Source organism: Athene noctua, chromosome Z (assembly GCF_965140245.1).
Source record: "Athene noctua chromosome Z, bAthNoc1.hap1.1, whole genome shotgun sequence".
NCBI lineage: Eukaryota > Metazoa > Chordata > Aves > Strigiformes > Strigidae > Athene > Athene noctua.
Window position 1 is genome coordinate 55,122,089 of NC_134077.1, and position 60,948 is coordinate 55,183,036.

At 40.3% G+C, this 60,948-nt stretch overlaps 1 protein-coding gene across 1 annotated transcript; it reads left to right on the top strand.

Annotated features, from left to right (window-relative positions):
* The first annotated feature begins 10,422 nt into the window (after positions 1 to 10,422).
* SLC28A3 (solute carrier family 28 member 3) lies at positions 10,423 to 57,287 on the top strand. The gene is made up of 18 exons (XM_074932706.1): positions 10,423 to 10,479; positions 17,998 to 18,099; positions 23,572 to 23,654; positions 30,872 to 30,963; positions 32,389 to 32,578; positions 34,611 to 34,755; positions 36,421 to 36,534; positions 37,929 to 38,006; positions 43,282 to 43,362; positions 44,435 to 44,515; positions 45,568 to 45,693; positions 46,872 to 47,002; positions 47,823 to 47,991; positions 49,552 to 49,749; positions 52,401 to 52,482; positions 53,338 to 53,436; positions 55,200 to 55,323; positions 57,173 to 57,287. Exons 1-18 carry the CDS (start codon positions 10,423 to 10,425, stop codon positions 57,285 to 57,287), a joined length of 2,067 nt encoding a protein of 688 aa, XP_074788807.1.
* Positions 57,288 to 60,948: the final 3,661 nt, after the last annotated feature.

A 60,948-nucleotide genomic window follows, 5' to 3' on the forward strand; every position in this document is an offset into this window, starting at 1 on the left:
ACCAAGGACTTTTCAGCTTCCCATGTCCTGCTAGTGTGCAGGTGCACAAGAAGCTGGAGGGAGAGCACGGCCAAAACAACAGACCCAAACTGGCCAATCGAATATTCCATTCCATTCCAGTGTCATGCTCAGTATACAGATGAAGACTGATCAAGAATCTAGCTTCCACTTCTGGGATTGCAGTTTCAGGACTCTCTCTTCTCTAGGATTGCTAGCCAGGAACGGGCTGGACATTGGTTGGCGGGTGGTGAGCAATTGCACTGTGCATTACTTGTTTGTATTTTCTATTATTTCTATTATTATTATCATCATTATTATTTTAAGTTTATTTTAATTATTAACTGTTTTTATCTCAACTTGGAAGTCTCCTTACCTTTACTCCTCCAATTCCCTTCCCCATTCCCTGGGGTGGGGGAGGTTGAGCAAGCGGCTGTGTGGTGTTTGGCTGCCAGCTGGGTTTAAACTAAGACACTAGGTCAGCAAATATTTAGCTGAAAGGGTACTAATGAACCATCAGTACCTGCACCCTGCAGTACAGAAACATTATAATAAATATGCAAGACAGGAGCTTTGGATTATTTTGGAGTAAAACAAGACCTGCAAATACAAACTTCCCACTTACAGATTAGTTATGTGAATGTGGGATCTGCTGGTCAAAGGAGGAAACCTGTGGGAGATTATGGTACTGGTTCTCCAAATCCACTTACATCCTGTTAAATCCTTTGCGTTGACAGGCAAGCTATAGCTTTGTGTCTCTTGGACCTTGAAGAGGTATATCCTGAATTCCTTAGTGGGGAGGCAGGGTTGCAACTCCTTACACTAAACTGTGCTTGGAACACATATTTTTTAATCTTAGGTGTAATTCCAGGCTTGGTGTCTTGCAAGATGGGTTTAACTGTTTCCCAAAGAAAAGTTAGTTTAGGGGATGTATGAAGGGGTCCTGTTGTGATGACAGCACAAACATCTCCAAGCTCCAACATAGGGTTCATTTCAGCTTGAAGAACTGGTCTGGGCAGCACTGCTGGGATGGTGAGGCAACCCAGAGCTGCCCCAAACTGTGGTCTAGGCCAAGTCCTCCCTGAAACACTATCAGGATGGTAACACAGCTTTAGCTGTATTAACAGGAGTATGTTAACAGTGGTGTCTAGCAACTGTTGACCTATTCATCTCTTTATTTGTGGCAAAGGTCTGAACTTCTAAATACCATTAAAAATTCAAAAGAGCATTTTAAATGGTGCCTCTTCCTCCCCAGACAGCAGCAGTTTAAAAAAATGCCCTCGAGTTCAAACTGGGTGCACATGTTGCCCTTGGCTGGTATAGTATTTCACAACCCAAGGAGTTATTTTGTCTTCTGAAGCATATTTTACTTCACCTTCTGCATCTGGTCAATAAATGCAAAACACACAAATACAGAAAATACCAAAGGGTGCTTAATCACATTTAAGTATTTGAAAAAAACGACTTACCAATATTCAAAGGGGGGGGGGTGTATCTTTCTTTTAAAAGGTTTTGATCTTATTTCTTTTAAGCTGCATTCAGCACGCAAGAGATGACCTTTAACAGAATCACACTGGGTGATCCCATTGCATCAAGCAGAGAGATGCTATATCATCTCTAGTATACCTAGGGAACCAGCATGGGGGAGAGATTTAGCCCAGTCACTTCAAGTTAATAGGTTATATTCAGCCTCATTTGTCTTCAAGACTTTATCTTCCATACTGTGCTCATTTCTGAAGTTTTATTCTTGATGTGGACCTATGGAATATTTATTCAAAACCACAGTATGTGTTTGCCCTGCTTCAAAGTCATTCATTCCACCAAAGATGAGATATGTAATTAAAGTAGGATTGTTTAAGGAAGGTGTATGAGTAGCATATTTTCCATCTCCTCAGAGGAAGTACCAGTCTCTAAAAAAATCAGCCAAGGAAAAAAACCAAAAACAAAAACCCAAGACAAAACTGATGGGTAAGGCATTTGCCCAAAAAGAGCTTATATTAGTATAGTCCTTTAACTTGATTAAATCCAAATTCTTTCTCTACTTCCTCTTAAAGCACACAGTTCAAAAAGGTTGCATCCTTGGATAGATTTTGTGATCTCTCCTAGCTGAAAAGCACTTCTAGTACTAGTCTACTAGATGAAAGGTACTTAGGGTAGCATGCACATCAGTCCTCTCTCCTGCCACAGTTCTTGTGTTAGTAAGGAGGCTCTGAGGCTGGAGGAATGGAAGCTGGGTGTCCTGGTCAGAGTCATAAACTAGGGCACAATCCTTAGCTCTGTTATTTGAAAATAGAAGCCTGATGAATTGACAGTAAGTAAAAATAGGTGGACCAGTAGATGGATAAAAATGGAAAGATAGGACCTTTTGTTTGCAGTTAAGACAGTCTTACAGACACATTAAGGTTAGCTCTCTCAAGAGTGCTGCTGTTTTTCAAATCTGGGTAACTTGGACTGCAGGTAAATTTACAGTTCTGTGTAAAAATGTTTAACCTCTCACTGTGATGGTGCCAGCCCAGGGACTACAGTAAGCAGAGCTCTGTAAGTAGCATAAGCTACACTGGTTGTGATTTTTACAGAAGAAAAGTTTTGTTGCCGGTGTAATAAGTGTCTCCACAGGGAACCACACTAACCCCTGTATAGTCACACTGTTGCTAAATTACCTTGGATCTCAATAATATCAATGAGTGATTTACTATTAAATGTAAGGAATGTAAGCACAGAGCTTTTTGTGATGTCGTCTTCCTTCCCCAGTAAGTGAGGATTCCCACTTACCTGCCTGATTTAAGCTCCTGCTTATCCACATCCTGCAGCTCCAAGCTGCAGAAACACTGTTGAGTGCATCAGGGAAGAAATAATCACAGAAGAGTAAGTGTTGTGTTATGTGTATAGGTTTTTCTTGAGGACAGACATCCAAATACTTTCAGGACTTTTGGTAAGGTTCTTCAGATTTCTGATCCATGATTGCCCTTTTCTTCATCCTTTTGAAATACTTTCTCATAAGAAAAGCATTTATTTGTGCTGCTAGAGTTTAAAGATCAGCACCGTACCTTAAGCTTATATTGCATTGGCAGTTGAAAGCAACACACCTCTATTTACTTATGTAAAAAGCACTTCAGGAAGTAGGCAAGTATCATTGTTTTGGTAGTAACAGGAACAAAGAATCATATAATAAACACCAAAATATGCAAAACTTGTCAGATTCTGACCTCACTTTTAAACAAGTAGAAATAATTGACACTGTTTTATAACAGAAGATTTTGTTGCAGGAGAAAGACTCCCTGAGCTGTACAGACATTCACAGATGGAGTGCTAGTTACAAAACCAATTTATTGTGATCTTTTACATAGATAGGTAATGTTTATACGCGAAACTGAATCCACTAGGCAGATGATGCAGGACTCCTCATTGCAATTGTTGGAATGGCATCTTCACTGGATCAGATAAGACTCCTCAAAGTGCTACTTGCCTACTAGGATTACATGGGTCTTGCTCAGTCCTATCAGCAGGACAACTACTCTAGTTAAGTGCATAGTCAATTGCTATAGGGTATTTTTAAATACCTACAAAACATATTCTAACTATCTTGGCTGTGCTCCAAGGGCTATACTACTTTACCATTCCTACATATTCAGGAACAGTTTCTACTATTCAAATTCTCTTATCTATGCACGTTTTGATCAACTCCTTTCTTTGCAGTAGGAACTGCCTGGGGGAGCCCCCAGAATTAGTTTCTCCACCCAGAGTGTTAACTGACACATATCAACACGCTCATAGTGCCTATCCACTGGTTTCAGCCCAGCGAGGGCTGCCAGGGGAAGCCCTGGTGCTGCTGGTAATCCAGCATATGGAGAGACCCAGTACCAATTAGGCAACTGCTTTGTGACAAAGCAAACTAGAAATTCTGTCAAGTAATTTGTCACAAATTACTCCGCTCTCTCATCTGTACAGGGACAAGCTGGGGAGTTCCCGTAACTAAACATTCCGTACACATACACATGCCTTTGTATACACAGCCCTTGCACATGGCAGCCACACAACTATAACTATAGGAAGAACTTGAATTTCTTCCTTATATCACAATTATAATTTCCATGGGGTTTCCCACACCTGCCTTCACAGAAAGTATAACATGCATGCCTTACTTACATTTAATTCACTTTTTACCTCGGAGGTCTAATTTTCACAACAGCAGTGCCTGGCTAGCTGGTTGACGAGATCTCTGTAGCATTTCATCCCACTGAACAGAAAGGCAAAATCATTACAAAGCAAAAATCAACCAACAAGTCTGCACTCATGCTCAAAGCTAAACTGCATCCAGCACGAAGTATATTGACACAACCGTTCCACCAAAATCAGTTGTCTTTACACTGCTTACAGGTTTATGTGTCTAAGCAATGAGTAGAAGTGGTGGTGTAAAGATTTCCAGCATACATATGTATAATTTAGCAAGCAGAATTAACAAAAACAAAACGAACAAAAAACAACCAACCAACCAAAAAAAAAAAAACCCACTGCCCAAAGGAAACATGGTATGCTAACATTTCAGCTCATCTTTGCATGTGACATTTACAGATTGATGCCAGCTACATTTCTATGGATAAATGTTTAGAAGAAACAGTCCAAGTGACAGCCAATTTTTTTCTCAGATTAGAGAATTATATCCAAATACCATCTATTGATGAAAATATTTTAGATTATAAGACACTTTTAGATTAATAAAACACTAAAAGACAGCTTTGTAAGCCTAATTGCATTTCTGTCTTTGAGCTATGTTCACACAGAGGTTCTCGCCTGCAGATGGCCAAACCCTTTCTGAAACATAGACACTGAACCTAGATAAGCCTTCTACCCTAATTAAGTAATTTCCCTGTTAGTATTCTTTGAAATAATCCTTCCTATTACCTTTAAGTGTATACCCTTCTTCTTTTAGTTGGGTTTTGTCTGATTGCTTGTTTTCTTTCTGTATTCACATGAATGTGCTACGGAAGCATCTATGTAACGTTACTTTCTTTTGCTTAGCCTGCGTCACATGATTAAGAAATCTTTTTTTCTCTGTTTCTCTGAAAGCTTGCTCCCTTTGGGGTGGTTTCTTTGAACTCTCCTGAAGTTGCTGCTAATGTCTGAGAATCAACAGCTGTAGGATTGTTGCTGTTTAGTTTTACACGGGTATTTATCACAATGTAAAACACAACAGCCCTCAAAGGCCCTTGACTTTCCTCTAAGAAGTCTTTCCTCCCTAATTCATTACATTTGTTAATCATGAAGTTCTTTTACATAATTGTTTCCCGCCTGTCAAGGGGCAACTTCGGGACAATTGGGAAGCATGAAGTTTCATTTCTACTGCCACAGAAAACCGAGGAAGTGAATAATTTTCTCTGCAGTTGGTCTGCCCAAATATTCACACAGATTTCAGAAGTATCTCAGAAGAAGAGCTGAGAGCCAGAGCAGGAGCTGGAGAGTTACTGGGCAAGAGGCTGTGACTAGTGTGGACCAAATACTGAACTCACAGCAGAACCTGGGAGAGGAGAAGGCAGCACCTGGCCACTCAGCCACTTCGTAACTGTGGGAGTAGTATATTTTCATGAAGCCCACCTGGCAAAAAGTTTAAATTATTCTGAAAATGTTGATGGTTTTCCCCCACCATTTATCTATGTAGCAAACAAGATCTCCAGCACACATTATGAAACAATTCAAAGTATTCCAGACAGGCTAGATGTCATGTCTCAAATGTTAGATGCTCTGGACTGTCCAGCCTTTATCCTCCATCACCACCACTCCCATAAGCTTACTTAATTTTCAAAAAAGTTTAATAATTTATTTTCTTTCTTAACAAAAGACTTAAGGTAAAGGAACAGAACAGTTCAATCAATATTAATGCTTTATGAGGTATGCAAAATATGTATGTGTACAAAAATGGCTGCAAAAACATATAACATTTCTTTAATAGCATTTACTGTAACTTTGTACAGATAGAAAAGATTTTTTTTAAATTGAGATTATGGGGTTTGTGTCCAGATTTCATAAAACTTGACACTGTTCTGTGTTTTTCAAAACTGTTTTTATCCTGGTAAGAACTTTTCACTTCCTGCTTTTCCCCTAAGAATGCAGGACCAGTAGATGAATATTTTAAAAAGAAATGTTCCCCTTTGGTAAAAATGAGTCCCAAAGTTAGATTTTTCAAGAAAAGTGTGTGATGAGAGACAATTTTACACATTTAAAATTGCGTTTCTTTCCCTGAAGACAGTAATTTCTTCCTTTCATCCTTTATTCTCATGATACTATGGAGTTGTAGAGTTTATCTTTTATACTGGTAACCTAATGAAAATGTTTCTAAAAATTGACTAGCCCATAGTGCAATCACCTGCCGTCTGGAAATTATAGATATTAACAAAGAATGTCAGTAGGGGGATAAGCATGGCTGGTTAAATAAATGTTAGGATATATTGCAAAAAGCAAAGCAACTAATCTGCTACTTGCCAACCATTTGCGAATTATAACCATTTTTCTTTCACTTTCCTTTCAGGAACAATATCTAAGCAATAACATGGACTAATCATAAAAATATTAGTGCATTTACAGTTTCATTCTGACTCTTCCCACAACTCTTCTTTTGTTTTTTTGGGACTTTTTTTTTTTTTTTTTTTTTTTTCTGTCTTTCACCATGGAGATCTCAGCAGCTCTGGCAAAAATTTGCATAGAAAAACATGGTCAGTGATTGCCAGGATAACACCATCTCTAGGAAATCTACCTGCATTTTGTCACTTAGTCAGGATTGAAGTTATTCTGCCCACTTTTTGTTTCAAGACTCAGTTTACCCAGGACACATAAGAGATTGTTCAAGATTTTATCATCTCAAAGGTTTTGAAATTTTTTACCCAATTATTCTATCAACCACAGCTGAGTAAAATTAGCAGAACTATAAATACAGAATATGGTCAATTAAGTATATAAAAAAAAAATCTTTGAGCAACTGTACAAGTTCTAACTATGAAGTTGCTTTGCACAGTTCAGTAATTAATAAAATAGAATGACCTTTCTCTTTTCAAATACTTCTCTTGTTTCTTTATACTCCTGCTCATCTTCTCTATGTACCTAAGAATCATACTGCTATGTATCTGCCTTCTGTGTATACAGTAAGAAATGCTGTTGATTAATATTTTTATAGTACCCAAAAATCCCCTCTGGCCTAGCCAGCCTGCATGGCAATTTCAGAACAGATTCAGCACTGCTGTGTTGTTACTTGAAGCACAAAAATGCTCTGAATGCTATTCCCTGTGACTTTGATTTCATGGCAAAGTTACTTAGCACTGGTGTGGGAAGGCTTTTTTTTGCTAACCAAAAGTTTTATTTGCCATAGTACTCTTTTTTTTTACTACTCAGACCTCTCTATATTCTATGGGAAATACTGATCTCCACTGTCAGCACAAAATTACCATTGATTGTAAGATACCCATTTATAACAACCCATATTACTTTATGCTACAGATAGGAACATTTTTCTGTATCACAAAGCATAAAGCTCAGCTGAAAGCCTCTCCTGCTACCAAGACCTCTAATTACCCTTATCTTAGAATTCAAGGAAAATGCTCTGAGGGTGTGATGTTCAAGCTTTCTGCTTCCTTAATAAATTCCTGTGGAATGAATTAGAACACCTCATGCTCTGAGGAATGGATCCAAAAAAATAATTATTATATACAAAACTTCTTTAAAAATGTTAATTTCTCAAGTTTATTCATTTTCTAGGTTTCAGTTGTATGTGTGATAAAATAACATTATGCCATTCTATTCATTATGCCAGCTACTTGCACAGTTCTAACGATGCAAAATATACTGAAATGAAATTTTCCTTAGTCCATATCAAAAAAGTAGTTTTGCACACCTAGTGTGCTATTGAGGTCCTTTTCTGAATTGCTGTTTTAATACAATAAAATACTTTCCTAGTTTCTCAGGCTTGCTAACAAAAACAGCAACATTCTTTCAATAAATTCATAAACTTCTATCAATAAAATAGGAAGTGAGAAGCACACAGGAAAAGATATGTCTTCAAATGAAAATTAACTTCCTCCATGTATTATTCACACTGGGAAAAACATAAATCTTATTTATGTTTGAAACTCAGTGAAAAAATGTCTTTTTGATTGTTCTTCCTATAACTAAGAAAGGATCCAGAGTTCATGTAGAAATACTAGGATGGAACATACAGTCTCTTAGTGTTATCCTTAGGAAGCAGCTCTTCAGTTATGATTTTTTTCTCTCTGTTATTAGTCAGTAGAATTTTGGCAACATGTATTTTCTTGAGCCTAGCACTGTTAGTCTAATGTTGTAAAACATTAAACAGACATTAAAAAGAGTCTTTAATGCCTTCTTGTAGCTGGAGGAACCACTTACGTGGAAGACAAATGTCCACACTTGTTATCAATTGAAATGGTAGGACATGATATCCTTCAGACACATAACATTTCTTAAACATCCATAACTTCATGTAAGTATATAAACTAATCAGAAACTGAAAGGAGTTTGCTGTAAATCAAACCTTAAGGAGACTGCTGGCTGAACTTGACAAAAAATATCAGTGAGTTCCCACCTTTTGCTTAAATACATGGTCCTTTGTCCACAGGGAAATGGCATATTTAATGTTTTCTATAGTGGGTTCAGGATTTGTCTTGGATGTGTGGTATTCTTGCTTTCAGTATCTTGCTAGTTTACTAACATGAAATGTAATTCATTAGAGGAAACTTTGCACTGAAATAATCAGTCAATGTTATTCTGACATTTCTGAGTGAGAAAACCAGTTTTTAAAATGATGTAATGAGTTGCCAGGAGAAGAGGAACAATAGCAGAAAATACTGGTGTCTTGGCATAGTTACCAGGGTAGAACTTTCTTCCAACCACACAAGTGCAGCCTACAGATTTTAGGACTGCAGGAGATAGATTTGAAAATTATTTCCCGCTTTGTTTCCTTTATCCTCTTCTCTCTGATAGTAGAAGCATATCCAAAACTGGCAGAAGGAGAGAAGGAAGAAAGGAAGAGAGAAACAGCTGAGGTATGCAGTAATTAGCAGGCAATTATATCAAAATTGTTAAAGATATTTGCAGCTATTTTTGCTGGTGTGCAGAGAGAATCAATTAGTCACAGAAATTGCTCTATTCCAGGGGCAAATACAAATAGCAGTAAACATGCTGATTTCAAAACCTGGGGCATCAAAAAAGATTCTGAACGCTGAAAAACAGAATATATCATTTAAAGTCATATGCTCCTTACTGAAAAGAAAAACAAGTAGTCCTCCTTTTCAAGCAATAGTTACAGGATTCAGAGAACATATATTGCAACTGCATAATTTATAATTAAAACGTAGTTGGAAGATTCCTCAGAAAGATACATCATCCTATTTTTCGAGTAACTGTTCTTTATTTCCAAGAATATATTCAGTCATGCTAGTCCATTCTATCTTTATTCCTAAAACAGGACATAATTTTTTTCTCTTTCACAGGATGAGGCAAAACTCATGACATTTTCAATCCCCGTGTAGAAAATGACAAATTTAGTCACTTAATGAGTACATAAATAAATGTTGCTGTATTTCAAAGAAACAGAACCACCCTCCTTTTTGTTGTGCTTAAAGATGAAAATTATATTTGCTCAAATCCTGCCTGACAGTTAGTGTCTGTAATAATGCTACTATTTTCAGTGAACTTACACAGAACAAGCTGTACATACAAAGTCCATAAGCAACTAAAAACATGGGTAGGAAACCCAACTGACGGTTCTAAGAATATAATTTTACCATACACAAATAGCAAGTCTAAAAACTCTTAGTTAGAAAACTCTTCAGTTAAAGGTCAGTAATCTGAGGACAGGTAAGTAATGACCCCATGCCTTAAGATTTGGCATGCCAGCTGAAAATGCATATCTGGTATTTGTTGGAGGTTTGGGGTTTGTTCCTTTCCCTTCTTTTCTCTTGCTAGATGAAGTCCTTAACCACTGTGAAAACAGAGCCAAGATAACATCGCAGGAGTGACTTGAGAACAGCTGTGAAAAAAAACCAAAAAAAATTGTGTTGGCCTCTCAAAGATCTGGGTGGGGAAGATTTTTCCCCCAAGCAAGTGAAGTCATGTAAATACACACATTTGCCTTTGGGATCACCCAGAGTCTGTCTGCCGCTTGGGGCCAGCAGGAATCCTCCCTTCTTGTCTCAAGAAACATTGAATGCAGTTTCCCATGCTGGCCAAAAGGGGCTGTGCCAGGGGAGTGAGAGGGTGGAGCTATAAGTGAGCAAGAACAACCTCAGAGCGCCCCCAGCTAAGCAGACTTCAAGTAATACTCACAGATTCCATGGATGGATTAACTGGGTGCTGACTGCTGTTGCCCTGTGATGCAAGTAGCTTTCAACATTCACCCAAAACTCTCCTGCCCATGCTAGGCGCATGGAGCTGACAGAGACCACCCGTGATCACTCAGGAGTGCACAATCTGGCCTTCCAGGTAAGTGTGGTTTTCTGTGCTTTGTGGGGAAAAGGAAGGAGTTAAAAACAATGAACAATGCCTACTCAGAATCCTTTAGGTTGCAAAAGACCTTTAAAAGCATTGTGTCCAACCATAAATATTTCAGTCCCCGAACAAAGAAAAGGCAATTTCTGCTCCCTACTTGCAGATATTTTACAACACACCACATGCTTTGTACTGATGTCCTGCCAAAGTACAAGGCTCTCTTTGTGCTGGAGCACAACTGACACCTTCAGGAGTAGGCCCCACTTGCTGCCTTTGTCTGCTGCCTGGTGTACCAGCATCTTTGAAAAGTGTCCTAACTCAGCAATATTTCATAGGCTGATGGATCTTACACCTTTCCCATCTGCTGTGTCAGTTGATGCCTTTTCCTGAGGACAGGTAATTAACAGTTAGGTTGTTGAGGAGGTCATAATTACGCATCAGACATGTATCTCATCAAAGCAATGTATATTAATAATATGAAAAAAATAATCATGTAATCACATTGGGACAAATCTTTTTTCTTCCACACATGAACTAAGTGCAATTGTCTTGTTTTGCTCCCAAGAAGAACACAGAGAGGAGGTAAGGAGCCAACCCAGAATGTTCCACATATTATGTGCACGAAGTAAGCTAACAGCAATTTAAAAAAATATGCAGATTTCAAAAGCAGAAGCACCAACAACCTCAGATAGTTATTGTTTTTTAGTGCCCAGCATCCCTGCACTTTCATATGAATTAGAGCAGGGACAAACATAAATTTGTGAACTCAAAGCCAGGCTGGTTCACTCTACTTGTTACTGAAGGTAGAACCAGCCAGGGAGAGACAGTGGTTCTGAAGAGTGCCTTTCTCTCCGCTGCAGACTTTCTTACTCACTGCAGATCTTTACGCTGCCCCTGAGCTCAGCTAGCGGGAAGGGTAGCATATAGTGGGTGTGAATACCAGTCGACACGATACAGATAACACAGAAAGGTCTTTCTAGATGCTTAGCATGTGGAATATTATGTAACTCCAGTGACATCAAACCACTCTGTATAATTTATTCATTGGGCTATGGAGACAGAGAAGCAGTAAACTGATTTTATAATCTGCCAGTCGGGGAATATTTGTGGAATGTAAGGGAGCTCGGGTCAAGTCCCTACTCCAGTCAATAGTTAATAATTCACACTAAGTGGGACAGCTTCAAGAGGAGACAGAGAACTTTCTTAAAACGTGATAGCCCAGTGGTTAGGACATCTTCCTGGGTAATCAGAGCGCCTTCAACACATCTGTGCTTCAGAGCAGATAGACAAGCAATTTGAAATTGAGTCTCCCTCAGTTGGAGTGAATGACATGAGAGCTTCATCCTAGCTGAATTTTCACACAAAATGTGTGCCTAAAATAGTGAAGTCAGCTTCCAAAGTCTATACCTACAAACCCATGAAGAAGTCCCTCCCTAGCTGCAGAAGCTTGGTGCCAAACACTCCTGAATGATCCAAATAGAAAATCACCTTTCCTCAGCAGTCTCTGTGGAGCACAGGATAGTGACTCACGTTAATCCTCTGCCTCAATGCAGCTAGCTCACCTGGGCAACATTCAGGGAACCCGGGTGCTTCCTTTTCTGTCCATTGCAGATATTTGCAAGAACCTGCAAAACCTCTCTGGCTTAAATAATGTAAGTGCCAAATCATGGAGACTGATCAACAATGGAACCTGGGGCCTGAGTCAGATTTGGTTACGGTTTTTTCCTGGCATACCAGAAGGTGTTTACATTATTTCTGACTCAACATGTAAGTCACTCCCTAGAGAAAATAAGACACAGGAAGAAATAGGTAAACTTCTGCATATAGAAAAATAAATCACAGTAGAAGCTACTAAGAAGAAAACAATCTCATAATTTTTTCCATTTTCTTGCATTGGAGCTTTTCTTGCACATAGAGTGAATATTTTTCTTCCTCCAAGATACAGAGTCTTCTAGTATTGTACAATGAGTATCTTCCCTAAACCACAAAATATAAAAGTGTTCTGGAAAGGAATGAATTTAAGCCATTTTAAGTATCGGTGTGGAATTGCACTCCATAGGTACCTTCAGATGCACCCGAGCCATTTAATGATGAACACACAAAGGGATAAAAAAAATAAGACGGGGACAAAGTAAACCTGGGCTAGGTAGCTTGTTCTATAAAGTAAGTTAAGAAAACAGCTCTCAACACAGTACAAGCAGTTCAGGGCTAACACGGGATGGATGAAGGATCATATCAGAGCGTTATTATGTCAAGAATGAGAGGCATTGTGCCTTCTGTTGTGAAGGGACTCTTAACAGGATGTTTACAGACTAATCTGCATTTTTACTAGTCGTACAAATAGTCAAAGGGGGAAAACTATTGGAGCTCTTCTTAATTTCACATTGGCTATTGACATTTAAACACGCACATCCTTCTGTACTATGATAGGATTTTCTCTGCATCACAGAAGCATAAAACTTTTTCAACTGTACTGTAGTAGACCCTGAAGAAATTAGTTAATGTTAACTTTCATAGAGGGCATGCATCCACGTAGCGTAAAGTTCTATTAACACCATGAATTACATTTTTAAAAAATGCATGATCCTGAAAAATATCAGGTACTTCTTTTGTACGCTACACAGATTCCATTCGAACTGTTTATAGGCGTAGTGTAAAAAACCGAAGGTCCTGCATTATTGCCTTGTGATAATGCCAGTACCTGAGACCCAGAAGCAACTTTTCACCTCATTAACAGCTAAGAACCATCTCAAAAGAAAACAGACAACAAAACCCAAATGTACAGCTCCAAGCTGTATCTCTCCTCTCACTTTTTTAATACTAGGGACATCTCCATTACTAACAGACATCTGGGTGTATTACAATGAATAAGCTTCTTGTATTGTTTTTAAGAATATACATAGCTCTACCCACACTGCCAGTCTTCCCAAGCACACTCTTACCCTTCTGTTCAATATAACCTTAATAAAATCCCAATGCAATTGTTAAGACCTACATGCTAAAGTTACCTGCTTTGGATACTACATCATAACTAGAATCAATAGATTGCAGCACTGTTTATAACAACACATTTAGATTTAGAGTATTTTTTTCCCCCTTAAATAAGTAATGCAATTTAAGAAACTGAAATAATTATCCTCATAGTGTCATCATTATTCAGAAGATTGACAGTGTTAAGTGTCTACATGCCAAAGTAATATATTCTGTAGCTATATCTACAATAATGTCATACATGATGTGTAGAAACACTACTGTATCTCTTGCATTTAATGTGGTTCAGTTAACTTATTTCTGATGGCACTGGCTGGAGGATCACTACAGTTGACCACAGAATTTCCTGCTCAGAAACCCCACAACATTAACAGTAACCCTAAAATTGACATTGAATTTACCTAGCTTGTGTTTAGCTCTCATTTGAGAGGCGAAGTTTTACCTAATCAGTTTTGACAATTCAACTTGCTCTCGATGATATTAAAAAAGTCACCACTTATTCCTCAAGGAACCATAAGAGCTGGTTCACAAAAAGGAAGGTAGGTGGAATGAAGAAAGTCCCTAGCTTTTAAAGGGAACTCAAAGATAAACATAAAATAGATATAACACAAAGGGAGTATAAGAGCTAATAAATATTTATTTTTCATTGGCACCCTATTGTCAGTGTTATGATGTGTTAATCACTCAGTAACTGTTTCTCTAGTAGAGCACACTCTGCTCTTAAACTGACTTGAGGAAGGATCCCCTTTAAAATTCTCCCTTTTACTCGTGCTTCATAGGGATACTACATATGCATCTTTTGTACACCATATCATTCAAATAAGCTTATAACATATGCTAAATAATGTAATTTATTCCTGTGTTTATTGGCATTCACCACAGCTTCCTAGATACTCTTGTCCAGTTGGTTAATTAAGTTTATAGGCACTATTAAGAATTTACATTTCATGGGCAATGTTGTTGTAATTTCCCTTGGAAATTATGAAGGCATTTCACTGCATAACACCATCAGATCCAGGCAGGAAATTATGAAGTCCTTTTCCATATTTTCAAAACTTGCTTTCCAAAGCCATGCTTTTTTAAAAAAAAACCAAACCTGTGACATACTACCCCATCTCTTACAGGAAATAGTGAAAGTTAGTTGTACCTTTAGGCTCTTTTCTTCTCAGGCTAAATAAATACTCCTTGCAAAAAACATTTTTAAGATTCTTGTCCTTGTCATACTCATTGTGTTCCTGCTTGACATCAACAGATGTTTTAAATGCCATAATTGCAGGGGTCATATGCACCTTGTTACCTTCTCAGGAATGTGCAGATCTTTTTTTCTTGTCTTCATTTTTATGGATTTTGCTTTCTGCCTCTCATACATTTTTTGCTCTGAGAGCAAACGAATTTCCTGTTTCTTTTTTTATGGCCAGCTTCAGTTAGTCTATCACTTTAACTTGTTTTTCCTGCATTTCAGGATACTATCCAACTATCTTGCTCAAGACTGACAACTTAAGCCTTTAGAGTAAACACTAATGTACTCAGAGATGGGTCAGCCTGATTTACAACCCATTTCAAACACCTCATGAAGATTTAGCCATCTGAATTTAAATCTGACAGTCTCTACCACTCATTTACTATAGTTTAACACATGGATAACAAATATTAATCCCTCCTACCCTGGACACTGAATTTTATCATTTGACAGAAATTTATGAATGCTATGATTATTGATCAGAAAAATTCTTCCTCAGTAATTAAGATGCATTTTAACTCCTTCAGAATCATGACACTCTGGCTAGCAAAAGGTGGTATATAGGGGAAAACTTAGATGAATGGTCTTCAGTTACACTGAATATTAAAAGAATAGCAAAGTTTTGAACTATAAATCAGATGGCTTCAGCTGACTGAATGCAATCCAAAATCCAATGAAATCCAGCATGGTAACTTAAAACATTTGCTTTTGAAGCATCTGTTTTCCACTGAGATCCTTAAGTACCTTGACTCTAATCTCCAAAGCTAATGTAATGACCCACTCTTAAACCATAAACAGTTTAAGCGGTTGCTTGGATGCTCTGGTAGTCAATCTGTCCTCATCATTAACAGCTTCCTTATGTCAATACAATTTGAGTAGGTTCAGAAGTGACTGGGCATATTGCTGGATCTGGCCTGTGCTCATAGAAGGGTTATGCTAGCTGTAGTCCTTAAGGCTTGAACTCCCATTTTCTGTTGCAATGTTTTGTTCTGGAGACATTTCCAGGGAGGTGGAAAAAGATGCTGAGCAAATGAGGTAGAAGCTTTTCTGCCCACGCTGGGTGCTTAGGTAGCAATCTGCAACAGCAGGTGATAAGCAAAGACAAAGGAGTTCCTTCAGCAAACTCAGAAAGTCTCTAAGCAAATAGAAGAAAGGAATAGACAGTTTATCACCTGAATATTGCTATTCTTAAGAGAAATTTTAAAGAATTTTTATTAGGGTTAAATAAAATGTATTTTCACCAAACAAATTTTAAAAATTGTATGAAGGGGAGAATGAAGAGATTGTACTTGAGGAATCAGCTGTGAAATACAAGGAAATTACTCAGCTTCATGGCACTCAGAAAATTGTAGTCGACAGAAGTAGTCTCTTACTGAAGTAAACTTATCAATAGTAATTAACCATTTTCTACTGAATTTGATAGAATATGCCAGAAATACAGTATGATCATTTGAAATGAGTGCTTTTTATGCTTGCAGAAAATAAATCTATCATTCTGCAGTGCAGGCTATTTAGAGTTCCAGTCAACATGTGATGCTCTTACTAGTTTTCTGTTACATTACTGATACATTAATATATTTTAATTACTCTATAAATGAAACTCTTACATAATTATTGTAGTTGAGCAGTGGGTTGGACAAAGTGACTTTTAGAGGTTTGTTCCAATGCAGATTACTTCTCTTGCTTGTAGACAGCAAGTCGCACGCTTACTGTTTTTCACATGCTCACTGACAAAAGTCCTAAGGAATCTGCTGCTTCTTGCTCAGCAACAAGTATAGAAATCTTCAAAGGGACTATCTCCAGGGGTGTGTGTGTGTCAATTACAGAACCATACCACTTCAACTTCACTATGCTGATATGTATAGTATTTTTTATATATTCTATCTCAATGCTACAGTTAAGGACTGCTTCTTGTGATTTTTTTTTTTTTTTTTTTTACTGTATGAAGTGTTCAGTAGAGGCTTTCACTGCCGACTGAAGGTCAGCTATGGCAATCTCCTAAAACAGCATGATTAGAAGGCAAACAAGTAACAGAGGTGCCTTCTGAAAAATAAGTATCTCCCTCTTAAGGGAATGCAAAGATACTTTTCTCTTAGAAGGAAGGGAACTGATGTATCAGCATTTGGTTTATCAGGGCCACAGGAGATGAATCAACAGCTTCTTGCAACTGCCTCCTCTTCCCCCAGACACACAAAGTTCCAGAAACACTTTTACTGAAATATATTCTTTGTGAATTGTAGAGGCCGACTATCTTTAAAGAAAATATATTACTGGGAAGTGTTCTGGTTGTTTCTAAGGTCAAGTTTCTGCTAAAAGCAAAATTTAATTTATGTCTAATAGTACTGCTTATTCCTGCCTTTATCAGAATTTACTTTGATTAAGCTTATTTTGTATGTTAATTTGAAATTATCTTTTTCTTAGAAGGCTAAATGTAGATACTAATTTACTCATTTTATTACTATGTAAATAATGAGATACTTCATGCATAAAATGCAGTGCAATCACCATACCATAACTGCTGTTGTAAGAAACCACTGAAATATAAAATATTTGTATCAATTGCAGATATAAGTTATCTGGTATTTTGTTTAAACAGCTTTCATAGGAAACTGATATAAGAACCAGCCCTTTGAGGATCATTAAAAAGTAATAGTGTATCCTTCAAAATATTAAACAAGAAAACTCAGATTCAGAATAAGAAAAAAAAAAAAAAAGAAATAGTGGAGCTAGTTATGGCTGTCCAACTCTCAGTACACTCTGACAAAAGGTATACCACAGAGAATTAATATAGTAAGGCTAACTGCTCTCTTTGGAGATACTCTCAGTATTTTATCTCAAGAGCAATTTAAGTATCTATTTAAAAAACAAAAAATCATTTACTGCATATGCATAAGGAGCATGTATACTGGAGCAAAGGTATTAACAATCTGGGGAAGGCCCAAACAGGCCCTTTTGCTCTTGGTGGGGAAAAGGGCTGAATCTCTGTAAACTGTTGAACCACTCCTAAGGTAAAGGGCAGCACTAGGAGGACATGTGAATTTTCATCAAGAGAACAGCAGATTCACATTAGACAAGCACCATCCGTGACCGATGCAGCTTTGTGTAATAGTGCAGGGACTTGAACACCTGAGCTCTGTAGACTGAGTTTTGAACTCCCTGTACTAGTAAAGTAAAACACAGAAGCACAGGCATTAGAGAGTCAATCAGTTCTTACTGCACATGAGAGAGGATTTCAGCTTTAGATTTGAAGCAATATTATTTCTGGTCTTGTCATGCCCCAGAACAACAGAAAAGGTGTGGATGCTACAAATCCAAAAGGTCTCGGAGACAATTCACAGAGAATCAAGAATACACAAAACAATAAAATTGTACATACTAATCAGGTATTTTTTTTCTTTTTTTTTCTTTTTAATAACCTTATGTAAATTCATAAACCTCAAATTCAATGTCAGTAATTAGTTGTAATAATTCTTCCAAGACAGGTATTTTAAAAAAACCTGAAATTAATTTAAAATTCATAAACTGACAGGGAAGCAAGTTCTGTTATCCAAAATACATTAAGGAAAAACAGAAAATTGACAGGACATGTAGGATTCAGAAAATGCTTTTTAATGTATAATGGCTTCTGGCTTCATTCAAGAGACAAAAGAGTCATCACAAATGTTGATCAGAGGGGAAACTATGGATGAGGATTTGATATAGAAACATTTTCTCATGTGAAGTTGGAAAAAGAGAAACTGGAGACATTTGGTTTAGTGATACAATCTTTCAGTCAGACAGGACATACATATTAAATATCCACTCATCCAAAATAGAGGAAATTTCAGAGAAACTGGAGGCAACAGCTCTGATGTACAACTGGACAGAGAAAGGAGAATACAATACAAATCATAATAAATACATCCATTTTTACTTCTTTTCACTGTACATTTGTTTAAGCCCACATAGTCAGTAGCTCACTGTGATGACATGAAAGTCAGAATTAAAAAAAACCAAACCTTTACTAGTGTCATGTATTAATATTTTCACATCCACATTCCAGAAATAATATGCTACTCTGAAAGTGCCATTAAAAACTTACAGTACTTTCCTGTGTTGTAATCATATCTACTTGCTAAGTTTGGTGATGGTACTTGATGTGCAGCACATAAAAAATAGAGGCTTCCTGATGCTGTGCATGTTCTTTTCTGTCTTCCAATGGTTTTTGGAGGTGATCAGAGGCAGCAAAGGCATGCTGCCAAAGAAATGCTTCTGCTCTCAAAGTTGAAGTGACTCCAGATATACAGTGATGGAAAGAATCACTTGGACTGTTCTGATATGCACTCCTGGGAACTAGACCAGGATCGGAGAACCTAGGAGAGGAAGGTGGTAGACAGTAACTATACCTTCCTCTTCAAAAAAGCCAGCAAAAAAGGAAGATGTCAAAACAAAAAGGGTAAAAGGACTGTCAGAACTGATTGAAACTGTTGAAAGATGGAGAAAAATGGTGGCAGACAATGAAAACTTGGTTTTGATCAAAGAAACCAATTTCCTAATGAAAAGGTTCAGCTGAAAGCATGCAGCTACTATTTCGTTCAAGTGTAATACAGACATGTATACACCCACACCAACACTTTCTCACTACTCTGTGACTGAGGCAGAAGAGTTTATTTTGAGGCTCTGAAGAGTATGGACCTTGCTGTATCCCTGCTGGCAGAAGTCCATGGAGACCACATAGCTCTTGGGTTAGCCTCAGCACCGGCCAGCACTCCCCAGGAGCCAGATCTGATACCGTGTTTGGTCATGAAAAAAGAAGAAAAGGGGTTTGGATCCATTCTTCCTTTTCCTTGTGTATCTTCAGAGTGAGACACAAGGTGATCTTTGATTTCAGATTTTCTAACAACCTTTAGTGTAGATGTAAGAAAGCATTTGTTATGATAAAATAGTGACATAATAATATTCTGAGCATATTTAAATACATTGCAGACAACATGAAAAGGTGTGGATTGATGCCTTTTATATTTGAATACTTAAAAGAAAAAATCAGTTACCTTCTCAAGACAAACAAACATTCACAAATTTGAAGAGCCAGAGCCCAGGCTTATGGGTGGTCCAGGCAAGATTTTGGCCTGGGGAGGATAGTGTGGAATGGAGAAAAATGACAGGGGAGCATGGTCTGCCCTGGGCAGCGTGTGAAGTGGGGAGCACTGGGGATGGTGATGGGGATAGAGGCAAGAGGTGTGAGACATGGGCTTTGATCTATGACCAGGAGAGGGGACATGGTAGCACAGGGAGCACAGCCACCTACAAACATGAAAGAAAAGTTCTTTGACCCAGGGAGCTGGGCTCTTCAAGGTTTATAATGTAGGTTCAAAAATCTGTAAGAAGAACTGGCATGAAATATACCTGAAATTTAAGCCCAGGAATAAATGATACTTCAATATTACCAGCACTCAGTGTCCCTCAGGTGAGAAGCCCACTTTCTACAGCCACTGAGAAGAGTGCTCCCAGTTACCACAAATAATAGCAGCTTAGTAGGTGGCAGCATTTTCATTTTTCAACTTTGCTTTATTTCATAGGCAAGACCAAAGAGAAAGAAATTGAGTTTAGTGAAAATGTGGCTGTAAGTTACAGTGTTCCTCCACAGAGCCACATGACTGCGACTCAGGGAGAAAAGAAGAGTTTACAGCTTTTGGAAGAAGGGGCTAGCCACACACAGTGATTACAGAGATGCTGTGAGGCAATGTGGGGCGGAAATTAGGTCTAAAGCCCAGCTAGAAATTAATCTGGCTTCAGCAACCAAGGACAACTAGAAATGTTTCTATGTCAATGGCAAAAGAAAGACCAGGGAGAGCTTCCATTCCCTGTAGATGCAAGAGGAAACATGGCAACGACTGATGAGGAAAAGGCTGAGGTGCTTAATGCCTTCTTTGCCTCAGGCTTTAATAACAAGACTCAGGCCTCCTCAGCCAGAGGTCAGAGACTGGGAGAACCCCCCCACAATCCAGGAGGAGACAGTCAGTGACCTGCTGCATCACACAGACACACACAAGTCTGTGGGACCAGATGGGATACACCCGAGGGTGCTGAAGGAGCTGGCTGGGGTGCTCGCCAAGCCGCTTTCCATCATTTACCAGCAGTCCTGGCTGACTGGGGAAGTCACAAACCTGATCTCCTTCTATGACAGGGTGGCCTGCTGATTACATGAGGGAAAGGCTGTGGATGTTGTCTACCTTGATTTTAGTAAAGCCTTTGACATCATTTCCCACAGCATTCTCCTGGCAAAACTGGCTGCTTGAGGCTTGGATGGATTTGCTGGGTAAAAAACTGTCTGGATGGCCGGGCCCAGAGAGTTGTGGTGAATGGAGTTAAATCCAGTTGGTGGCCGGTCACAAGTGGTGACCACAACATGAGTGGGGCCACTCCTGTTTAACATCTTTATTGATGATCTAGACGAGGGGATCGAGTGCACCCTCAGTGAGTTTGCAGATGACCCCAAGTTGGGTGGGAGTGTTGACGTGCTCGAGGGTAGGGAGGCTCTGCAGAGAGACCTGGACAGGCTGGAGCCATGGGCTGAGGCCAACTGGAGGAGTTTCAATAAGGCCAAATGCCTGGGGCTGCCCTTGGGCCACAACAACCCCCAGCAGCGCTACAGGCTTGGGGAGGAGTGGCTGGAGAGCTGCCAGTCAGAGAGGGACCTGGGGGTGCTGACTGACAGCCGGCTGAACAGGAGCCAGCAGTGTGCCCAGGGGGCCAAGAAGGCCAATGGCATCCTGGCTTGTGTCAGCAATAGCGTGGCCAGCAGGGACAGGGAAGGGATCTCACCCCTGTACTCGGCACTGGTGAGGCCGCCCCTCGATTCCTGTGTTCAGTTTTGGGCCCCTCACTACAAAAAGGACATTGAATGACTCGAGCGTGTCCAGAGAAGGGCAACGAAGCTGGTGCAGGGTCTGGAGCACAGGTTGTACGGGGAGCGGCTGAGGGAACTGGGGGTGTTTAGTCTGGAGAAGAGGAGGCTGAGGGGAGACCTCATCACCCTCTACAGCTCCCTGAAAGGAGGGTGCAGAGAGCTGGGGATGAGTCTCTTTAACCAAGTAGTAAGCAATAGGACAAGCGGGAATAGCCTCAGGTTTCATCAGAGAAGATGTAGACTGGATATTAGGAAGCATTTCTTTCTAGAAGGGGTTGTTGGGTGTTGTAATGGGCTGCCCAGGGCAGTGGTGGAGTCCCCATCCCTGGAGGTGTTTAAGAGTCGGGTTGACAAAGCGCTGAGGGATATGGTGTAGTTGGGAACTGTCAGTTTGAGGTTATTGGTTGGACTAGGTGATCTTCAAGGTCTTTTAACCTAGATGATTCTGTGATTCTGTGACTCCCTCTATACCCCTCCCCCCTCCAAAAACTACAATTAAGGTGACTGAGAGACTCCTGTCCATGTCATGCTGAGCTTTCTCCTAGGGGTATGAATATAATTTTCTACATATATACTCCATAACCATTTTATTTACTGGCCGTGTGTTAATTTTGCCTTTGAGCTGGTTCAGGTGTGTCACTAAGAACTAACTGAGGGCTTTCCAGAACTTTCAGTGATGCCTGCAGCGGGGAAGCCAAACAGAAGGCAAGGGCCAGGGCAAGCTCTGCCACGTGTCTTGCTTCACAAAGCAGTTTGGGGAATGGGGTTAGCACAAATAATAGTAACAAAAAAATAAAAGGTTAACTCACTGGTAGCCTGCCAGTGCTCTATGTGGCTGTGTACAGAGGGCCAGCTCCTCTTGAGATGGTAGGACACGACCAGCAGCTCAGGAAAGTACTCTGTGCCTTCACCATGGTCCTGGCTGGACAGCCAAGGACAGGTTACCAGTCACAGTGCCCTGGCGTGGCATTAAATTGAGGAGGTGCAAGCATGGCGCAAGGGTCACGTGCAGTTACGCTACTGCTGTTAAACACAACAGCTGCCTGGCTTGGGTCACCAGGCCCTCCACACACCCCACCATGAGCATGGATGTATGTATCCATGGGACGGGCACCTTGCCTCTGCCCCTCTGGACCAGGTCAGGGTAAGGAAGACCGTGGGCACAGCAGCCCCCACAGGTGCACTGATTAGCTGCCAGGGGCTGTACTACTCCCAGCCACCTCAAGGACAGTCCTTGAACAGGGTGGAGGTCAGGCTGCAGTCATTCAAAAGCTTTTCAAAAGCTTTAATGCAGCTAGGCTTATGTGGTTGCAGATAGCAAAAAGGTATGTTCCTGATGCAAATGTGCTATCTGGCTAAATTCCAAGTTTCTGCTGCAAAGCCTGTGGATGCTAGCTCTCTTTGAAGGATTGTGACTTGTTACATTTTCTCAGCAGTTTTTCTTAAGAAAGAAAACTTGGCTTAGTTAAATTTTTAAAACAATAAGACACACACACACAATTTAACCATTGTCCATACATAAAATTTCCATCATATTTTAGTTCTGCAAAGAGAGAGAAACATCAAAAACAGGAGGTCATCAACAGGAGGACCTGGGCAAGTTGGCTAATTAGCAGCTCTACCATCCCTACCTGAAGATGCCACTTTTTGGTGTGTTTGCAGTGGTACTCTGTAGAGGGCCCTCCCCAGCTTTGAGTAGCGTTGGTATTTTTTTTCCCCCCTTTATTTCCCCTTTCAAAATGGTGTGGATGGCTTGGGAAGGTTCACAGCCACAGTTTAACCACCAGGTTTGCCTGATACTGATCACAGCATTGGTGGCAGAGAGGAGAGCTGAAGCCGTGCTCTTAGTGCAGATGGGAAAGTCGTGAGACAGCTTCAGCCATCTGCCAGTGGGAATCTGTTTTTTTACACCTTACTTAACAAGCATGTACCCCTCTCACAGCCTTGATACTGATCTGTTTTCCAGGAGGATGAATACATCAATATTGATAGTGATCTTCATGAAAACAAACACGACTCCGTAGGTGAGGAGCAACCACGCTTGAAAGGGTAATGTCTTTTGGATGAGTAAATTTTCCACTCGCTTCATCCTGGCCTAAGCAATAAGCTGCCAGTGGTTCTGCTTCTGGAATAACAGCTCTAGATTTCACTCCCTATGCTACACAGACCTTGGTATTGCCTAGCAATTTGTGTAATAGAGGAACACATTGTATTTTAAATTATTATACATTTTAGCTGACACATGTGATCACGAAACTATCCTTCTGAAGCCTTGCAAATTAAAGGAGCAATATTTTTCTTTTTGTACATTAACTGCTTTTCCAATATTTCCATAAGAGACTTGTTTGAAGAAAGGTCTTTACAGTGATCTCTTTCAGGAAGTTAAAGATTCACTGTTGTCCTTCAGTTTGCATAGCTATTTACCCCAGTGCAAAAGAAGAATAGAACAGCTGCAAAAAAAGCCATTTTGATGGAGCAGAATTTTTACACTTTGTTAGCTCTGGTGCCAAGTGACCACACAGTGAATGCATACATCTACGTTTTACTCAAGGATTAGGTTTTTTGGCAAAAACTACAAACCCTGTATAAGACATTAAAACATAATTTTAAGTATCATATCTTAATTTTTTTAATGTCTTAGTATTTTTCTGTCATATTGAATCTTCATATAAATGTTCATAGAAATCATGTTGTACTTTTCCCCTGATTTCTATGACTACATTCTGTAATACAACACACCATTTCAGCTTTGAACCTGTCTCTCTTTCAGCTGATTTTAATAACTCACTTACTAGATATCTCAAATTTTTGTCTTACTCAGATTGGACTGCTTGGAAAGATCTTGTGCCTGTACAAATGATATATACAGAAGTAGTTGTGAAGATTTTAATTATGCTTTCAAGTTCTACATAGAGAACTTAAAGACGTGCTAATATGCTCAGATTTAGTGATGCCGTCATACTAAAATGCTGCTTCAAAAATCTAGCAAATGTATTTAGAAGTCATTTAAATATTCTCTCATTTCTCCTCTCTTTTTTTTGGAGATTTGTCAGTCCTTTGGCATGAAACACTTTCTTGTTAAAAACATTTAGGTTCTTGTTAAAAACATTTAGGTTCTTGTCTAGCAAAAACAATAGCTGAGATTTGATAGATCAAACATCCAAGTCTGATAAGCCCCTCCAGTGGCAGGTATCCAGCTTTACCCAGAAGTAAGCTAATTGCACAAGCAAGTGTTGACAATCAAATGGCTATACAAGGTTAGTAGCTTCTCAGCTTCTCTCCCCCTCAAACCTGGGCCCATAGGAGTCACTTGACAAGATGTATCCCTGCACAGAGATGGGTTGAGTTGGAGCAGAGATGAAGCCTGTATACTTTTTATTCGTTGTTGTTTATTTGTACTCCCATGGAGAGCTGAGAGATAAATCAGATTTAATTCACAGGACTTGCTGTTCCTGAGGTCCCCTTGTTCTTCCATCAGCAGCTGGTACCATTACAGGATGGAAGATGAAGAGCACTTTGCTCTATTCTGATTACAAGCAGGCTACAGCTTGTTCTGTGCTCTCTGGTTTTGTACTTTGTCTAGATTTATTTTTATGTTGAGCAACTGACAAGGGCAATGAATTGCTACCAAGTTATTTGAAAATTAGCTGTTACAAGGCACTAATAGGATCTATGTCTTCCTTGTATCTGCTCAAAAGTAGGATTTACAAAGCATGCCTCCATTTTGAATGTGTCAGTAATTTCTTTCAACAGATAGTACTGAAAAGGCTGTGGTCTGAGACGTAACCCGTTTGAAAGATCAGTCTGTTGATAACAAGGTTTCACTACATGTGCAAGGTGTTAACATTCACTTACAGAGTACCTGTTGACCAGAAAAAGGATTTCTGAAATGCAAAATGCAAGCAAGAGTAGTTCTGGCATATATAAGTATTTCACATTAAAATTCTCTTTTAAATGTGCTTAAATGATACCTGTTTTTCCAGCATCTTTGGTTAAGTAAGAGCCATCAGCAACATGCTGCACTTTAAACCTGTAAAATCAGCTCTTAGAAAATGTTTCCTTAGTAAATTAACCAGATTTCATAAGGAAGATGGTTTTTTCTGCTACTTTTCAGAATAGAGCTGCATATTTATGACATATATGCCTAAAATATCCTGGTATCAAAGTGATAATAACCTAAATTAATAAAATAACAAGGAAGAGAGAGATGTTAGAGCAAATACGAGATTACAAGGGATTATAATCTTAAAATAATTTTAAATCCCAAAAGACTCATAAGTAGCAGTAACAGAAAGCTAATATTTTTTCCTTTATGTGTTTGACGGATTAACCATAAATTTGATAAAGTAACTCTGGCTTATTCATGTATCTGCCCTCATTTCTCTTTTTCTTTCTAATCTTGTTTCTAATCTCTCTGCTGAGACTGGGCAGACAACCTAATGTTCTTACAAGAAAAAAAAAAAAAAAAGCTATGATTTGTGGGGCAACAGGAATTCTCAGAACTAAAACTGAAATATCAAAAGCAAGCAAGATTTCTCAGACACCCCGTTACGCTTCGTACTGGTGAAGGAGTGTGTTCCTGCTCTGCTGTTCTGAGTGCTGATACAAATTAAGTTAACATTCCTTGTTTCTTTCCAACTTTATTTAAAGTAATATTTTTTTTTTTAAGTGTAGAAGAGAAGTATATTCATGGTGCATTTTGTTTTGCAATTGACTCCAGCTGCATGTAATTTCCAAACAAATACAGTCTGGATAATTGGTATCTCTAAATATAACATTGCCTTTTTAGACTGCAGGGTGTGAGGCACCTGTTTAGAGAGACAGAGCTATAGCTGTGATTTCTTTTACATCTTGCACAGCATGAATGTGTTTATTTAGCTACAGCTTTTGTATTTGAAATATGTCTGCATCACCAGCATACTTAACATGGCAGTCTGTGTTGTATTAACTCCTTTAACTGCTATTGCGCTAAATTTCAGCCTCCCTCATGAAATCACTCTGTATTACACTTAGTGATATTACAAAAGAACAAGTGACATATGTAATAATTGGAAGAACAGATACTAGAATAGGACATTCAAACAGAATAAATCATTTTAGCTTCCATGAACTGATGAGTCTTAGATAAAAAGGTAATGTAATTAACAATCAAATTTTCAAATATACAGAATCACATAATCACAGAATCTTTCAGGTTGGAAAAGACCCTTGGGATCATCAAGTCCAACCATCAGCCCTACTCTACAAAGTTCTCCCCTACACCTTATCCTCCAACATCTCATCTAAATGACCTTTAAACACATCCACTCCACCACCTCCCTGGGCAGCCTATTTCACTGTCCGACCACTCTGTGAAAAATTTTTTCCCAGTGTCCAGTCTGAACCTCCTCTGTTGCCGTTTAAAGCCATTCCCTCTTGTTCTATCACTAATCACCTGTGAGAAGAGACCAGCACCAACCTCTCTACACTGTCCTTTCAGGTAGCTGTAGAGAGTGATGAGGTCTCCCCTCAGCCTTCTCCTTCTCAAGCTAAACAGTCCCAGCTCCTTCAATCTCTCCTCATAGGATTTATTCTCCAGGCCCTTCACCAGCTTCATTTCGCTCCTCTACGCTCGCTCCAGCACCTCGATATCTCTCTCGTATTGAGGTGCCCAAAACTGGACACAACACTCCAGGTGTGGCCTCACCAGTGCAGAGCGCAGGGGGACTGTCACCTCCCTACTTCTGCTGGTCACACTGTTTCTGACACAAGCCAGGATGCCGTTGGCTTTCTTGGCCACCTGGGCACACTGCTGGCTCATGTTCAGCTGCTTGTCAATGAGAACCCCCAGACCCTTCTCTCCCAGACAGCTCCAGCCACACCTCCCCAAGCCTGTAGCCATGCAGGGGGCTGTTGTGGCCCAAGTGCAGGACCTGGCACTTCATCCCATTAATGTTGGCCCACCAACACAATCTATCCAAGTCTCTGTAGAGCCTCCCTATCCTCATGCAAATCAACACTCCCGCTTAACTTGGTGTCATCTGTGAACTTACTGATGACATACTCTATGTCCTTATCAAGATCATCAATAAAGATGTTGAACAGAAATGGTCCCACCACCAAGCCCTGAAGAACACCACTTGTGACCGGCTGCCAGCTGGATTTAGCTCCACTGACCACCACTCTCTGGGACCGTCCAGCCAGCCAGTGCTTGACCCAGCAGACCATTCACTCATCCAGGCCATGGGCAGCCAGTTTTTCTATGAGAATTCTATGGGGAACTGTGTCAAATGTTTTTCAAAAATCCAGGTAGACAATATCCACAGCCTTTCCCTTGTCCAATAGTCGGGTCATCCTGTCATGAGGAGGAGATCAGGTTTGTCAGGCAGGACCTGCCTTTCATAACCCCATGCTGACTGGGCCTGATCCCCTGGTTGTCTGTTATATGACTTGTAATGTCGCTCGAGATGACCTGCTCCATGACCTTCCCTGGCACTGAGGTCATACTGACGGGTCTATAGTTCCCTGGATCCTCCTTTCTGCCTCTCTTGTAGATGGGTGTCACATTTGCCACCCTCCGGTCCAATGGGACCTCCCCAGTCAGCCATGACTTCAGGTAAATCATGGACAGCAGCCTGGCGAGGACATCTGCCAACTCTTTCAGCACCCTTGGGTGTCACCCATCCGGTCCCACAGACTTGTGTGCATCCAAGTGGTGCAGCAGGTCTCTGACCACCTCCTCTTCAGCTGTGCTGACCTCAGTCTGCTTCCCCTCCCCATCTCCCAGCTCATGGGGCTGGGTGTGCAGGGAACAGCCAGTTCCACTGCTAAAGGCTGAGGCAAAGTAGGCGTTGAGCACCTCAGCCTTTTCCTCATCCTTAGCTACCATGTTTCCCTCTGCATCCAGTAAAGGAGGGAGATTTTCCCTAATCCTCCTTTTGTTGTTAAAGAATTTATAGAAACATTTTTTATTATCTTTAACAGCTGTAGCCAGGTTGAGCTCTGGCTGTGCTTTGGCTCTCCTGATGTTCTCCCTGCATAACTTCACTACATCTTTATAGTCTTCATGAGAGACCTGCCCCCTCTTCCAAAGGCAATAGATTCTCCTGTTGTTCTCGAGATCCAGCCAAAGGTCCCTGTTTAGCCAGGCCGTCTCCTTCCCCACCTGCTTGTTCTCCGGCACACGGGCACAGCCTGCTCCTGTGCCTTTAAGACTTCTCTCCTGAAGTATGTCCAGCCTTCCTGGGCTCCCATATCCTTCAGGGCAGCCTCACAAGGGATTTTGTCAATCAGTCTTTTGAACAGGTCAGAGTTTGCTCTCTGGAAGTCCAAGGTGGCAGTTTTACTAACCCCTCTCTTTGTTTCTCCAGGGATGGAAAACTCAACCATCTCATGGTAACTGCACCCTAAACAGCCTCCAACCTTTACCTCCCCCACCAGCTCTTCCCTGTTCACAAGCAGCAGGTCCAGGAGGCACCTTCCCTGCTCGGCTCACTCACCAGCTGTGTGAGGAAGTTATCCTCCACACACTCCAGGAACCTCCTGGATTGTTCCCTCTCTGCTGTGCTGTGATCCCAGCAGACACCCAGGAGGTTAAAGTCCCCACAAGAACAACAGCAAGTGACCGCGAGATTTCTCCCAACTGTTTACAGAAAGCTTCATCCACCTCACTGCTTTGGCTGGGGGGTCTATAGCAGACTCCCACAGCAAGATCTGCTTTATTGGCCCTTAACCTACTCCAAACACTCTCAACCCCGTTATCACTGTACTTGATTTCTGAGCTCTCACAGCATTCTCTAACACACAGGGCCAGTCCACTGCCTCTCCTTCCCTGTCTGTCCCTCCTGAAGAGCATGTAGCCATCGACTGCAGCACTCCAGTCGTGTGAGGCATCCCACCACGTTTCTGTGATAGCTACTATGTCATAGTTCTCATGCTGCATCATGGCCTCAAGCTCCCCCTGTTTGCTGCTCATACTGCGTGCATTGGTATAGATGCACTTGAGATGAGCTAATGAATCCAACACCTTTTTGTGAGTGTGGGCCCCATTTCCTACCAGACCATTCTTAGGTGCTTCCATGATTTGTAAACATCTATCCCTTCTCTCAAATGAAATAGCAGAGGGAGAGCCCTCACCAGTCCACCATCCTTCAAGCCTTGGGACGCTTCCCTTGAGCTTATTCCTAATGGGCCGAGTTATCTCTCTGTCCCCCCTCATATCTAGTTTAAAGCCCTGTCAATAAGCCCAGCTAACTCCTGCCCCAGAATCCTTTTCCCCTCTGGGACAGCTGCATTCTACCTCATCCATTTGTCACCAGCAGACCAGATGCCTTATAAACTTCGCCATGAACAAAGAACTCAAAATGCCAATGGTGGAACCAGTCTCTTAGAGACACTAATCAGATGTGATTTCTACGCTCTTTCAGAGTTTTTCCCTCCACTTGAGGGATTGATGAGAGCACCACCTGAGCTCCCGAGCCTTCAACTAGCCGTACCAGTCCCTTGAAGTCCTTTTTGAGTGACTTTAGACTTCTCTTACCACCTCATCATTACCTGCCTGGATAACCAACAAAGGGTAGTAAACAGAGGGCTGCACCAGAAAAGTGACCTTCCTTTTAATGTCTCTAACCTGAGCCCCAGGGAGGCAGCAGTCCTCCCTATGGTATGGGTCTGGTTGACAGATAGGCCTCTCCATACCCCTCAGAACAGAGTCACCCACTACAATTACTCTCCTTTCCTTCTTAGGAAACATCTATACACACTGTAATGAGATTTTAGATGGACACTGGTTATTTTGCACACACAAATGCCGTCTTAAGCCTTCACAACCATATCAACACCACAGCCCCACATAGTGATGCTGGGCCGGCTGTCTTAACCATCTTTGTGGGTCTATTAATGGGCTCTGAGTCTTTAACTACCAACCCAGTTTGCAGTAACCCTGTTAACAGACCTCTTCACGGAAGACCTGTACTTCAGAGGCTAGCAGAACTGGCATGTTAACTTCAGCCCATTAGATATTTGACAGATTGGCCCAGTAGATATCTGCCAGATCTTCTTTTTTACTTGTCCAACATTAAACTAAAAAAGTTCCTCCCAAAAGCTCTGCAGATGTTGGTACAATTTTCTTTGGCAGTTTGGGATTAGAATTTAACCCTTACCAAGTGCAGCATACTCCAGTGGAGAAACTTTAATCAATTTAACCAGATCTTCCTGTGCAAATTACTCATTTTTTTTTAATCCATAGCTCAAGTTTATGTTCTGTTTGGTTTTTTGCATTTTCCTAGGCCTTTAGAAGAGAAATATGATAAAGTCTGTGAATTTTGCAAGAAACATAAATCCAGAATTCATTACATGATCTACGGAATTTTAGTAACAGGTACAGTATATTACATTCAGGGTTGTTGAAGCCTTATTTATTTACCTATATGAGATTGTAGACTGTGCCTGTCTTCTATGTGACACAAATACTCTCTACTGTCTTAAAGAATGCATTTGAAAGGAGGTAAAAGTTAATTTAGTCCCAGAGAAAGCTCCAGATCACAAAACCTCCACTCATTCCCAAACTTAACAAAAGCACAGATCTGGCTACATTGCTCCTCCAGAATCTTTCAATCTGACTACCAATTACATTTGGGATAAAAGAATAGTTCAGTCTTTGTGTCTGCTCCATTACAAGCCCCCTCTAAAAGGCCCATTAAGTTACAGCTGTAGAAACTTGCCCCAACCCATGAAATCACATTAAAAAGAGCCAGGCACCAACTTGGACTGAACTTAAGTCAGCAGGCTAGAAAGGAATGTTTCCTGTTCTGACCCATATAACTTAACATCCACAGCAAATGTTTGTTAGAGGAAATGTGGTTTATGTCAGCATGCACTGAAAAGTTATTCAGATACTCTTTTTTTTTGTCCCTTTCCTAATTATGCGGTTGGTTTGTTTCCTTCTACTTCACCAGATTTCTTTTTGACATCCTCCTACATGAACACTGACAACATGTAGACCTGAAATATGTCTGTATGATAGGGATCGGCATGCCATGAAGTGATTGTAAAAGGGCCTCTTGCATGCTGAATATCCTGCCCTCCTAGCATCAGCTTGCCATGCTTTGTCATAGTACAGGCATATCCTGGCTCAAGAAAGCAAGTGAGTTCTAAGGATGTGTCAGGACTTCACATGTTAATTCCATAAAAACCAACTTGCCTTACAAAAATCAGTAGTTCTTCCTTATTTGCCATAGACAAAATCAGATTATTTACAAGAACTGGATATTTCATTGGCCAGCAGCTATTAGCAATGAACCTGCAAAACAGACAAATCATTTCACAGCTGCTTTATGAAAGAAACTACTTTTAAGCTTCCCAATTACTTGAGAGGGCCATCAAATCATGCAATTGACAAGTGTTTCTAAGTTGTTTTTTTTTTTTCTAGCTTTATTGGATAAGCTCCTCCTGTGAAAGAAGGAACAAAACACATTGTTCATAATTCACAGTTTTTACACAGGATAAAGCAATTCTGTAGAGGTGTTTAATTTTCCCAAGTGATTAACAAGTTTGATAGGAACTTGGCTTGGCCAAAGCACATAACCTGCTTTGACAGGATGAAAGCCACCTTTTCTATCAATGACCATATCGTAAGTAACACTGTCTATGAAAGGAAAATTTTTGAGAATTTAGGCAGGAGTCAGAAAAGCACTTAAAAGATAAACACAGACCTGACTTTAACAACATCCTTTAAATTTAAGATTTGATTCTTATTTTAAAAAGACCAACCTAACCAACATGTATATTCTTGTTTCTGTGACAGCATACTTGGCAGTAGTTATTGCAGCCTGCATCTTGAATTTTCAGAGAGCCTTGCCACTATTTATCATCACTGTCCTAGCCATCTTTGTCATCTGCTGGGATATTTTAATAGCTAAGTATGGAGAAAGAATTGCTGCATTCTTTTCCCCTGGCAAAAGGTATCTGGAGAAACAGTGGTTTTGGCTGAAGTGGTAAGTGTGAATTGCTTCCTATTTATGCAGAAGGACAAAGCATTAGTCAATTTACCCCTATAGTTCTATTTCAATTTACACACCCACAAGCACAGAGAGATGGATCAGTCATACAAATTGTAAAGAATACATATAGAATAATTCAATATTTTCCAGTTTAAAGATTTTCAGACACTTCTTTAAGATTGCAATACAGTAGCTAGATATCAAAAATCTTGACAGAAAATGTAAAAATATTCCTCAAATTGACATAGGACAAGTTCGTGGTTGCAGGAGAACATGTTCACAGAATTTCAGGTGTGTTGTAGCCTTCTGCATTCATTCTGCAAGCCAGAAGATGCCTCACTGTCACTTGTTCAGAGAGTTGTGAGATTCATGAAAAACTTAACTCTAATGTATGCAAACTGCTAAAGACTGAAGTGTATTATTTAGACAATACTTTTTCACATATCTCCATAGCGATTTTTACTTGACCTTCAGGAATCAAAACATGTCAGCCACATTTAGCGTCATAATAAGATCATACAACCTTACTTGGGATGGTAGACATTCATCTGATAGATAAATGGTAGATACTTATATCCTTATAGATCTATATCTACCTATAGGTAGATACTTATTCCAAGTATTCCTGAGCAGTTATCACAAAAAAATTAAGTTATTCCTGGGAAAATGGGGAGTCAAAGGAGGCTCATAGACCAAAAAAAAAAAAAAAAAAAAAAAAAAGAAAAAAAAGAAATCTCATTATAAAGGAAAAGGAAATTGGCCAACTGCCTTCTGTCTTAGATAGGTCACCTGTCTGAGAAAGAAAAAGCTCTAAGGAAGAGTCATTCTGGGCTCAGAAGGATGTCCCAATTTATTCTTAAGATTTTGAAATGGTTTTGCCACAGGAGCAGGAATTTCTAAGAAAGATGCTATAGAGATTGTGGTCCTTCTGCTCACGAGCCACATTATTAGAGAACAGTCACACACAGGCACCTTCATTAGACGATTTGGCAGCCTCTTTTGGGAAAGCAGCAAACTGAACAGGAGAGCGCTGATGAGCAAGCCAGGGATAGTAAATGCTGTATTACCTGGGCTGCAATCTTTCAATTGTACATATCACAGATTAAGTGCCTAACTGTAGATCACGGTTACCTGCAAGAGACATAATGTCTGTCATGTGTTGAAAGTGTTATTCAGCATTGCAATGGCCAAGCCATTTTGTGGAGTTGGCCTGCAGTATTTTGGATCCAGGTCTAAACCCAGAATTTAGGTATCTAGGTATCTGAAATCAGTGGAAACTAAGCAACTGTTAGACACAAGTAACATTAAAGAACTGGGACTATATTTAGTTTAGTTTTCCCCTCTGAAGATGGAATGATGTATTTCCTTGCCTCTCAGGCTATTGTTGTGACAATTGCCTCAATATGCAAACTGAACACAGTTCTGCGATAGTGGGGACCATCGAAATGCTGAACACAGATGTCCACACGGCTCTTTTCATTGTTTCTGAGATAGCAAGAATTGTTCTGATTAAAAGTTATTTTTCTAAATAGACTACAGCCAGTTACAAAGAAGAAAACAGTTTATAACCTGCTCCTCAGTAGTGTGTTTCTTAGACCCACCAGTTAAACAGCACAATGCAATTCATAAAAAACATGGCCTGTTTTGCCCAGAGCTAAGAAAAGACTCAGTAAAGAAGACAGGAAAGAAAAAGGAGAATGGAGTGAAAAAGGAGGGTGCCTTCTCACACTTCGTTGAACAGAAATATCACCCAGACAAAAGCTAATCATGCTTTATGGTGTTTCCCCCACAGTCTGACTTTGGGGACATGGTTGGAGGACATTTCTCTGGTTGCCACCAAGGGATGTTGTTGCCAGAGTTGCATCAGCAAAGGCAGGTTCCTGCTTGTGTAGAGCTTCACATTTCAGCTTAATACATTGCTCAGAGAGTGCATTCACAGACAAAGATGTAAATGTTGTAGAGAGGGAAAGGGAAAGGAATATATGGTCTTCTTCAGGATGTCATGCCTGACACTTTTTTTCCCTAGGGTGTTGCATGCGGCTTTTATTATAACTATCATCTGCTGGCTCATCTTTGACACAGCAAAACAAGGATCTCACCAGCTAATCTCCTTTGGTGGGCTTGTGATGTATGTTCTCTTGATGTTTATCTTTTCCAAATACCCAAACAGAGTGAGTATTTAGTCCATGTTGGATCTTTTGGAGTTTTTTTTCAGTGTCTCAAATGCTGTTCCTCTTCCCTAGAACCAAGTTCAATAAGAGTAACAGAAAGCAGATGAACATCAAAATTTAGGTTTACCAAAACCCAGTGATGTGTTTCGTTTCTGAGGAAAGTAATTTTGCTCTGATGTCTTGGGCAGCATGTGTGGGGCTCTACTAGCATCTGGGTCTCAGTATTTTAGGAGACCGCTGCCTATCCTTTGTTCCAGCACTGATGCATATTGGAATACGTTTACTTCTGGAGCATCAGTGCAAGCTGAGGCAGGCCTGCTCCATGCTTTCCACCCACAGGAGACTTACTACAGTCCTCAGGACATCACAGACACTCAGTTGAGGACACTGTCATCACATTAATATAAATCACAGGGACCTGGAGATGTGCTTCCCTTGTGTAGTTCTTAATCCTTCACAAGTCTGATTCCCACTGCAAATGCAGCAGCTGAGGCCAAGCTGAAGTCCTCACTTTTCACTAACCTACTCCCACAGGCTTGTCAATGCCATTTTTTTTTTTATTTTCCAGCTGAGATGTCCACTATGTACTGCTGTGATATTACAAAGGGGTTACTTCAGTGACCACAACTTCCACCTCAGCTTTTACCTTGTGTGCATACCTAGCATGCAGCACATGATTTCAACAGTCATATATTAATCCATTGTTCAGGTCACCAAGTTTCACCAACACTTTTTCAACTTTCCTGCATCAGTGCAGAGACTTCCTTAATAGAAGAAGTCCTCTCAGGAGGGACTAACGCACTTGCCACTTGCCATCCTTTGCAACTGCTGCTGTCTCCAACTGAGGTGAAAACTCATGTACTCCGAATGCTTTCTGCTCTCCCATGGGTCCTCATTACACCTAACAGGCTTGTGTTATTCATATATCATCTGAATAAATTAAAGTGACATCTCAGCTCTTTACCTTGTAGATAATCAGATTCAGTTTTCACAAAACAAAGATGTTTTCTGAGGTAGCAGAGCAGAAATCTGTGATGTAGTGAAGAGGGGCTGGTCACAGGCAGCCAGTTTTTCCTGCAACTGCCTTTATGTCACATGAATTGCAATATCTAACTGTGATTAGTTCTCAAGCATCAGAGCTCTTTAAAGCTGGGGAACAGAAAGAGAGTTGAAATTACCCAAACACACACAAAAAACTGTAGCAAAATCTCCTTATTCCCAGTCCAGATATGTGAAGAATCTGCATTCTCGGTTACCTTTTTTTGGGATGTTTTCATTCAAATTGGAAAAAAAAAAAAAAAAAGAATCATGTCTGCTGCCCTCATATATGTCTATTTCATCTATAAACTGTAGCACAAGAAGAGCTATCTCTCCTTTTCCCTCCTACTTGATTACTAGCAGTCTATGACGGTGAATGGGCATGTCCATACTTAACCTGGACAGGCTTTCAGCAGTTGGCTCAGATGGAGACATCTACATTGTAGAGTTCTCAAACTAGGAGGGGTGTTTCACACTCCAAGTCCCCTGCAACCTGTTTTGGCAGCTGCTTCTATCCTGCAGTACAATCAGACAATTCCCTTATATTATTTTAACAAACATCTGAAGTATATTATTATTTATTTAAATAACAAGTGGTTATTTATTTTTATTTTTCTGTCCACCTAGGTTGCTTGGAGACCAGTATTTTCAGGAATAGGAATGCAGTTTATCCTTGGGCTTCTTATACTGAGGACCAAAGTGGGGTTTGATGTATTTAACTGGCTAGGCATTCAGATCCAGGTAAGCTACTGGGCAAAAAGTTTAATTTTTATGGAATTTTCTGTCTTGAGACTCTTACATAACAGCTAGTCAGATCAAGGTTCTGTTTGTCCCTGGATGTTTTCCCCATTTGAGGCAAACTGTGTTCTGAGAAGAATAATTGACTACCTGAATTCAACCTTCTCGTTCTTTTTTTGTCCAGCTAATACAAGACCATGTGGGACAGGCTGATGAGTAATGGTCAGAGTGACCCTGCTTCTTAAAGACTTTAACATCCTTGGGCTGAAATTATAAATTACACACTCCAAAGGCAAAAATGTTATTGTTCCAGGGCACTCAGAGAAACTCTTAGACCTGGCCCAACTCCAAAGCATCTTTGCAGTAAACCTTATAAACTGAAAAGCCTTGAGATTTAGCAGGGCTGAACTGCCATTTTCTTCAGAGTAGTTGCAGTCCTGGCCTTAGGGACATTTCATAGTTCTCACGACATAGAAGAAAATTAAACTATAGGTAACAAAATTCACAGCTGTGAACAGCAAAGGATCTCTAGAGAGGGGTCTGTAGGTGCCCCTGCAGGCACTAAGTTTTTTGAAATAGTCCATTACTGTAAAGTAATAAATAAGAGAAGTCCAAAATGTAGATCAGAGAATACCCACTGACTTTTCACCCCAAGGATACTATTCACACAGCTGTTCTTCGCAGTACAGATAATTAAGTGCATTTAAAACAAAACAGTGCAGAATGTACTGTCTGCACGGGAGCAAAGGTACATTTTTCAACTCCATCTGGCTGCTAATCTGCAAGCGGTGGGAGTCATCTGAGTTTTGTTACCAGGTTTTCAGTCTCCTCTTTCGTCTCCAACTGAAGTGGGCCCAGTGCTCCCTTTTGTTAGCTCCATATGGTTTGTGGTCACTCCTGTCATAACTCATTACTCTAGCTATTATGTCTCCATTTGCATATGTTGGCATCAGGAGCATAAAAATGCACCACTGTATCGGAATTAAAAGCAGATTTTTTTGGCTTTTGGCTACTTCTTTCAAAACTTCAGCTATTAAGTCTCTGTTTTAGATTGAATTGTTTATTGCACTTATTTGCATGAGAGAGAGTATCTGGATTAAAAAATAAATTATTCTTTTAGAATAGTTTATGGTCTTTAACATGTTGGGTACTGAAGGCAAATGTGCCCTCTGCTGTTGCTGTTCATCTACATACCCTGAATCAGCCTGAGCTCTCAGCAGAGCAGAGCAGAGACTTTGGGTTCAGCCAGACACAGTCAGTAAAGTGTGGATCTGTACAGAGCAGAACACAAGCTCCTTGGACCTCACCATATCTCTGCAAGACAACTAACAATATTTGCTTAGTTTTTGGCAGGGTCACAGAGCTTACGGCTAACTTTCTTTGCTTTCTGTCCCTAGACTTTTCTGGAGTACTCTGACACAGGTGCTAAATTTGTATTTGGTGAGAAATACACGAATCATTTCTTTGCTTTTAAGGTAAGACAGGTTTTATGTATACTGTATGTGGCAGATAGACAAGAGAAAAATGTACAGTATGGCTGTGAAATAAATTCATTGTATGTCATCTGATACCAGTGCAGTCACCAGAGAAATCAGCTAAGCGGTAAACTATTCAGTACTGTGTGACACTCTGAATAGAAAATTTGGGAAACCCACATAAAGCCCTTTATTTACTGTCGTAAAATGAGATAGCTTACCCTTGTATACTCTAATTTTCTGTCCTAAAGTGCTCTGCAGACCACTGCCTCGTAGACATTCCTCCTGTAGAAGTGGAAAACCTAGATGTATACTTATACCAGGTAGAAGAGATAGAAGTTGCAATAAGCAGGAAGAATTACCTTATATTATTATTACATTAGTAAGATCCCAGGGAGATTTCCCAGCTCTCCTTTAGGAGATTTTGTTGGGAAACTGCTGGAATACAGTTTATGTGCTCTGTGCTCCCTAATCTGCACAAGCATCCTGTCTGGCTTTGCTTCCACATGTAGCTCATGCCATAATACCTGTTTAGGCTGGAATCAAGAGCATAGGAAGCAAACGAAAACCCCAAACCAAGCAACCGTGACAGATGTATCAGGACTTTCTCAGAGACCATTATTCTCTCTGGTATTCAGTCAGCTGACCATGGGTTTACACACCTTTAATCTTCTCTTTTTCTGGATGTGATACCCCAAACTGGATATTCTTCACACTTAAGTCTTTCACTACCTAAGAAAAAAGATGCTACCTGTAAAATATTCTGCTACTAGGAATAGTCAGAACATCTTAGAGGAGGAAAAAAATGAAGCAATTTAGCAAGAAATATAAATTCTATTTTAACTGCAGTATTTTTGTACCTTTTGCTTCACTTTCCAATTTCCTCTCACCTTTACTCTGTTGAGCACCCAAATGACAATTTGCATTCACAATTAAATATTTTTGGGGTGAAACAGTTTAATTCCCACCCCCAATGCTATTTTTCCTGTGTTTTTCCACAACACCTTGTGAATATGATATTTTCAAGGTGATTTTTTTTAATGCCTCAGTGGTGATGCAAAATACATTGCTGACTAAAGCCATAACTAGGGACCAGACAGTCAGAAGTTTTCTTCTGTGTATGCACACATCCATCGGTTTTTTATTTCATGGGATAAACCAGCAGAAGACATGCACAATTTCTGGAAGAGGATAACAACAACAAGTAGGTTATTTTCACACTGAAAAATGAGAAAGCAAAACTCCTGAGTTGATTTTCAGAGCTGCGTATGTCTTGGTATAGGAATATATATGGTAAACAGAGTGGCAGACAAGTTGCACAGCAACACCCAAACATGTTCCATCTGCTCCTCCTGTAGAAAGAGATTTCTCTCTTCCAGCATCAGTGATACCCAGACTATTCTCTCACGAAACACTTGTCATTTATTTAGAGATTAAGATGGTCAAAAGTGTTCTTTTTGTCTGTCAGATACTTTGTTTGCATGTAGCACTGAGCTGTCCAAATCTTGCCCCAAGATACAGCAAAGCACCCTCCAAAAGAGAAACCTCTCAATCTCAGTTTAGCTATTGAGAGGGAGTAGACAAGTGATAGGGAATGACTTCACAAAAAACTGTCAGAGCCCAGTTGTAGCCATACTACATCTTTAGTGGTATGCAGGGACACCTCAGTTTTCTGCTAACTTAGATGAACACAGTTACCAGTGCATACACATCCCTTGCATGTACTCACTGGGTGTTCTGACCAGCCCCACTACAGCTTTTGAGCACACAGTCTTGAAAGCCCTAATTAGCCATAAATGCATGCATCTGCACGCATAAACTGCATTATTTTAAATGTGTATTAGTGCATGCAGATGCAGAGTTTTGGAGTTCTGTAAAAAACACTTGCCCACGTAAACAAGCACACCCAAGTACTTAAAGTAGGCAAAAATACCCCTCTTAGTACTAAGTCGTCTCTCCTGTTGACTATGAAAGGCAAAGTTTGCATTGAGCAAGCAGGAAATTAGACTTCTGTCATATCAGTAGTTTCTTTGTTATGCCAGAAGGATTATGGCTATGGCTCCCTGAGAAGGGCTTTTGTTTGAAGGTCAGGCTTTAGGAGTGCCTGAAACCAGGATGTTTCTTAAACATAAATAGCAACTTCTTCTTTAAAGGTACATAAGGAAAAAACTGAACAGTTCAGAGTACCCACATCTCTGAGGCAGACTCTTGCACTCAGATAATAAGGGCACTATAGCAGAAGGAGGGAACTAGGAGTCCATGAGACAGAATAATGAGGTTTAAGAGCTTTTCTTTTCTTAAAAGTAATTTCATGCAATCTCTGAAAGAAATAAATGGGACCCTTGACCTTTTATTTTCAAATACTTTTCACAATTAACCAACAAAGGAAACACTGCCAGTTAAGGCCAGCGTTCCACCATGACCTCCGCCTGCTCTGCAGATACTCCTACACTCACAGGATGTGTGATAGCCCCATGGTTACAGAATGAAGATGTTCTGACTCCTTAGATCATCCCTGTGCCTCCTTTTCTCCCACCTCAATTCCATAGCTCTCCAGACCCCTCCTCAAATACAAAAGTTTGCATGGTATATTCCTCACCTCCCCAGATCCTGTACGCTCAGATCCAGCAAGGCTGGGCTCCTTCCACCCTCCCCACACTTGCTCCTAGACTGGGCTCCCTTTGCCCTCTGGGTGCTTTGCCAGATTCCTGACTCAGAAGCACCACCAGAGCTTTTCCCTCCTTACCCATGACCCTGCACATCACTTCACGGTTGAGGTATTACCTGGACACGCACATCCTGCTACCCAAGCCCTAAGACCCTCAGAGGGAGCCCTCCAACATTACTGATCCTGTGCCACCTACTTCCCTGGTTTTGTCAACATGAAGAGGAGGAAGGAGAGGATGGGAAGCGGGAGAAGACTCTCCTGCATTGGTTTTCTCATTCTTGTCCCACCTGCAATGTGCAACTGCATGTGGGCCCAGCATGAGGGCTGGAGGAGAGGAGGTGGCCATTCCATATAGACATAGGAGAGAGTTTTCCTGAGGCTGTTCTCTTCTAAGTTTCAAACCCACTGAATTAATGCTTCAGTGTATTAACACCATGGGAAGCCTTTCTGTAAGAGTTCTGGTTTTTTCAGTTGAACTAGTTGTTACATGTTAAGTGCCTTTAATTGCATTTGTCTCTGTGGACAACACAACTGAAAACCCACTGCAATATTGCAAGTAGATTAATTACATGTGGTATATTTTAGGGTAATAATTTGCCAGTGTTTTCCATGTGATTTTGTTATGCTTTATATAAAAGGTAGCCTGGACATGACAAATAGTTACAATTACTTGTTAACTGGTCGATACACCTTTCTGATGAAGACATAACATTATGGTACCACATTAAATCATTGGGCACTTAGGCAGAAAAGTTCAGTTGTACGATAGTTCCCAAATTCTTTACGCAGTCAAGACAAATGATAACAACAGAAAAACAAATTCCCTGTTTCATAGAGACAAATGTATCATCCAGAAATGCCTGCAACTGCAAAAATGAAAAAACATGTTTTTAAATTATCTAAGGTATTTTCAGAGGAATGTACACAAGAAGCAGGACAAAGGGTGCCAGCTGATACCCAGCATAGGCAGTACATTGTCTTCCTGCTCCTTCAGCTAAAACCAAAACACAGTTCTCAACCCTGAGAGTTCCTCTCATCCATTTGGAGTGACAGACTGGAGGACACTCACTTGTGGCTTTTACCATCCAGTACAGACAGTTTTGACCTTCCCTGTCTGCCCACTGCCTCTCCAGATCCATTTTCCTACAGGCATGCAGGCAGTCCCTACTTGTGCCAGGGTCTGGAGTCAGCTGGGAGTCAGATGCCTTTCCAGCTAGCACACTTAGGAACAGGGAGAGGGAATGACAGGAGAGAAAAAGCATGGGGGAAGGGTGTTAACTTCTACTGAACTAAAATTTCTGCTGTCACCGCACGGCAAACCACCCCTAGAGGATCGCTAAAAGGATCAGAGAATCAAACTAGAGAAAGCAGCCTTATATTAACTTGTAGAAGAGCACAACAATTGCACTGTTGCACTGTTTCCTTTCAGTTAGAGGTTCTGATCATGTAAACTGAGTTCCCAAACCTTTATCAAAATTGCTGATAGTACTAACACTCCTCTAGAAAGGCACAGCTTCTATTTACTGAAAAGCTCTGAACTAACAAAGTGTTTTGTTCTTTTTCATTCTGTTCCTTACTTTTTTTATAATACATTATGTCCTCAGTTGAACACATATAAAAGCTTCCTAGTGTTAGTGGTACTGTTTTAACTGTAACTAATCTGTCTGCCTAATTTTGGAACTTCTGTGGGGACTTTCCTTCCTGTTGTATACCTGCATAAAAATGCTGAGATCCTGTGTATTTAACATACTTGAGAATCAAGTGATATTAGTTTTATTTAGATGAAATAACAACACATTTAGTAACCCATCAGATAGTGGGTTAGGTAGTCATACATTTCTTTTAAATTATATGTTTAAGGAAAACATTTTTCCTTCAGTCTCCACTGAAAGAGACTTATATTTACTTCTTGTATTTAATAAGTATACACCTGTGCATTTTTTTTTTTTAAAGCAGATTCTCTCTGCTTACTGTTACAGAGCTCTTGAATAGACCACATTGGAATTATAATCAATCCTATAGAGAAGAACAAAAGAGGATTTTTCTGCAGTGTGTTGTTAAAAGGCAGCTACACAGTATGGGGTTTCTAAGGAAGCTGCCTCTTGATTCTGTGAAATCAAGTTAGCTACAATCCCAATCAAAATCTCCAACTTCAGCTTATATAACAGTCTAAAGTGTGTTTTTTAAACACAGACACAGAGAAGCTGAGCTCTGAATTCTATGCCACAGTCCCACTGTATTTCTGTTCATGATTTTCGAAGTGTACAGATGTAGATATCCAAGGATTTTGTAGATGCCATTGCCCAGTAAACGTTTGAGCTGACTTACACAGGGCTATAAACTGATGCATATTATGTTAAAGCAGAGAGTTTCAAAACCATTGCAGTCCTGTTAGAAAACTATGTTAGATATATGAAAAATAGTGGTCTACCACAAACAATGAGTATAGAAGGTTAAAAATGTCACAGCATAAATGTAAACAATTATGAGTTTTCAATACGTTTATCTCCAGAGATATGAGCCTCTTTTTCAAAAATTAAATGGCCTGTAGAATCAAGGAAAGGAAAACACTATAGAAGTGTTAATGATTTTGTGTCTCCAAATCAGGTCCTGCCAATTGTGGTCTTTTTCAGCACAGTAATGTCTATGCTTTACCATGTTGGATTCATGCAGTGGCTCATTGGAAAGGTATGAATTTTTGCCAGTAGGTACTAATTTGACTAGCATGGGACACTTCTTGAACACCTACAGCTGAACTGTAGCATTGGCACTGACCAAGCTGCTCAGGGGTAGATATATGAAAAGTAGTTGTTTATTTTTAACCTAGAAATAGTTCCAAGTGTTACCACTGCAAAATCCTAATTGTCATCACATGGCACACTTTCGTCCCTCCCCAGCCTGGTTTTATTTCTAACATCATAGTAATTTTTAGATTTGCCTGGCTAGCTTTAGTGTTCCTCAGATGCCATACTTGCTTAAATCTTCCTTTCTGCCTGCTCCTCTTCAAGACCCCAAAGTGCAGGATGGAGGTTACATCACAGACAGTGGATTTCTACTTTCTGCTACGCATTGAAGTAGCAATTGCATATACCAGCCTGTCATAGATCCCCAGAATAAGATCAGAGTCTGATTCCTCACCTCATGCTCTAAGTATTCATTTCTGTCAGGTCCTATGTCCAGTGCCAGTGTCCATTAAGATAAGAGCAAGTCCACAGAAAGTCCATTTCCTTCCCTGTCTGCCCAATGAACTTATCGTATGAGGGAAAAGATCTTTCTGCATTGTGATAGTTAAACCTAATTTGAAGATTGTAATAAAAGCCCTTTGTCCTTCTCATTCACAAGATCATATAAGTACCACAAACCTCATTTAGCTGAAATTGTGTGCTAAAATTTCTACAAGGCATTTTTAGCTTTAATCTAAATTTCACATTTTTTTCCCCTTCATATGGTCCAAGTCCCTTTGAACAGGTAAATAAGTGATAAGGACACATCGAAATATCTGCTTTGATTAACTTAGTTTAACAATTTAGTGCCCAGAAGGATCTTGGGAGTTCTCTCAGTTCTGTTAAATTATTCCTCGTCTGGCTTGTTTAGCATGCTACTATTAAATGAATGTGCTATATCTTGAAACAGAAATCATTAATTCAGGAAATATTGTAAGGTGTCTCAGGACTCTTACAGTGATACAATTATTTCAAGAAGTGCATAGAATAGGCAGACCAGTGTGCTTTATTTTTTTTTTCATTTTCAATCATTTTAGGTTGGCTGGATAATGCAAATTTTCATGGGGACAACTCCTGTTGAGTCTCTGGTAGCTGCAGGTAACATATTTGTGGGACAGGTGAGTTGGAACACAGAAAAATGTAATAGCAGAGGATTTCTAAATACTGTGAAATACTACTGCTCAACAAACATCTGTGTATGAAAAAATCATCCCTTCCTATGAAGCTATGAGTCCAGTACAGCAGGACTGGTGGTTGATTTCCAGATTTCCAGTACATTTGTATGTTGGCAGTGATGCATAATGGAGTGGGGTTTGGGAACCATATGTTTTCCCAACAGAAAGTCAAGCACAAACATAGGTGATAGATCTCCCTTAAAATGACTACCAGACTACTCCAAGGCTATGAAGAAAGAGCAGCTGCAGGTTGTTTTCAGCTGAAAAGGCAAAAGGGATGAAAAGAGGGTATATGAAACAGGCAAGGGCAGGAAAGACACACGATACAGAGAACTAAGATCCAGGGCTGTTTGTGCAAGTCCTTAGCCACAAAAGCATGGGACAGAGTCTAATAGTCCAGTTTAATGGGAAATCCATTAAACCCACACAACAGCGGTGTCTGTCCCAGGCTTCAAAGCAGCGTGGTAAGATCACCAAGTAGCATTCAAGCTCAAAAGCAACATTAGCATTTCAGTTATTTATCAGTGGTGCATCACTGTATCACATTGCTTCAAGATTTAAACTAGTACTTCTGCATGACACTGCCTCTAGGATGTGCTCACACACATGCCAGAGGGGCTGAGAGCTTTAAGCTGCCCATAGTGGCTAGTGCGCATGTCTCACTTGATGCACAGCTTTACCTGTGGCTCAGGCCTGTGACTGTCCCTAACTCTTTCAGAATTGGATTAGGATTTCTTGGCAGTTTCACTGGCCCTTTGGAGGAAACAACAAACTAGCAAGAATAATCTTCAGACAAGATAGATGTTGATATAATTTTCCTTCTTGGGGTAAAAAACCTCCAATTTATTAATATTCAGAACACTCATTAGCACTAAGATTAACTACTCAAATACACCTAAGAAAGTGTGATGCAGCCATTCATTTTTATGTCATGTTAATAAAACTCTGAGGGTTTTTTGGGAAGTTCTTAATTTGTAGTTGTTTTTCACTTCCAGACAGAGTCTCCTCTCCTGATACGGCCCTACTTACCATACATAACCAAATCTGAACTCCATGCAGTTATGACAGCAGGATTCTCGACTATTGCTGGAAGTGTCTTAGGAGCGTATATTTCTTTGGGGGTAAGATGGGGAAAGAGAACTGGAAAATACACTGTTTATCTGAAATCATGTAAGTACAGACACACAACTAAAATGCTCTGGGAGTATACCTGAGTCATTCCCATCTTTTTTTTTTTTTTTTTTTTTTTTTTTTCCCTGAAGGAATTAACCATAAAAATCCTCTGTCTTCTGACAGTAAAAAAAAGATACCAAGATCTGACCTCGAAGATACTAAGTATCACAAACATCTACCTAAGTAATAAAAGAGAGACTTCCTGCCATAGTTGCAAGGAAATGACTGATTTGTATACTTTCCTACAGTCCAGATGAACTGATGTGGACTATAATAACTGATCAACCCTCCCACTTCTGTGGCAGTGATATAGATAAAGTCCTTCAGGAATGATTGCTTGCCATGTGAGTCTGAAGAGTTGACTTGTGACTGAGATTCTAGTGATGCTGTACAAACACAGGTAGTAGTTAAACATCTCATCTGCTGAAGGGTTGACAGCACAAAGCCAGAAAAACAGGACTGAAGTTGTGATTTATGATCAGAGTCACCGGGGAATAATTGATAAATTTATTAGTTCCATATTTGAATAAAATACAGTGGAGAGGCAGAGGCAAGAATGGATTTTTGGCCAAAAACAGTGAGAGACTAAGAGAAGGAGAGAGAGAAATACTGCAAAAGTTAGCAAAGAAGTTGTTTTGTGTCAAAATTTGTGGAAGAAGAGGAGAAAGAGGAATAGATGAAGTTACGTTATGTTATAATTTATGTAATTTAAAAAAAAAAACACAACTTCAGGGGGTAAAAATGTTTTTCTGCCATTGCAAAGCATACAGGGAGGTGTTAAGGAAGGCTGGCTCTCACTCAGCTGATCCATTATTGCTACACCCAGTTGTACTCAATGGACCTGGCTTCTTTTGTTTCTTTTGCCTTCTGGCTTGCCATTAGAGAGGAGTGAAGCAGTTTGCCTCTTAGAAAGATTATTCTGTACTTTTCACTACTTAGACTTTTTCTGTCTCCAACTGGCATTCTTCTGTATTGCTCCTTCTCTTCTTTTCCTTATGAGTAACATGAACTTTTTAATGACGTCCTGTAGAAAAATCATGTAAGCATGTAACAAATTAATTGCTTTCCTCCATCTTTGTGCATGATGTGGTTATCACAGTGTATTTTCTGTCACCTGGAATTCTAGGTTTCCGCCTCCCACCTGCTGACTGCTTCTGTCATGTCAGCACCAGCATCATTAGCCACGTCCAAACTCTTCTGGCCTGAAACTGAAAAGCCTACAGTAACTCTGAGGACTGGTCTACAAATAGCAAAAGGGTAAGCTGATCTAGTTTTTAGTTAATAGTAATACTCATGCAAAAATGAGATTTTGAAAAATAATTTCTCACACATAAGGATAGGGGTAGTACATGGTAGATGTGCAAGCAATAATTCAATTGCCCATAAATATACCCCCAATGAGTAGTTTGTGGATTCAGGTGGAGCATGCCCCATTACACTATGTGAAGCAATCACTACCCTTTGGGACAGGTACAGAGATGCCAAGGACCTGGGGTGGACAGTAAACCCTCCAAAAAAAGAGAGAAATGCCTACCTGAGGCGAGCCACCAAGATATTTTCCCATTTGCTCTGTTGTTGTCTTTCCTTTGTAACAAATCAGTTAATGCAAACATGCAGAAGCAAAAGTGGAGCAATCATTTCAACCATGACAGCAGCAAATTTGTTGCCCATCTGCAAGGTCTCACTTGCCCTGAGAACTACACTCAAAACAAAAAGGCTTGTAAGGAGCTGGTCATGAATAGCCCAGGCATCTCTGCAAGGGCTGCCCAGAAGAAGAGCAGTGCCCATCCCCTTGTCCCAGTGGTGCCACAGACAGACACAGTACTGAGACCTGATCCAGATCTTGCCCAACCGTGAATGTGACAGAATTTTCCTTAGGGCATCAAAAGCATACCCTCACAGTGACTCCCATGAGGGTGGAGAGCAAAAACCTACTCCACCTCATCATTGTTTTCCCTATGTGTGAACAGACAACTTCAGTAGTAGATTTCTAATGAAGTCCATGTAACTTTTAGTTCTATGATGTATTATTGAATTAAGAAATGCTCATACTCTGGTTTTCTTTTAATTGATAAAGTGAATCAAAGAACCTTCTCGAAGCAGCCAGTCAAGGTGCCTCTACCTCCATCCTGCTGGTAGCAAACATTGCTGTGAATCTGATCTCCTTCCTTGCCCTGCTGGCTTTTGTTGACTCAGCCCTCTCTTGGGTGGGCAGTCTGTTTGACTATCCACAGCTGAACTTTGAGGTATGGTCTCCGGGTCCTTCATGCAGCTTATATACATGTATAATTTGTCTTTCTCAGATTAAGAGGCTGTGTGGTTTTGTTGTGTTTTGGGTTTTTTTTTTCTTAATATGATCTAAACCCATATATTTCTATGTGTATGTTCTTGAAAACAGGCAAAGGAAAACTATTGCCGTGTAAATACTTCTGTATCCACTCGCCTATTTATAGCTTTTCTCTGTGGTGTTCTTGCTAACCAGCAGAGTGTGTTTACAGAGCATTTTATGCTAATACCTGCCTTCTCTGACTTGACAGTGCAGAAGATCTGTCATGCTTGCCATGCTATTAACATCTCTTTCAGCTAAACATTAAAGTGGCTTTAGCTTCCGAGAGCCCCATCAAGCCTTTAATGCTCACTAGCTTCACTTAGATAAGGACACTGAGTCAAGGCAGCACACTGCACCCAAATCACTCAGCTGAGCAAACAGATTTTAAATAGGACTTCTTTTTAAATCTAGGTCAATACATAATTTTTGATTCAAAGCAACAGTCTTGGTGGTTTTGGGCTTTTTGTTTTGCAAGCTCCTAATAAGAGTCCTGTGTGAAATAGTGATAGAACATTGCGATAAAGGTGCTGCAGAAGTGAATAGACACTCATAGCAGATGTGGCAGAAATATTAAGATGTTACCCTGCAGAGCTTCCACAGATTATCCCAATGCCTGCTAGCTGATGCTTGGAAGCACTGCACAGACACCCACAGCAGCGAAAAGGCACATGTATGGATACCTCAGCCACACTCATGCAAGGTCTGGTATTTTAATAACTGCTGGATGGAGTTAGATTTGGACAGATAGATAATCCACAAGGAGCTGAGACCCACAGGCACGTTGCATTCAGCCAGTCATCCCGTTCGAGAGACTCTAACCTTTTGAGGGCAGAGGAACCAACCAGGAACAGTAACTGCTTAAACACCTTAGTTACATTCGCTAAGGACAATCTGACCAAACCTTTTCGCAGCTGGACCTATTTTCTCTCTTATATAAAAATAAACTATACCGCAATAGAGGATTTTTTTTTTTTTTAATTAAAAGTTTCAATGCTAGGAAAAAAGGTACAGCTTTATTTATGTCAGATGCATAGCTTCTATGCAGAGACAAGTCTTTTGTTTACACCAGTTAGAGTCCAACAACCTGGTAATTAAGCATGTTCATTAACACACTTGATTTAATCAAGGGAAGAACTAGACTTCTCAATTGTCTTATCAGCTCTTTTTAACTCAGCCCTCCTCTGTTTCAAACACTGTGCCCAGTCTGAAGCCATTGTTGGGGAAAAAAGGCACAGAAACTTCTATTTTACTTTAGGTAAAATTAGGGACATACCTAATTGCTTTGTTATATCCAGATTTGGGTTAGTCTTTTTAAAATTACTTAAATATACCTTACTATTAAAAACCCTCAGTCTCCCACACTTTGGCAGTAGAATTCAAGGTTAATTTTCCTCTGCTGAAATTAAACCATTATAGCATGCCATTGTTCTTTGACCAGCCATATCTTTTGACCAGCTTTGTCTTGTATGTTTTGCAGAACATTTGTGCTTACGTTTTCATGCCATTCTCTTTCATGATGGGAGTAGACTGGGAAGACAGTTTTATTGTTGGTGGACTACTGGGTTACAAAACTTTCTTCAATGAATTTGTGGCTTATGAGCGCCTCTCAAAACTGATTCACATCCGAGAAAAGGGTGGCAGCATGTACATTAATGGTGTGAAACAGTATATGACTGTAAGTAACATTTTCTATTCTGCAGATTTATTGAATCTAGTACTTAACTGCTGAAACTCAACTCATTTTTTAGTGTGGACATAAAGGGATAATGATTGCATATTACTCTAAAATGTTTCTGTGACAGAGTTAAGTTATAAAAACACAGCATTGCTTTGTGAAGCTGCCATGACTGTCACCACACTAGCTATCTCAAATATAGCAAAAGGAAGACATAGTTTTGGGGGCAATGCAGTGTCCCACAGGACACTGCACTTAAGATGAAGGCTGTCTTCAAGGTCATCTTTTCTTACCTCATTCTTAGCTAGCACTTCCTTATGAGATACTCTCCCAAGAAAATCCTGGTTGAGAACTGGAGGATCCTCATGCCCACAGAGGTTTAGCCAAGCATTAAGCTTCAAGAGAAGCATTCAGCAAGCTTTGCCTGATGGCATTTAAGATATTTACTGGCACACTTCTGCCATTATTGATCCCTGTGCGGAGAGCAATAATACCAGACATATTACATGGCATACATGTCCCTTGCAGTACTGACTCCAACCAGCATGTTTTAATCGCCAGTGAGGATTTCCAGCCAAAGCCTGGGCCCACCTCTCATTCAAATGTCCACCCAGATTCACCCAACAGGGTACATAATTCCTAGTACAATGCACTGAGGAGGAAACCTAGAGAATGGCAATACAAAGGGCATCCTAGGTGTGTGCGAACAGCATGCAGTGATGAAGGCTGACCTTTGCAACCAGGACTGCTCCCCCATCTGGCATCCACATGCACAGCCTGTGCTGAATTTGTCCTCATTCTAAGCACAGGCAACAAAACCCATGATATCCAGCTTTACTCCTGCAGTGGCCTTTCTTCCTCAAATCAGGACAAATTGTCGCTGTAGAGGAACTTTAACTAGGAAGCATCCTTTTGTACAGATTTTAATGTTCATTTAATCTGGTGTGATGCTGTGGATACCTGCCTTATATACAAAACCAAAATCATATTCTTGAACACTTCCATTTCTTATTACCAGAACATATTTCACAAGTGGAGGTAGAAAGCCAGGTGGTCTGATCAAATACTCACATGCTTGCCTGACCATCCTTTACTAGTGTTTTTGGAAGTGCTAGAAATAGGATCCTGGGCTAGATGGACCTTTGATCTGACCTGCTATAGTCATGCTGTATTCTGCTAGAGGAATATGGCTCTGAAATCCTGTATGAGAGAATATGAGTTTTTTAATCCAGAAGTCAGCCTTAAAATGCAGAACCGTAATTCACCTTTTTTTCTGTTTTATTCTACTAAGATGTCATATAGAACTTCTGTGTTCACTTCTAATACCTATAAAAAGCTGTATTAGCTCCCATGGTAAAAAAACCCTCTGAGATATAAAAATAATTTTGATTCATAACACTAGTAAAAATTGCCCAGTAACCATTTTAATTACAGCACAACAGTTCAGGTGAGAGTGGGCTTGACTTCCACTTTTAATTACTCTTTGGCTTCAGAACTCTCAATACACAGATATTCAGTCAGAATGAGCAAACAAAGCGGTCTTCTGAACTTCCTCACCCAAGTCATTAATAGTAAGGGTTCATGTTTTCAGTGCTAGGAAAGTTCAAATGAAAGCAAGGAAATCACAGTACACAAAACCTCTTCTAGGAAAAGCAGTTAGAGTGGGTACTTGAAAAGCATTTTCCTGCTAGTGTGCAGGGCAACTGAAAATATCTACAAACTGGTTTTTATAAAACAGGACTGGAAATACAGAAACTTCTCATAAAACCTACTAACTAGAACACTCACTCAGGCATCTTCAGCTTGGACCTATAATACAGGTTCAGAGCCACCAGGGGGACAAAAGTCCATTTGCTGAAATGTGTTACCACCTTCCCAAATTTGTCTGAATGTTTGTGAGTTTTGTAGCCTGATTTCACCCAAAGTCATTTTGTGTCCTGTGAGGGGTGCCTCTACTGAGGCAAAGGCCAACCCAACCTTGTCTCTGTGCTGAGGTCCAGACTATGCTGGTGTTGCCCAAGGGAAGGAAAGTGGCTGAAGCCAGGAAGGAAATATGGTGCTAATGGGGGTTCCAAAATCATAATGCCCCTCTGCCTGTTACCACATCAAAGCACCCACTCTCTAGGAGACTCATTTCCCTTTTTCGCTGTGCACACAGTGGAGCACACAGACAATAGCTTTTCACATGAAGCCCTCTGCTTGCCCAGGGACAAAGAAGTCAGGGATGCATGCCAAAACTTGAGGTTTCAACAGAGTGTTACAGAGGCAGTCTAGCTATGAACAACAAGCTGAGTTAAAGCTCTCTGACTGATAACCTTCAGAAAACAGCAGTTAAATTGCCACTGGTAAGACAGAAATTATTTTTCGTCTTTAATTACTAGTACTCAATTCAACCAAGCACAGCAATATATGTGAAAAATAAAACCATCACATGATTTATGAGTCCTCACACGAGCAGTGGATATGAAAGCCTGGACCATTCAGCATGAGAATGAGCTTGTCTTGCTGAAAGCTGCTCAGTGGGGCAGTAACCAGGCAAAATGGAGTCATTTCAGTGCTCAGAGCCCTGAGCCACAGTGTCATGTTTTCACACCTCTAAAGCAGCATGAACTGTCTCAAACCATTCGACAGGGTATGTGTTTGTTTTCCAGGTTCGTTCTGAAGTCATTGCCACATATGCTCTTTGTGGATTTGCCAACTTCGGATCCTTGGGACTGGTAATAGGAGGCCTGAGTAAGAACACTTCTCACAGACAATTTATTTGGCAAGCAAATGCCAAAGAAAACATGCAAAGGAACAGGCTCTGGGTGAAGCTTAGCAGCATTAGGGGCTGAGCAGCAGCTCTGCCGAGACCCAGCACCCAACTGTGCGTGGAAGGGCTCCAAGAGGGGCGCAGGTTTTGGCATGGAGGTACTGGGAGAAGGTCTGAGGGAAGCGGAGGGGACCAATCCCTGCTGATAGGCCTTCCAGCCCTCACACTGTGAGCCCGAGCTGCTGGAGCCCCTGGGCTTCAGCAGGAGCAAACCCATCTCTGTAGCCTGCTGGTTTGAAAGACAAAGTTGGCTGTTTCCTATTAAACTGTCACATATATGCAGCAGGCTTAGAGGGAAAGGGGGGAAAAAAAAGACTTTTCAGATCTCTAGGGAAAAAGAAAAATTGAAAAAAAGTCTCAGTTCCCCATCGGACAGCCAAAATTGCTGACAGCCACCTTTACCCTGAAGCCCAGGTGGACTCTGTGGTGCCAGAAGTGGGGCAGCTTGGAGAAGCAGGACCCAGCCATGGGGCCAGACCCCAGTGCCATGCCCAGGGTTGGTTTCTGAAAGCCGTCACCAGCCAGCAAAGATGTGCAAACTGCCAAAGCAGACAGAAGTCACCATTTTATAGACAAGCCACCTTCTCACCAGAAAGAGCCAACATTGGCACTAGGCCTTCAAATGGCCTGCTAAAAATGTCTCATTTTCCCTCCTTGATTCTCCTGGTTCAAACTGCAGAGTGGGAATTTCCTCTTGTGGTGAAAGAGCTGGCAGGTTCATCTTCTTTAAATCTACATGTATTTTTGTTTGACATGCACTTTAATTTTCTTCCTAGCAAGCGTTGCTCCCTCAAAAAAAAAGGAAATAGCTGGTGGTGCTTTCAGAGCAATGATTGCGGGAACTGTCGCCTGTTTCATGACAGCCTGTGTTGCAGGTACCGTAGACAAATTTGGTGTCTTTTACAGGCAGTGACCACAGGGTGGCAGTGCGTCCGTGCGATGGACACGGCTGGGTGACCCATGACACTCAAAAGCTACTATTAAACGAGTTTGGCAGGGTTCGACGTCGATATGCGACGAAAGGTTCCTGAAAACTGGAATATGATATTTATTTTATTTCTTCTATTATGCCTTACCCTTTTTTTTTTTTTTTTTTTTTTGTCAGTTTGTAACACATGACTCATGAACAAAGCAAATTACAGATGAGTTACAGTCCCTCCTCCACACTTCTGGCTGCAGAAATATTTAAGTAACTGTGGAGCAGAAATGGAGAAGTGGAATTAAAGGCGGGTGTAACAGAGAAGGAGAGAGAGGGAAGCTGAACAACTTTTTGTCTTAATGTTAAAAATTGATATTTTAGGCTGATAGTATTCCCACAGAGCATTTAAGTTAATGAAACTGTCCTAAGGTGAGACTCAACAGCAGATCCTTATTTTCAAAGTCTCACCTTCAAGCTGAGTAAAGAGTCACAATACAACAGCCATTTTAGGAAGGAAAGTAAAAAGAGCATCATGACTCAAAATATTAATTAATTGACCAGATGTGATTCAGCAGGTAAAATTTATGCCCAGTGTCTAACAATCCCTTTCCCAGCTTTCTTTTCTGAGCATGTGATATGCAGAATTGCATGATGAAGATTAAAGCACTCATATTCCTACAGTGAAGATCTTGGTGCTTTATATAGCTGAAGTCAGCATGTCTGTTTCTATCACAGCTTCCCTATCCCTTTGTGTTCACCACAGCAACAGAAACATACACATTTTAAGGATAAGCATACACTATTTTTCTGAAGGTTATAGAACTAGTACACGTGAAATGTCATTAGTCTCACAGCCCTCCATAATATATTAATACATGACACTACTCTGTAAAACAGGAATCAGGAAGTCTTACTAAAATGTGTAATTTCAAAGTCCCGGCCTTAAGAATAAAATTGTGAGCAGCCACCGCAAAAACTTTCCAAAACAATAAAATCTTGGAAAGAAAAATACATTGCACCCACTCCTGCCATGACAAATGCTTTTCTTATGCCCAGAAGAAGATAAAAGAGCCAAGCAATTTTTACTAGAGCAGTTAAGATAAGAACATACTAAAAATGTGTCCAGGTTCCACAACACTATGTAGAAGAGGGAGCTATCACTTTCATACTTTCATGTCTCCATTACTGCAGTGAATGCTGACATTACTATTTATAGGAAATATTGGAGAATTAACTAGCTAGATAACTTGCTAGTATAATCTAGCAAAGCAAAGTTTAATAAACCATAACTATTTCTCTATTTAAAATGAAAGAAGAGGTCCTGTATTTAGTTGCACTGCTATGAACGTAGCATAGTTCCATTTTGGTTAATAAAAGCACACTGACCCATCATCTAGAAAACCATTAGCATACCTTTTTGGTAGCATTAAAAGGGGCAGAAAAACAAAATAGTCTTAAGTGTGCATGTTACCATACTCTATTTTTTACATATATTGAAAAAAAAAAATGTCACTCCTTAATCCAATTCTGTAAAATGATTCAGATTTTCTTAAAAATCCCACAGTTTGAGGTTTTAATCCTGCATCTTTACAGAAGCATCTCAGAGGGTGATTTTGTATCAGCCAGAACATTTCATCTGACCATGCCCCAGTGACTGACCTCCCCAAGTCTTATTTTTCTCTTCATTACTCACTAAGAAAATTGTTGCTTACTTCACAGGAATGCTGACTGTCCCTGGTCTGGACGTTCCATGCCATGTCTTACTAGGAAATGCATTCAACTCCACAGATTTTCCTGACAACAGCACAGAGCTAGTTGAATGCTGCCAGCAATTCTTCACCAGGTATTAAGGAACTCTTTATTCTTCTGTCAGCATCATTTAGGGAGTTCACATACTCTCTAAAAGCCTAATTTTATTGTTTGTATTTGACTTTTTTTCTTAGGTACCTGCTTTCATGAACTTGCTTCTTTTAAAGAAACAAATATTTTAGTGCTGCTGAATTGTTTTCCTTTTCTTGGGCATTTCTATGTTACATGCCAAACACAAACAGAATCGACAAAGAACTCAAAACATTTTTGTCCAAACCTGAGCTTCCAAAAAAAGATAGATTATCATGTAAAGATTCAGTGGTCTAGCTCAGGCTCATCTCAAATGTTAACAAAATATTTGAACTAACATAATGCTAACATAATATCTGGTGATAACTCTAGCTGAAAAAAGCCAGGAACTTTTCCTTCTGCTGTCTGTGAATCTGTCTGAGGATGATAGTAATTGTGCCTGTTTATATAGAAAACTTTACACACATTTGAAGTAGAAAAATATTTTGAGATAAATTGTATCTGATACTTCTCTATTCAAGATATGTAATGATATTAAATAAAGAATATATTAAGACATACTTAACACTGTCTCACAAAGAACCAAAGGTCTTTGTATTTAGATTATGACAAGAACCTTTTAAATTTGTACTAATTTGCTGGGATTTTACCATTTTCACAACTAATTGATTTAGAAATAATAGAACTTCATCCTTCTTTTCACATTTCTTTTAGCAAAGACAGTGCTCTAAGACTGAGCATGTCTCCAACAAAAATCTACTATGTAAATGTAACAGTGATGTTGCTCTAATCTAACCTGTAAGAATTCTTTCAACAAAATCCTCAAATGGGGAAATTCATCAGAATTGGTTTGATTTCACTGAATCTGCCTTCACACCCACTCACTTAACTAAAATAGAGGTTTTGTGCATGTAGTAGAGAGGTATCTTGTTACATATTCTCAGTATCAAGCCTTGTGGCACCTTGATGATGATGTTTAAGTCCTCATGTTAGGAATCAAATCAAAATTCCAGTTCTAACTTCAGGTGATTTTTTTTTTCTCTATATTATTCTTTGGAGACATATATTTCTTCCTTCCATGCCTTTGCATAAAAAGTAGCTTTGAATATGGGCATATACAATATATAAGGTGGTCTTATTTATATGGTAACATTTTTAGATTTCAACTATTCACAAAATTGTAATTAAAAAAAATGTATTCATATTGGTATCAAGATAACCAGCTTCTACCTGAATATCAGTGCTTGGATATCACTACAAGGAATTTATGATTTTGCAGCCTGGTGTTCCAAATGAGTTTATCATAACTAGTGTGAAAACCTTTTGTGCACAGTAAAAATCATCTGTGATATTGGATACATTCCTTCTTTGATAATTCTTCATCACTCCAGCTTTTCCTCGTCACACTAATTTGAACTCTACCAGATTGCTACAAAGGCAAGAACTTGCTCTGTTTGCACCAGAACCAATGTTGACGAAATGCTTCAAAGATGGATAAAACCTTCAATAGTGAAGTGAAACCCTCAATCATTTTGGTTATCTGGGAAGATATACCCAAGGCATGAGACTTTTATGCAGAAAACCAGGCATTACTCTGATAAAAAGGGAGAACATCTGGTCATGATAGATGGCTAGTGTTTGGGAAGTCTTCTCTCTGTTTAATTTCTCATGAAAATTTTAACAAATGTAAAATTGCTTTGAAGAGGGTGTGTGCGTGTGTGCACATGTGTCTGCGTTCATGTGCATATGTGTGTGTGTGTATACATATACTACATATATGTACAGGGGGGTGGAGAGAGACTCCCTTAAGAGAAAAGGCATATTCTGATTTCTCCTTTTATCTCTTTCCCCAGTGTAAATCATTCACAGGAGATCTTCCCTGGAGGAAACTACAGCCTGAGTTACAGGAAAGGATGTTGTCAAATACTGCATCGACCTGATTTTCAGTGCACTTGGATTAAGCCTTAACAGGGGGTGAATAGATCATAAATAAGAGCTGTGTTCCTTAGTAGAAAGGTAATAAAAAATTTCTTTTTTCACAACAAACATGAACACCTCTAACCTTTATTTTCCATCTCCTACCAGCCCAATTCCTCTGACTTGCTTGGAATTACTCATAAATTAAACTGCAGTAAATGCAGGACACCTCTTGCTGCAGATTTCTTCTCCCATTACAGATCAGAAGAGGAGAACATTTCTGAGCCTGATTCTCCTGATTTCATTTCTGCCCTGAAACTGATGAAGCTCTAGAATTAAACTACTGTAGGCAAGAAGAAAATCAGATTCAGAGGATTTGACTGCCACTTACAGAAAGTTGTGAACTATAAATGATATCTAGAATTGCCATCCATTCCTACTAGTATTTCCGATCTTTTTGATACCAAAGAAGTGGTTTTACTGCATGAAGATAGACAATTCTGTTCTCTGCACATTTCTTCTGGTAGCTATTGTTGCACATGAACTGAGCTTCTAACGTGTAGTGCACCTCACCAGCTTGGTCACTGAAGCATTCAAATCAAGGACTATCCACTGTGTGCCCCAGTCCCCTTCCTGCCCACAGAGGTGTCCAGGACACATCTTCATCCAGGATGTTGGTCCCTGTTTAGAGGTAACTCACAGAAATGTAAATGTACCACTCCAAAGAAAGTTTCTGGTATCGATTCTTCTCAATCTTTGTTGTTAACAATTCTGAAAATTGATCCTGGAGTCACCAACCAGGAACAACAGAGCTGTGCTGCATATCAAATATGGGTAAAATCAGGTCACAATCTGACTACTGCCCATTAAAGTAGAATCATAGAATCACAGAATCTTCTAGGTTGGAAAGACCTTGAAGATCATCCAGTCCAACCATTAACCTCACACTGACCATTCTCAACTACACCATATCCCCCAGCGCTATGTCAACCCGACTCTTGAACACCTCCAGGGATGGGGACTCCACCACTTTCCTGGGCAGCCCATTCCAACGCCTAACAACCCGCTCTGGAAAGAAATGCTTCCTAATATCCAGTCTGCATCTTCTCTGATGAAACCTGAGGCCATTCCCTCTTGTCCTATTGCTTACTACTTGGTTAAAGAGACTCAAACCCAGCTCTCTGCAGCGTCCTTTCAGGTAGCTGTAGAGGGTGATAAGGTCTCCCCTCAGCCTCCTCTTCTCCAGACTAAACACCCCCAGTTCCCTCAGCCGCTCCTCGTACAACCTATGCTCCAGACCCTGCACCAGCTTCGTTGCCCTTCTCTGGACACGCTCGAGTCATTCAATGTCCTTTTTGTAGTGAGGGGCCCAAAACTGAACACAGGAATCGAGGGGCAGCCTCCCCAGTGCTGAGTCCAGGGGTAAGATCCCTTCCCTGTCCCTGCTGGCCACGCTATTGCTGACACAAGCCAGGATGCCATTGGCCTTCTTGGCCACCTGGGCACACTGCTGGCTTCTGTTCAGCTGTCAGTCAGTCACCCCTCCAGGTCCCTCTCTGACTGGCAGCTCTCCAGCCACTCCTCCCCAAGCCTGTAGCGCTGCTGGGGGTTGTTGTGGCCCAAGGGCAGCCCCCGGCATTTGGCCTTATGGAAACTCCTCCAGTTGGCCTCAGCCCATGGCTCCAGCCTGTCCAGGTCTCTCTGCAGAGCCTCCCTACCCTCGAGCACATCAACACTCCCACCCAACTTGGGGTCATCTGCAAACTGACTGAGGGTGCACTCGATCCCCTCATCTAGATCATCAATAAACAGGAGTGGCCCCAAAACCAAGGCCTAGGGAACACCAACTGGCTTTAACTCCATTCACCACAACTCTCTGGGCCCGGCCATCCAGACAGTTTTTTACCCAGCAAAGCGTGTGCCCATCCAAGCCACGAGCAGCCAGTTTTGCCAGGAGAATGCTGTGGGAAACGGTGTCAAAGGCTTTACTAAAGTCAATGTAAACAACATCCACAGCCTTTCCCTCATGCAATAAGCATGTCACCCTGTCGTAGAAGGAGATCAGGTTTGTCAGGCAGGACCTGCCTTTCATAACCCCATGCTGACTGGGCCTGAGCATCTGGTTGTCCCCCATGTGTTGTGTGATGTTACTCAGGATGAGCTGCTCCATCAGCTTCCTGGCACTGAAGTCAAGCTGATAGGCCTGTAATTTCCCGGATCATATTTCCAACCCTTCTTATACATTGGCTGATTTCCAATATGTCGGGATAGCAACATTAATGGATCTTGAAGACCTCTAGAAGATCTTATTGAAGAGGCATCTGTTATGTTTTTTAATCTTCAGACCCTTAATGGACTCCAAAATCAAAACATTCTTTGCAGATTTTTTTTCAGAAGATTACGAGATATATATTCCTATCCTATGACACTGTTGATGGTCAAGACTTGAAAAAAAAAGCAAAGAACTTAAGTACAGGAACAGCAGAAAGTTCTGACATACCCTCCAAATAAAACTTGAGCAAATGGAAATGAACCAGTCTATTCTGATAAAACAATAACTGCTCAATCTTCCATTAATTATTGGATAATCTGTTCTGGAAAATCCAGATTCATAAATTTAGACAGCTGGTCTTTTCAGTGGGCATTTATTTGAGCTTACTGTAAAAGATGCTAGTTTTCTGTAAAACTCAATTAACTTAATCCTCTGAAAAATTATAAATTCCAGCATTACTACTACTTGTGACTTTTATCATGGGTTTCATATTGTTAGGTGTTTTTCTTCAGCCTCGTCCACCCAGATTTAGGAGACTGCATGTCAACCTCAGTTTTCAGTGTTTTTAAAGAAAGTTGCTAATCCTGATTATGTCAGATATATGCTCAAATATTGTATGCAAACCTGTCCTAAAGAAACTGCATGGGTTTGGTCCACAATTTTTATCCATCATCCTGGTTATAGCTTTCAAATAAGTTTAGAGTCTGAAATAGAGAAATACATTCTTTCAAGGGAAATTAATCAGAAACATTAACTCTCACTGTCAAGCAGAACATAACCCACACCTCCCCACATTTCTAAGTCACTACTGGCACTTTCCTTCCTTGCTGCTCCCTACCAAACTCTGTTTAATGTTAGCCTTTTGAACAGGCTCTTCCCATTCCTGCAATTGTAAGCTGGCTAATAAAGACAACCATGCATAAACTTCTAAAAAAGCCTCTTGTGTAGCTTGAGCCAGCAGTCTTCCTCCCATAGAAGTAGTGTGTAGTGTAGTGTGTTTCTTTTCTTTTTTAGGACTATTGCAGGATTACATGGAAAGCAATTTTTTTAGCAGAGGATATGTGACATTGCTCTACCAACAGCTGATCAAAGAGATTGCCCACCTGGTTTGCTGATGGTTTAATCAAAAGATGATGTACATGGGACATTACATCCTAAATGTAGCAAAAAAGCAGCAAGAGTAGGAGGGTATTGCTAACAAGTACCATCATGCTTTCAGGTGACTATTCTCCTTCTGTCCTTGTGGTGGTGCTAGAAGTTCAGTGTATATGTTCAGAGTCTCTGTGTCTCCCTCAACACAAAAAGGGAACCATGCACTTCACCCACTGGGGCTTAACTGGTCCGCTTGGATCCTGAACTATCCGTACCCAGGATCACATTTCCAGCAACACGATTGCCAGCAACAATGAATCTGCAACACAGACCTGAAAAGAAATATTT

Coding starts and splice junctions, on each gene's coding strand:
- SLC28A3 (XM_074932706.1), top strand. CDS start 10,423: ATGGAGCTGACAGAGACCACCCGTGATCACTCAGGAGTGCACAATCTG. Junction 38,007..43,281: donor ATCATTTCTTTGCTTTTAAG/GTAAGACAGGTT, acceptor TCTCCAAATCAG/GTCCTGCCAATTGTGGTCTT. Junction 49,750..52,400: donor GTGTGAAACAGTATATGACT/GTAAGTAACATT, acceptor TTTGTTTTCCAG/GTTCGTTCTGAAGTCATTGC.